This window comes from Cupressus sempervirens, chromosome 9, assembly GCF_028749045.1.
Source record: "Cupressus sempervirens isolate cs-2001-9-10 chromosome 9, ASM2874904v1, whole genome shotgun sequence".
NCBI lineage: Eukaryota > Viridiplantae > Streptophyta > Pinopsida > Cupressales > Cupressaceae > Cupressus > Cupressus sempervirens.
Genome location: NC_143126.1, coordinates 751,496,123 through 751,568,211, shown reverse-complemented (window position 1 = coordinate 751,568,211; position 72,089 = coordinate 751,496,123).

Here is a 72,089-nt window from a genome sequence, read left to right as displayed (position 1 = left end):
TGTCTGATGTTCTCAATGAAGTTGACCATGAATGGAGTGAGATGACCTGCTACAGGCAATCCCATAACTCTACTTAGGAGAATAATTGAATATCCAATGTCATCCTTCATGTATCCTCAATTTTATTTTCTTCCCCCAAGGTGGTTTCTCAATGAAGTATGAGGAATATATGATGTCGATGGCCTACTGGTAATGATCCTTATGCCACCTCTCAGCTGCTTCATATGGAAGCCTGATGAACCGATCGGCTCTAGTTAGATGAAAAACCCTCTCGATATTATCAGGTCATAGATACAAGACCACTTCCCTAGTGATTCTCTTTACCACCCTTTCATCAGGGACAAAATGTTGGGATAGGGTCATAATCAATTCAACTGACTGCATGGTCCTAGGAATGTGATGTTGCATTTACTAATCTGGAAAAGATTAGCATGGATCTCAAAGATGATCTTTCAGTTGGATTGTTACAAACTCTCAAGAACTCTCCCAAGTTTGTGTGTCCAAGTTCTGTGTCTTTGATCTCAGAGTATTCATCGTGCAACTATGATTTCAAGGTTAGGCCTTAAAACTTGTACACAACTAGTTTTGCTACTTGTTCGGATGTGGATGACATCTAATTATAATACCTGCACGTCACAAGAAAAAGAAGACATGATTAATTATTAGATATAAAAAAATGTAAAAGAGAAAAAAATTGCCCAAAGAGAACTTATTTATTTGTTTTTTATTTATTTTTAAAAAAATTTTATTTCAAAAAAAAAAAACTAATTAATCTAAAAAAAAAAAAAGAGGTGTGTGGGTGGAGGCGTGGCGGCACGCGGGGGCTAGGGTTTGCATGAGGGCAGTGTGTGTACGTGCAAATATGTAGCTAAGCACACCGCGTGTGGGCCCAAAAAGGCACTGCGTGCGCCTGTGCACATCACAAACATGTTAGGAGTGGCATGCGATGCCCAAGAACACCATCAAAAGGGGCACGATCGAGTGTAGGCACTGCCCACGCACCACTCGTGCACTCACCCAAATGGGCATGAGGCGTGGCACTGCTTGTGTGCAATTTTTGCATGCATGCCCAAAAGGGGCACAGTGTGGACACTATGTGCGAGAGCACTACGCAAGTGCCATGCACATGTCAAAAAGGGTACACTTGCGATGCCATGGGCGTGTAGTGCATGTGTACCTCAAGTGCGCAGCTTGGAAAAAAAATGGGACGGGGGGAGGGAGGAACTTACCTCTCCCTCCTTGTTCTTGTGAAAAATGAGCAAGGAGGGAAAGGAAGGGAGGGTTTTATAACCCTCTCTCCCTTTTTGAAAGTGTATCACACCTTGATGCACGTGCATGAGAAAAAAAAAAAATTTATCTTTTTTTTTTCAATCTAAGGCTCCTAACTAAATTTTCTTCCCCCGACTCCCAAACTATGAGTCTGGGAGTCAAAAAAAGTAGGGGGTCCCCATTCCTATTGAGGAATGAGGTGTGTGTTCTAGACACCACAACAGGATCTAGAGTCTATTCAATTCCTAGATCTTACTAATTGCATTTCAATCAATATTATTAGCTATTTTGACTGAAACTGATTCTGATAGACATCCTTTCTATTATCATGGTAATCCTATCAATTATATTGAATCATTTACTTAATTTTTTGAGTTAAAAGCAATAGTAATTTGACATACAATGTAATTTAGTTGCATTCAATTGAATAAGACTTGCTCATACAATTTCAAGACTACCAGATAACACAAATGGAGACATGATTCAATTAGAAAAGATGTGGGGATAGCTCATCTTTGCATTGATTTCTTTTGAAAAAATTGCATACAATTGAGAAATACTTAGAATAACCCAAGACTAAGCATTAAGGTCTTGTCATAATGATATAATTATCATAAATTTGTAGAGAAAATATATCACAAAGTGTTCATCAAGAAAATTGGACTGACAGACTTAACAAGATTTTAAAGACAATAAATCAGACCTTTTCTCTAGCCTTGGAATCTCACTTATATAGTGTGAGATGCAACAAACTTCAAGCTAAGAGAAAATGATAACTATCCCTTAAGAAAAAATATATTTACATTTTTCTATCATAAAAGACAAAACTTCATGTAACAAAAAAATTATACATAAGCTTTTACATCTCCAAATGCTACTAATTCCATGATTTTCTCTTATGCTACTCTGATTCCTTGAAATATATAGCCATCAAAATAGTTAATGCTATGTCCTATTCTAATAATTCCAAATCAACCTCAACTCTAGGATCTCCACTGGCTTCATCATGAATTGATGAAACCACCTTTATTCTTGTTTCTTCCTTGGCCATGTCATCATTGTGGGCCTCTGAACCTACAACTGAAATTGGTTGCTAGCTTTTATTCTCTTCTTTCCTATGATCCTATGGGAGTGTATCAATGATATGTACTTCATCTTCATGTGTCTCATCATCATCACTCTCAGCTTCTTCCAACTATTCATCAAAAGTAATATTTGCCATCCATTTGTCAAAAAGTATGTCATCTAGCTAGTTAAACTATAGGATATCATTTTTCTTCTCAATCACATATTCAGCCTCTTTATCAATGCTAACAAAATATTGTTTTAAAGAATCAAAGAATAATTGGGCCTTCACTATTTCTTTTGTTGTGGTTTCCCACCATGCATGTGCTTTTCTGTTTTTGACTTCATTCATTCTTAAACAAAATAAGTCATCTAATTCCTTAGCCTACTCATTTGAATTTTCAATTTATTCTTTTTATCCAAGGCCAATGAGAATAATTAAAAATTTTCACTTTTATACTTACTCAAATAACTAACAATTTTCCTCTTTAATCCAACTTTACTATCATCAAACTCTAACAAATCATGAGCAACATCATAGGTTTTTTCATTATGGTCATGTGAAGACCTTATGACAGAGTAACATAAGAATGTAATTTATTTTCTCCTCTTATCCCACTTATTGACAATGGGTTTCAAAGTCTCTTCATTTTCCTTTGTCTCTTTCGATATATTTATTATCTTGGCTAATTGATCATAGAAAAATGGTCATTCAATTTTGTCAATCAGATACATAAGAACCTTCCTCAATTTATCTTCATACTAAAAATTTAGCTCTACATGTAGTGCCCATAGTTTTCTCTTCTCTTCTTCAAAATCTTTAGCTGTATAGTATTGTGGCCTTTATGGAGTTTCTGACATTTCAATAAGTGGAGTGGATTTAAAAGTTTCCATTGGTGGATGAGGGTATGTGATCTTTGGTCTAGTAGACCAACCCAACACCTTATTTTCAAGTTCAATCCTTTTTTGAACTTCTTTATTATAGGCTTCTAGAACCTTTTCATATTTACTCTACAATTCAAACATTTCCTTTTTTTCTTTCTTTGTAGTGGCCAAAACTAAGTTAGATGTACGAACATTTAAATGTGTAGCCTCCACATGAGTTGTATTTGCTACACTTTTGACAATTATATTTCCCATCAATCTAGTATCATGAAACTGTAATGAAATAGCCCTAGATCCTTTCCTTAAAGACTGACTAAGGTAGCCTGGTCTTCACTAAAAGTGGCACCTTTTATTTCTTTCTTATTTTGATCTTGTAAATTGAGGTTATTTGAAATAGAGTTAAAAACTAGGGCATTGGCTATATCCCAATTGGGTAGTAGTAGAATATTTGATGCATTCACCATTTCTCTCCCCTCTTTAGGGATTATATTTTGGAATTCTTGCATCATTTCATCTTTCACTTGATTTTGTATGACTACCTCCTCCATTTTTGGGTGCTCAATCCTCAACTTATTGCACCTCTCCTCATATTTTCCCATATTTTCTCTCCATGCAAATTTGTAGAAGGCTCTTTTTCTAACAAAACTGTCATAAGAAAAAAATTCATAGTTGGCTTGTTCTATTATAGGGTCTAATTCCCTTCCTCTATAATCTACCATTGTCAAATCAAGGCTTGGCATAGGAGGTTCTTGAGGGTTTCCCTCATCTAGCTCTACCTAGGTTATAAAAACTCCCCCTTGGGACCCCAGTTATTCAACTTATTCCCCAGTGAGTTTCTCCTCTCCAATTTGAAAAGGGGATTAAGTAGGTGAATACTCTTCAATGTGAGGACTTTGTTCTTTAATTATTCTTTACCTCTTAAGAGAAGGCTCATCAGGTCTTTCTGCCAAGACAACACTAGTGGATACCATTATTTGTTTGCCTTTATCCACAGTGGTCTTCTTATTCTATATCACATTGTAATCTACCTTTTTTTGGACAATCAATTGTCTTGTTTCCATATTGGGAGTAAATTCCAATCTCTTCATAACCTCTCTAGCCTTGTTTAGACATGCATTAATAAAAAATTATTTTTTCTCATTGATGGCTTCCATTGTCTCAGGAAAAGTTATCATGAGTTTATTGATTTTGTCTGCCTCTATTTTTGCATTACCAAGAGACTTATAATTCTTGTCAAAACAATGAATAAATTCCAAAACCCTTCATAAAACCCTCCATTTTTCTTTTTGGTCTCTTGCTCCTACAAGGAGAACTCATTTCTAATTACATCCTCAAGGGGAATATGATTCATGATCTATGGCACCAAATTTAACTTTTATTCTAAAAATTTGGTTATAAAAGCCCTTTGTATCCCAAAAATGGGCATGAGACACTTCCATCTTATACTAATCTAAAATTTTGTATAAAAATAACCTACCATCCTTTGTAATAACAAAATCATGGGCTATAGTACAAGTTGAAAAAATTGAGCCTCTATTTCTTTTCACTAGATAGGTTTCTTCTAGTCCTCCTAGTTTCCATAACACCTCAGCTATTCCTATTTTAAGTGGCACTTGGTAAGGCAAAACATGAGGAGTCCCTTGAAAACCATAAACTCTAATAATAGTAGAAATAGGGTATGGTATAAATGAGATACTTTCAAACTAGATGGGTTATCCATGGGTCTAATAAAATTTACTAGTGCCTTAGGAACTTTGGTATTGCCACTTAATAAAAGCACCTCAACTTTGAGGCAAAATACCTATCAAACCTGAAAAAATAACATTTTTTGCATCCCAAGTCATGTTTGCACTCCACAATTGAACTGGTAGAGCCTCTCCCTCATTTTCCCTATTCAAATCTATTTCTTTACAAAATATGTTGCTCCTTTGAACAAAAACATGTGCATCAGTAGAGAATAATGACCATTTTTTTTTCAATCTTGCCTTTGGCAATTCCAACTAGGCCTATATGGATTTCTTCTAATAAGTGGGAGGTGAAATAAAAAATAATATCAACACCAAAAAAAGAAATCTAAGCTATCATATACATGAAACTTATAGGCATAAAATTATGTTCATCTTCACCAAAAACCCTACATAGAGTCATGTATATTTCCATAGCATAGGAAGTGAAATATTCCTTCTTGAAAGGCTCCCCAGAGGAGGCTATAATCACTGAAAAGTTTCCAATTGTGCCTATATGTGACCTCAACACACCCTGCCTGATCTTATCCCTTTTAGACAAATATTCTTTTTCTAGACCTTTTAGGTCAATGGGTGTATGATAATATGATAGTGGCACTAGACCAAATACTTCCTTAATTTCCTTAGGGCTTACTATGATCAAGCATTCACCATCTATTCTTCTTACCACCCTAATTGTTGGGTCATAACTTTTGGCAATAGTCATTAATAAATCAACATCCATGAAGACACTAGTGATCACTAGCTTTCCCAAGTCAAAATTCTAGATGGTTGCATGAGGGGTAAATAATTTCCTTTTTGAGAACCATTTTTAAAAAAGGGAAAGCCCTATTTCAATAGTTTTAGCATCCCTAACCCAATTTCCCTTATCAAACAATTCATCAACAATCTTGTGTCTAGCATTTAGAAAGATTAACTTTTTCACCTGGATAGTCTATTTTGTGGATTTAGGAAATAATTCGACAAGATCATCATGAACATTTCTAGCCAAATAATCCTCTTGACCTAAAAAAACTTTCTTTGGAGGCATGGTGAATGTCTTTGCAAAAAACTAGAAAACTATAATGTAAATAGTGAGAATAGGAACTTACTTGATTCTCTGCTACCTTTTTCTACAATTCTACAATGCTTTACGAACAAGTGGAAATTATTTCACGTCTTAATCATTGCAAGCACAAGTTTTTAATAAGTTTGAATTATTTTAGAAGCCTAAAGATTTGTTTGTGTATGAAAAGATAGCAAGATTTTTGCAATATATTCTATTACTGGTTTGCACAAGGAACCTTCATTCTTCACAAATAAACTATAAAGAAAACAAGGTGGCACCACATTCGGATTTAAAACTATGCCATTGATCTCCAAAAATCTGATGATCTAGGAATAAAGCCTAGGGATGACTCATCTTCCACTTCCCAAGTTAGAAATCAATCCAGTAAGCTTTCTCCTCATAAGCTTGTCTTATACTGCTAGCGGCTTGGACTAGATCCACTAGCACTTGAGGACACGCGATGCCATGTTGCTACATTGCCATACATAAAAAAGTGAGTAGTTTATTTATGTGACATAATGATAGTTGTTGATTCCACTTCAATGTGATGATATGCATTTGATTAGTGTTTTAATATGACTATGGTGGGTCCCTCCTTCTCTTCCTTTGGTCACTATGTCATTACCCTAAAAAAATGAGCAACTCCTCATAGCGATGCAACACCCACCATTGATGTGAATTTGATCTAATGGTGAGGAATTTGTATTTATTCTATTTCAACTATGGTGGGTCCATGCATTCTTTCCCTTAGTCACCATGTCATGTTAAATAAATAGTGTGCAACTTTTGATGACAACCTAGTGACAATCGTTGGTTAACTTTGATCCAACGGTCACGATTCTTCATCTGCTCTTTGCTGAGTCCATTTCCAAGTTAGATGTAACTTGGAAATATTCTGACAAGCTAGCAAATCAATTACTATTTTAATCCTTTCTATAATCACCATATAACTGAGCTCCACCATGTTTCATCTTTTCCAGTAAGGTGTTATGTTGCTACTAGCAAAAAACAAGGATTTTCCATTCATGACATAGTGACCTCCCATATTTCTTGAAAAACCTAGTGTATAAGACACACATGTGCTTAATGATGCCAATGTGTCAAGGTAATTATCTAGCTTATTTCTGATGGAGAAAATACATGGGACCCACCTTTTATAATTATTACCGCATTCCCTTTTCCCATCAAGGTGCTATGTCACTACCAATGAGATTCTTTCATTTCCTAATCGTGACATAGCAACCTCCTTAAAGCTTTTGAAATTTTGGTACTGATAAAACATCCACACTTCCACCATGATTACTACAATCAATATTTCTAACATAGAATTGAAGTCACACAACAACATTAACAACAAGGAAATTTATGACACCCATCTATTTCATAATCCCCTACCTTTCTTAATTTTTGACAAGGCACTATGTCTCTATCGATACAAAACAAGGACTTTTTGGTCATGACATAGTGACCCACTAGAAAATTCCAAAACTTGGTGACACAAATTATAACAAACTCCAACTGGTCCATTCTCTGGTACTGACAATTTTGACATCAGTCACATCACTGAAAATTTTGGAGCAATTAGAAAATCTGGCACCCACCTTCCACTTTATGATACCATCCTTCTATTTTGTGGTAGTCACTATGTCACATAGGCTAAGATCCTTGCATTTTATTTATGCAACATAATGACCACCATGGATCTTGAAAATATTTAATAGTGTAAATAACTTCAGGAATAAGAGGCAAAAAAGTGGAAATTTAATTAGATCCAAGAGAATATTCCAAATTTAGAACAACTACCTGTCCAATTTAAAAAACAAAAGACCTAACACATCTATTTGGGACATAGAACTTACTTTAGTAGGGTTTCAAATAGGGTTGAAAAATTTCAAAGCCAAAAAACCAGACCCTAATAAGAAGGACATAGAACTTATCTAATTTTTTACACCTAATTCTTAGGAAGATTTCATCTTGTGAAAAATTAGACCAACAGTGGCTCTGTCTAGGGACATTGAATACATTGAATTCAAATGAAGGCTCAAAATCCCTAGGAGAAGCAAACCATGAACTTGACCTTCCTTGAACTTGACAAATCTAAGAAAGCAATAGCAACAAGAAAAATTCTATGTACATGAAACTATACAAAGACCAAAGGATATACAAATGTACAAAAACCCTAGACTACTGTTCATGGATAAAACAAGTATTTGAATAGAATTACCTCTTCAAGAAATTTCTATGAACTGGCAGCTCAAGAATGTTACGTAATAAATCCTTTAGTAAATAACAATAATCTCCCCATGAAGCTTCAATTAGATAGGGACACAACAATATAGGGTCAAATTTGCCATGTTTTTTGTTATCCTCAATCCTAGCATTCCACATGAGGACTAGATCTTGAATTTCAAATTCCTTGCTCACTATTCTTTTATCATAAAGTGTTTTGATCTGTAGTTGTAACTTGTGATTCCTAAGAGATGCATCCTTCCTGGTCTCAGTCAATCCTACCAGCTCATCCAGTCTTTCTTGCATGTCATCAATGATATCCTCATCATATTTTTGGATGTAATTATAGAGTCCCACTAGATTATTCTAAGGCATCCTCGCCTGGATTCCATACATAATATCAAAGGGTGCTACTCTTAATGCCTTCTTTATAGTCACCTTGTCAACCCATATTGCTAACTACAATTTAATATACCAGGCTTTCTTATTATGATCTAATGCCCCTTTTATTACCTTTAATAAGCTCTTATTTGTGGACTCAACTTGTCCATTTCCTTGTAGATGATAGGGTAAAGATTCTAATCTTGTAATCCCATATTTATCACAAAATTTTATGAATTCCTTATATCTAGAACACATTGCCTTATCTATCTGAGGACAACCAAACCTTGATATAATGCTATTTAGAAAAAAATTGTTAACAACCTTACTAGTTGCATTTCTTGTAGGCATTGCCTCCACCCATTTTGTAAAGTAATCAGTAGCAACTAATATCTAGGAATAACCAATTCTAGACTTGGGAGAAATCTCACCTATAGAATCAACTCCCCATTGCTAGAATGGTGCTTGAACTTCCATGGTTTTAATGGAGTGTTTCCTAAAAAATTTAGCATACTTACAAATCTCTAACAGGCATCACATTTTCTTACCATCAATTAAGCATCTTTAGAAAGAGAAGGCCATTAGAATCTAGCTCTTATCACTTTGTGTGTAGTGGTCTTGGCCATGTAATGTCCTCCACAGACTCCAAAATGCATTTCCTTCAATATTTCTTTTGATTATTCTTGGTCAACACATTTTAGCAATATTCCTTGAAAGTTTCTCCACCATAAATCATTCTGGACAATAATATATCTAATGGCTTATAACTTGGTATTCCTTTTTTTAGTCTCATTCAAATGGAAAGGGGCTTTCATATGTTGCAAATAATGAATAACATTAGTATACCATTCATAATGTTCCATATCACATAAGACTGATCTTGGGTTGTCTGTTATGTTGATTTGATTGGCATCTAAGTTGGATTGAGCCATAAGCTTGGCTAGTCCTTGACCTCTTACCAACTTGGTGATCTAAATTTCAATATTAAATTCTTTGATCATGTTGATCCACCTGCACCTTCTACCTAAGACCTCTTGTTGAGAAAATATGTCCTTGATAGCTACACTAGGTACAAAAGTAATAATGATAGCACCTACCAAATAACATCTAAAATATTTAATAGCCTTCACCAAAGAATATGCCTATTTCTCATTTATCTCATATTTCAGTTTAGCAGGCTATAAAGATTTACTAAAGAAAGCAATAGGTTGCTCATATCCTTCCTCATTTTTCTACAACAAGATTGTAGCTACAATATGGAAAGATGTAAAAGAAAATTTGTGCATTGGTTTTTTATAATCTAGAGTCCTAAGGACCGAAGCATTCTTTATGGAATTTTTAATATCCTAAAATGCATGTGAATGTTCACCATCCTAGTTGATAGTAGCTCCTTTCTTAAGCATTTTTGAAATGGGTCTACTAATTTCAGCAAAGTTTGTAACAAACCTCCTCTGAAAATTAACTTTCCCAAAGAAAGATTGTATTTCCTTCAAATTTTTTGGCTTAGGCACCTTATCAATAACTAGCACTCTCTTAGGATCTATCTTTACACCATATTTTGACACTATATGTCCCAATAATCTACCTTCTATTACTGTAAATGTTCATTTCTTTGGATTTAAAGATACTCAATATTACAAGTCTTTGATAAAAATATTTTCTAAATGTCTATAGTGGTCTTTAGGCTTTTTGAAATAAGCTATAAGGTCATCTTGGTATACTACCATAAACTTGTTGATGTAATCATGAAAAGCTACATCCATGGCCCTCTGAAAAGTTACACCAACATTTATCAACCCAAATGGCATTCTTACATACACATAAGTTCCCCATGGAGTTGTAAATGCTATCTTAAATTGTTCATTTTCTTTCACAAGGACCTGATTGTATCCTAAGAATCCATCCATCATAGACATCAACTTAGAACCAATTACTTGTTTCAACATGGCCTCCATGTTTGACAATCCATAGTTATCCTTTAGAGAAGCAATGTTTAGGTTTATGAAATTTGCACATAGTCTAATGTCTCCATTCTTTTTTTTGACAGGCACCATATTTGAAACCCAAGTAGAATGCCTAATAGGTTTAATTATCCCTCCATCCCTTAGCTTCATCAACTCCTCCTTGCATTTTGGGGGCTAGGGTGGAATTTACTATTCTTTGTTTTATTTTGAAAGGTTTTACATTATCTTTTAGTGGTATGACATGTTAGAATAGATCCTCCCTATAAGCCTTGAGGTCATCATAGGCAAATCAATCAATTAGTGTTTTGCAAAAACATGTCTGTACTTCCTCAGCAAATCAATCATTGTTTTTCTAATTTCAATAGGTAAGTTTTGGCCAATATAAACCTTCTTGGGAGCCTTAGCAGTATCATGATTTAGTTCTTCCAATTCTTGAGGCTTAGAATCTCTAGTCCCAAGTTTTGTTCTATCTTGGTTAACAAAAATATTCTCCAAAACCATTTAATCCTTAGGTACCTTGTCAATTTTCAACTGCATAATCTCCTAGCCAAAAATAATTTCCTTACCATCAATGGTTTCACTTAAATCACTACAATCCATTTCTTGACCATGATATTTGTCCTGACTTAGCATGAAGTTTAAAACATCTTTGTCATCTTCAAAAACTTGCATATTTGCAATATTTTTAGGTATTGAAGATCTATTTTGGACCTCTATTTGTGAGATTCCTACAAATGACACTACCTTAGGCCTAATTGCTACATTTTCAAGCAGGTCTACCATTTTATTCTAACTTCTATCTCTCCATGAAATACTAAATGCATCAAAAAACTCTATTCGATCCTAAACTACATTGCTATATTGTTTCAACCTTTTTTTTTTTGAAGCATAAGTTCCCTTTATCTATGAAATGACCAATTCAAAATCACCTATGACATGCAACTTCTCGATCCCATGGTGGGTAGAAATTTTCAATCCTAACAATAGGGCTTCATATTCTACTATATTGTTTGTGCAAGAAAATTTCAGAGTAAATGAATACCTAAAGGTATTCTTCTTAGGAGATATAAAGACTACCCCTACCCTTGAACCTTGTTCAAAACTAGCCCCATCAAAATTCATAGTCCGTAGAATTGGTGAATCCATACAACATTCTACTTCATGTTCAATCACCATAGGCAATTTCTTAACTTCTTGAATAATTAATTCTACCCTAAAAGCATTTACACTAGTGTCAAAAAAACAAGTTGAATTCTTATCTTTAGAGAAAGTGCTCCAAATCATTGAAAAATGATATCATAAGTTACTAATGCAAGTGTCAGTAGATGCAAATTCAATCCAACTATCACTTCCTAGGATGGATGTATCATTCAGGAATGGAAATCAATTTTCATCCCATTTGGCATTCAAACTTCTTCAAAGTTGAAAATTCATATAGATAGGTCTACAATTAAATGGAAAACCCTTCGCCTAGCTTTGTCAAACTCAACTTTGATGGAGCATCTAGTGGTAATCTAGGACAATTAGGATTAGGAGCATGCATTAGAGATTGTACTAGTAAAGTCTTGGCAATCACAATGGCTCCCCTTCCTGTAGGAACTAAAAATATGACCGAGGCTCAGTCATTATTGTCAGGGCTAATGCTAGCTAAGAAAGGGAACTTTTATCAAGTATAGATTGAAGGTGATTCTCAAGTTATAATCTCGGCTTGCATTAAGAGACAATCATCTTCCTAGAAACTCAAATATGTGCTCCAACAAATTTGGAACAATATTGATCAATTTCAAGAGATCAAAGTTTCACACACATATAGAGAGGGCAACAAAATTGTAGATTATCTTTCCAATTTAGGATGCAATGGGATTACAATTTTTACACTAAACCCTTCTACAATCATGGAACACTATAAAGATTTATAGAAACTAATGGTTGCTAACCTTTAGAATAGGAGTTTATTGTTTGTGCTAAGCTATTTTTTTTTTTGGTGTCAAGAAACTATAGGAGTCGAGCATTCATTATGTGTCGAGTCATAGTTGATGTTGAGCATGGAAGGGACTTCAGAGGTTGAGTAGACTTTATGTGCTAATTAATTCTTATATGTGTGGTGCCAAGTGTGTTTCATGTGCCGAGTGATCAATATGCACTGTAACATAGATGATGTTGGGTTTGACAAGGACTTTAGGGGTTGAGTGGTCTATATGTCTACTGAGAAATTCTTATGTGTGCCAAGTTGCTTCAGATTCTGAGCATGCTTCATGTGCTAAGTGTGCCAAGCTACTTTAGGTGTCGAGTGTGTTTCAGATGCTGAGTGTGTTTCATGTGTCAAATTATGGATGATGTCGAGCAAACCAGAACATCATATGTGTTGAGTATGCTATAGTGAACATTCTATCATATGCCAAGTCATTGTTGACACCTACTAAGCCAATGACCTTAGGTGTCAACCACCACATGACATGTGCTAAGCAAGCTAGAATACTTCATGTGTCATGTATAATGTATGTGCCAAGCTAGCTGAGCAAGCTAACACACTTCATGTGCCATGTATAATGTATGTGCCATGCTAACATCAATTTAGGTGCTAAGTTACTATTGATGCCAAAATAGAATTCTCATTGCTACTGAGCTATTTTCGGTGTCGAGTGTGTTTCATGTGCTGAGTGTGCCAAGAGGTTTCAAGTGCTAAATGTGTTTTAGGTGCTGAGTGTGTTTCATGTGCTGAATTGTGGATGATGCTGAGCAAACCAGATCATCATATGTGTTGAGTATGCCATAATGGAGATTCTGATGTCACTCAATGGTCACTTTACATTATCCAAATTGGGAATTGAACATTTATTGAACCTTTCATAAATTAGGCTCTCACGTGTGAGTTTAAGGAAAAATCATGATAAATCTTTATCATTAAATAGAAGGCTTATGTTAATTGATTATGATTTTGTTTCAATTTGCCATGTGGCATTTTGTACTTGGAAAAATTAATTTCAACATACACAGCTATAGATCAAATTTCTCAATCTTCAATTTTGGGTGCATCAAATTTGTACTTTGCCCTTCTCAATTTGCAATTGATTTCTAATTTAATGGTACTCTATTTATTACACACAAGTGTAGGTACTCAACTTCCTATCTATGTATGCTAAGGGATTTAATTCAAGGTGTAGAATGGATTTCAATCTAACATATGTATCCAACTTTTTGTGTTCTCCATTCAAATTTCTTTCAACATGTCATCCCTACAAGAAGTATGTTTTAAATGCGATTCTTACCATCAATTCCATCGCAGCATCTTTCCAAAAAACTTCAGAATCAAGCTTCATCTGGAATTGGATGAAGATGCAATTTCTTATCCTCTTGAGGATACAGTTATGGGTAATATGTTTATTGTACACTCATATAACATCCAGCGTGCGATTCAAACCATAATTGGGGAGGATCTTTTCTCTGCATCCACAAGGAATGTTTTATTTCCTTCAACTTTGGTCTCCATCTTTCTCTCCAATGCCATGGACCTTCTCTAATCTTCATCGAGACTAGAAATTATCACCATCAATGTGGTTTGGCCAAAATTTTGGGCTGATAATAAACTGAAATGTGCGATGCAGAACTATAATTTGTGGATCGACAATGCTCTAGTTGGTGGCATATTTTCAAGAACAATGCTCATGAAGAACCATGAAGCCATGATGACCTTTGAAGTGATGCAAAAAACCTTTGAGAAGCACAACACTTAGTACCTACTCAAGGCCTTGCAATTCATAGCTCATGCTTTGGGTTTCTAGTTGACTGAGGAGCTAAAGAAAATTACTTTTTCTTTGATTGACATTTTGGGGATTCCAATTTTTGATGCATGAGCAAAAGCTACCCAAGTGAAGACACCTTTAACCACCCCAATTCATTTAGTTAGTGAACCTGACACCTAGTTGTTATTGGATTTTAAAGAACCTAGTCTCAATCACCATGTCTTAGCAGAAACTACTCGGCCTTTGCAACCAGATGTCACTATACCTAGTGGTGGGGACGTGCCTTCATCCACTAGTTTCTTTGCTAGCACCTTAGATGTTGTTGCTGAGAGCCTGAGTTTGGGTTGGGACATTGTTGTTGTTGAGGGCCTGAGTTTGAGTTGGGATGTTGTCCCTACATCACATCTAGATTTGGATGGGACTTCTCTACAATGGTTTCTCCCAGTGAGGATATGGATGAAAGATAGCATAGTGGCATCTTTCTATCTTGCTGGGCTTTTTTCTCCTCACTTCTAGCATGTTTTATAGAATGTTGAAATTCTTGTTTTGATTGAATTTGAGTCCACCATGCCTACTATGTGATGAAATTTTGTAAAACTCAAAAGTTTGAAGTTTGTAAATTTTTTGAAGTTTTATTGGTTGTTTATCGATATAGCTGGATTGTAAGTATTGATGTTAATTCAATTGTAAATATTGTGATGATGTTGGGTTTTCTTTCTGGTTCTTTCCCATTTGAGCTCTTGAACTAGTTTTTACTTAATATAAAATATATCCAATGGCTTGTTCACTTTTGCCAAAAAAACAAAAAAAAATCCATTCCCCTAGAATCTTATTAACCCTTGGCTCCCTATCTACTTTGACAGCCTTTTCACCTATATGGAAGGTAGCATAAGATAGGTCACATTATAGACTACCCCCCATAGTTACAGTCCATTTTATCAAGAGAAACATCCCATAATGTGGGGAAATGTCAACCATAAGGATTGATATGGTCAATTCTACTTTAGGTTATGCCACTAATTTGAATGGCAATGCATTAATAGTACCTATGACAGGGACTTCTCTAACATCCATACCTCTACATCTATCTTGTTTGGTATCTACCTATAGACCTAAAGATTCCATGACTTTGAAAAGCATGATGGTGTTAGATGCTCCTAAATTTATCATGCAGTTCTTTAGAGTTTTTCCTTTTATAATCAAACTAAGAAAAAATGGGTCAATATTTTCTATGTAGGCTACTAATGAATCATCCAAAAAAATTTATGGGATTTGGGATATAATACCATTATCTTCTACCACTACTAGGGTTTTCTAAATACTACTTGGTTCAACCATATTACTATGATTTCCTATCCCACCTAGCCATGGTAAGGCCTTACTCTTATGCTTCTCAATTCTAAATAATTTAGACAAAGGTACTTTGATAGTAATTTGTGACAACATAGATATCATATCAATAGGTTTTGACATAGTAGGCTTCACATGCATACCTAGAGTGGAAGTCCTTTGAATAACAAGCAATACAATTTGCTTGGCTGAATTAGATGCTGAATTTTTTTCTTACACTACTATTTTAGGGGTATTACTTGTTTGAAATTGCACTTTCTTTTTAGGCTCCCACTTCTTGATTTTACTGTCTTTGGCCTTTGTTGTCTTAGTATGGGCTTTGCTACTCTCATCCTTCATCTTATGTGTAATATCCTTGATGAATATACTAGAAGATTTTCTAGCATCACTTCCAATTATCCCGTTCCTTAAGTTATAGTTACTATGCACTTGAGAAATCATTTCTATAGTGATTTTGTGAATCTCCTCCTTTGAAGGCATTCTCAAGTTTATATTATCAATATTTGAAGATACATTACATACCTTATCTTTATCATAATTTTCATCATCTAAGAATATTTTTCGGTGATGTAGTTGTTATGCAATTCTCTGGCTAGTAACATCATCCTCATGTTCCTCTAAATTAGAATCTACACAATCATCAAACATACCTACCATATTATAGCTCACATCATCATGGCTCTTTTCTTCTTCCTCTTCATGTTGTGTACATTGATTTGAAGAAAATCACTAAGAAATTGCACAATACTCTACAGAGTGGGGTGACTGACATATGATGCACCAAGGTACATTAGCATTCATATTAATAGAACTTCTCTATAGAGGATCTAGTGTACTCTTATCTTTTACATTTTGGGTTTGGTTGGGAATTGGTTTACCATCCTTCCATTGAGTGGTGTAGGGGTAATTCTTCATTTTAGGCTATCTATTGAAATGGTTATTATTTAGAAGGGCATTCTCAGCAAAAATGGATTTTTTTGAACTAAAATTCTATGGATTCATCTTCTTTAATAAGTCTAGTACTTGACCTATTAAGGGTTCTTCAGGTTTTTTACCTGTAGAAATTTTATCAACTTCCCTTTTATTGTTATTCTTGGTATTAAATAGATTTGGATCATCTCTCCACCCAAGCTTACCAGATGCTTTTCTATTATTTTCAATATTTACTAAATTTCTAAAAGCATCCCTCAAAGTCTTAGGTTCCTTATTTCTCAATTGATAAGCCATCTTGCTATCAAAAGAATAAAAATATGTTGTAAAACAAACATCCTCATTCAATCTCATGACCTAAAACAAATTGTACATTCCTTTCTAGAATCTTACATTGAAATCAAATGTAGATTCATTAGGGTTCTTCTTAATATTATTGAAGTCATTCAACATAAAAAAACATTGGTATTGTCACCATATTGTTCTTTGAATAAATTTTCCATATCACTCCAAGAACTAATGTAATCATCTTGTAATCTCCTAAACCAATCCCTGGTATCTTCTATTAGTAGATGCACAAATAGTTTCATCACCACATCTTCATGCTCAACTTCAAAGTCATTCAACATGTCTATAAAGACTCTCAAGTGCTCCTCTCTAGTGAAAGCATTGTTCCCAGAGAACTTGACCACTTTATCTCTTATATCAAAAGCTATGGGATGAGACAAACCAGGAACTAATTTTTTCCATATACATGGGCCTTTTCTAAAAACTAGTAGCATTGGATGTGCTTGCTATATTGGCCTAACTTTGAGCAATATTGGTTTGAGATTGCTATATTTGAATAGTAAGGATTAGGATACTAGTAGTGGATGAAGAGACAAGGGCAAACTGAGACATAACCTGACTAGATATTACTGGTCCACAAGTAGGCACAGAAGTTACTGTTGGAGTAGAAAATTTGGGCCAGGTAGCTAAAGAGGAGTTAGACTTAATGAATTGAATCTTTCTCTTGGTTTCTGCTACTTGAGCTTCATTCTCAACCTTTTTAAGTTCCTTTGCCAAATCCTCTTCCTCTTTACTAGCTCTTTCAAGATCAAGGTCTAGTTTAGACATGGGAGGATTTAGAAATTTTCTTAATACAACTTGGGGTTCACTTATTTGAATTCCTATAGATTTTCCCTTTCTTTTATCTGTGGGTTTCACAATAGGTTCTACAAGAACTACTTGGACATGCTTGTAAGCTTGGACTTGAGAAATCATAGGTTCTTGCCTCTGGCTCATGAGCTTTTCTTTTAGTAAAACATTAGATCTTAAAGTATATACATCCCCAAACACATCAGCATGAAGGACTAAAGTCCTTTCTTTTGGGACTCAAAATCAAAGCCCTGATTTTGAGTACCATTGAAAATTAAGTCTGATAAATGCTTTTTGATGCACTTGTACCTAGCTGTCCATTTGAGGCCCATGAGGTGTTTAATGTTTAAAACAAAATTCATTTAGTACATTTATGTGTTTCATGAAGATAAATTGACATTCTGAGCCATTTCGTCAAGTCCTATTTTAAGCAATTTCTAAATATATATTTTTTCCTAAGTGTCAAGTAGTGACAGGAAGCCCAATTTGCCTTTGAATATCTTTAACCCAGAAGTGTTTTATGACCTACCACTTTGGGGATATTTAATATGCATATCAAAAAACCAATGTTACAAGTTTCAAGTCATTTCAAATCCTTCTGATTATATTTTGAACCCCTCAAAGTTGATAGTTTGTTTTTTTCATGCATTTGTAAATTGTTCTGAATTCTAAAAGGCCCTGTTTGACCTATTATAACTTTTGACTAGTTGAGCCAAATAAGAAATTTCATTTTGCATCATACTCTAGGGGTTATAAAATTGTTATGTTTCAATTTTAACCTTATGAAAAATCTATTTGATCAGTTGTCAAATGCAATTTCATTTGCAATTTCTAACTTTTTACCGGTGTCATGAAATGTAGATTGATCAGTACCCTTGTTCGTGATGTCATAACTTGAGATCCATGATAGGTGAGATTGAATGGATTGTACCACTATTTTCTACTCCAAAAATAATTTAAGTGTTCCAATTTTTAAGTCTTGATGAATCCATCTGCACATTTTCCTAAGTTCATTCCATTTGTAAAAAATGTTTTTCTATCAGTATTTCCTATCTACAAATTTGAGCAGCCTAATTTGACCGCTTGCCAAATGCATCATATTATTCATCATGAACCCAAATCACATATTTATACTCTCCTCATGACATTGAACAAATGCCCCAGTTTGTGTGCCCCCAAGTGTTAGCTTACCCAATTTTCAAAGCAAAAATCAATCACGATTTGTTGTTTTCTGAAATGTTTTCTTGCAGGCACTTCTGAGAAGGTAACTTTGACATCTAATGTCTTTTGAATGAGGATTCACCATGAGACAATATTTGATAGGGTAAAATTATGTAGAATAGAGAATCAACATGTTAGATCTTAGAGCTTGGTCAAGTGTTTTAACAATTTTTAAAGCTGGTCAAAGGACTTCTTGGCATGAAACTGATAGTTTGCAAGAAAGAGGTGGATTAAGTTTTAAGTGTTGATTCAGAGGTTGAATTTGATCAGTATCAAATAAGGAATGGATTATTCTAAATAATCAAGTGTTTGAAAATGAATTTTTTTTAGCCGGACCCACCTTTGGCCTGGCTAAATTCATTAGGTTTGTGACAACTGGTAAGGATTTGGTATGCTTCAAGAAGAGTGCTGATAATGATTCTGGTTATTATAAAATTTTAGTGTGTGGATATTATTTGGAAGGACTTCTAAAGGATTTGAAGGATGACTTTGGGCATCTGCAATATGTTTATGTATGGCATGCACTATGTGGGTACTTGGGGGAGTTAATAATGTTACAACTAAGTTCTCTTCCAAGGATATAAAAGTTGTTCTCTTGGAAGGCTTGAAGAAAATAATGCATAATATGGTAGTGAATAGGCTAATGACCAATGGAATAGTTTTTGTGCCAAGACATGAATTCCATGAATTCTATGACATGTTTTACTCTTATCTCTCAAGGTAGGGAGTGGATGGAGTAAAGAAAAAAGTAATCCATGGGTTTGAAATTGTGTGTGAGGAGGAGGATGACACAGTTGAGATGAACAAGGTATACTTCAATGCCTTGTCTGAAGCTACTAGAAAGTCTTTAGGTGGGAATAACTTTCTAGCAAGTATGGAGTAGTACAATGATTTTATTCTTGTGGGTACTCAGACAATCTCATTGGGAAGAGTGGGAGATGAGTTCTAGACTAAAGATCCAAATGGGCCACACCCAAGTAAGACAAGAGGTGGATTTTTCCTTCAATGTATTCATATGATGCATTGTGCTTACAATAGTTTGTGGAGTGGAAATAAATCTCAAAAACTAAAGCAAATTACATAAGAGAAAATGTTGAAGAATTCATTGTGCATAATAAGAGGGAGCAACAGTAGCACAATTTCTGTGTTACTAAACTCTCTAGAATTTGACCTAATTACTATGATTCCTAAGATTAAATATTTTGAAAGAGTAAAATGGGTAGCCATTGCATTACTAAACATGCTCAACTCAGGGGAAATAGTGGAGAAGATAGTTGCTTCGAGTTCTCCTTCAAAATTTCATGGGCATGTTGAAACTAGAGGACATGGGCAAGTGAGCATTGGCAGATGTGAAAGGCAAAGGATCTCCATGTGTGAAGAGCTAGGCAAAAGATCTAGAAGCCCATGTGATGAGAGGTGTCCATAGATAGTAAAAGGAAAGCTCTACAATGAGCAAGAAACTGTCCATGCTATGAAAAGGCAAGCCCATGACATTGGAAGCAAGAGACACCGTCAAGAAAGTAGAAGAGTTGGAGATTTTGAAAAATACTGAAAAGAAGCCACCAATGTCAAGGGAGCACCCCATGCTAAAGAAAGGATGCCTTGTAGCTATAGTCTGTGATGAAGAAGATCATCCAACATCCATGTGCATGGCAGGAAGAGAAAAGGCACCAATAGAAGGTCTCCACATAAGGAGAAGCCACTGCATAATAAAGGCAAATGTCCATGTGAGGAGAAAAATAGAAGGCCCATGGCTGGGAGCAAAATGTGCAGGGCAAAGGGGAGACCATAGCTAGTAGCTCACAAAAACAGAGGAGACACCATCTATAGGAGAGCTCACACGACTAATAAGTAGGTTTCATTTGGTTTGTCCCACATTGGGGAGGTGACATTATTACCATGCTTTTAAATAATAAAACACATAATAAACATAATGTCTAATAAGATAGTGGGCTTTTGGAAGTTGTGAGTTGCATGGTGGGGCCCATGGTTAGCCAAAAAGACCTTGAAATTTGAGCCTTGATTCAAATTTTGAATAAAGATGACACGACGGTGTGGAAGTTGTAAGAGCATAAAGATGAAATCAAAAGGGTTACAATACTCTAAAAATTCAAAGATGTTGTGAGATCACAAGGTGAGATTTGGAAATCCTCCGATATTATGAAATTGATCTTTTCATTTGATCAGGAAGTGGGGTTTTAAGATTTACAATGCTACAAAATCTCCCATGCCGTGAGGTCATAAGTCTAAAAATAATAATGGCGAGATGTTATGGGATGAAAATTTGAATTTTTTTCAAATGATTTAAATGAGGGGCCCTCCTAGATAATTGATGAACCATAGGCGGACAAGTGACAACAGGAATAATATGGGGAAATGGAAGATGAATAAAAAAATGAAAATATCAAAATCTTCTTAACACATGAATTTTAAAGCTCAAAGATTTGATAAATTAAAATTTTTTATATAGTATATACTATGTAAACTTTTAAATTTTTGAATTTTAAGCTGTGTTCATGGTCCGAGAGCTAGAATTTCAAATGGACCATATGGCCACAATTTTTGTCCAAAATAGGCACTCCAACATATCAATAGAACTAGCAAGAGATGAATTTTTCATTTCTATGGTTAGATTTTGCACAAATGTTCATAGGTTCACTCTATAAGAAGATTTATGTTTTCTGGGGCATTCTCAATAAAGTAGAAAAAATTCATCATTCAACACTAAAATCAGTTGGGGAGCAAACATTGAAGTTTTTTGAAGCCTAAAATGATTCTAATAAAGTTTTTCTTGCCTTTAGAGGTCATTTCAACTAATTTTTAACTTTTCCTCAATTCCAGATCTAGCATTAAAAGCAATTTTTGTTCCATCAAATATCTGAGATATTTTGTGCTTTTGAGAGCCAAAATGGTTAAGGATTTGATATGTAGTTATAGAGAGAGATTAGAGATATTCTTTTAACTTCTAGGAGATGTTTTTCTGAGTGGACACATGTCAGATGCATAACATATATGGGAATTCAATCTCCTCTATATCATTCTCTTTTTATTTCTTTGTATGGGTTGGCAGTTTTCCCTATGATACTAGCAAGGTTCCAATTTTTGCTATGAAAAAAAGGTTGTTGTTGGTTTTACTTCCTGTCTAATTGAGTAGAGCTCTAGCAGTGCAGACCACACATCCACTTTTGTGCAAATTTACTAGTTTCATTTTCATGTGTTATTATTTTGAAATAATGGAAATTGATGATAGATCATGTGACTTATCTTGGATTTCATTCAGTATTACTAGTTGAATGCATTTGATCTTCTCAAGGATAAATACAAAAGGGGATTTACAATGAATTATCTAGGTTTTCTTATTCTGTGTCCTGGTTTTCTTATTCTATCTCCTAATTCTTCATGTGCTATTGACTTTGTAATTGAATGAATAAAGTTTATTCAATTTAAGACATATTGGATGAGTTGTGTATTAGATATGTTGTTTCTTTTGATTCAAGGAGTTAAGTAAATGCTTCAATGATTTGATAAGGTTTGTGGTTGAATAGAAGGGATACTAGTAAGAATGGAATTTGGGGATTTTAGTTGACAAACTTAATTGTAAGGCAATCAAGTTAGGTCATCCTACTAGTAGTGACTCTATGTTGCAATGGATAAGGCACTAATCACTAAATCAAATGCAAGCTGATATGAAGGTCATTTGCACAAATCTTATAATCAAAATCAATTCAATTTTCATTTTTTGTATTGGGCTAAAAGGAATTAATGCTCACTTATCTTATGGGTTCATAGGTTATGATTTGTAGCTATTTCATTTCTATGTGATTGCATAAGTATTAGGATATTATAAGGGTTGCATCTACTATCAATAGGTTCAGATCTTATGTTTAATTGCACTAGTACCATATATCAGAACATCAAGGTTTACCCACCTAGGTCTTGTAGAGCTTGAAGTGAAGAAGGAATTGTGCCTTATAGTTGGCCCAAGATTGCAGTCAAATGCATCCATCATAGGAAATTTCTAGCCTTAGATGTATTGGTCTAGTTTCTTGGTTAATTTCAAAACTATTAACTTAGGAGCCAACACTTTCTTCCAGATTCTTTTTTTGTTCTTTCAAGGCAACCATCCTTCTAAGCAAGTTATCTCTTTCAATAATGGCATTCAAGGTGGCTTGCTCTCTTTCCTTCTCCAAATGGATACATTTGACCTCCTCTTCTATGAGCCATTTCTTCAAAACTTCTATTTTTGAACATACTTCCTTAGGATTTGTAGAAGTTTCCTTTGAATCAGTAGGGCCATCAAGGTCTATAAGATTTGGTTCCATAAAAGGAACTATTCTAGGGTCTTTCATGACATTCTCATATCCTAGCCTATGGTTCATCTGTGATCTATGAAATGTATCTCCTACTAAGGACAGATACTGTTGTGATAGATTTATTCTTCTTGTAGTAATGTACTAAATATAACCCCTAGGAGTCTTGTAGTTTCCAACTCAGAACTTGATGAGGATGACTCCCTTCCTACCACTAGTTAATATTGAGGATATACCAATGTATTACTTCTAGGCTTCTAGGTGGGATTCGGATCTACCTTCTTTTTTCCTTGGTTCTTCCTACCACCTTGGGGCAAATATGTATATAAGGGTACATCAAGATTGGCCCTTGTGTAAGCTCTTGAATTCTTCCTTTTTTTCAGCCATTAAATGGAAATTCTTGTTAAATTAGCACTAGCTTCAAAACCTTGACTAAGTCACCACCCTATTTTAGGGAAGATATTATAGTAAGATAACTTTTGACTTCAAGGGAAAAAGTAAAAGAAAATACCAAAATACTTTACAATAATAAGGGACCAATCACATAAAAACATGATTGGAACTTTTGCTTGATAGATAAGACACTTTGTATAGGCTATGTGGGTAACTGTACACTTGTGGCATTAGGGTCATTTCTCTATTTCTTTTGAATTCTCAAGGTTTGTTTTTGAAGTAGGCCTACAATAACCACAAGTAGTATAGTAAAATGATCTGACACACAAATACACAACAAGATCAAAGAAATTGCCATACATTTTACATAGGCATGTGTGTTAAACAAATCCCTAGCAAAGTCACCATTTTATTGGAGTATTTCAACTACTGAATAATGAAAGTTCAATACCAAGATAATAATACTCACAAATATAGGGATAAACTACTTCCCCTTAACAATTATGTATACAAATTATTTGGATCCAACTTCAAAAAAACCAATATTGGGTTTCTACTTTTTAGGCTTTGCAGTACCAAGGTGGGCATAATTGAGGGATGGTTCAAATGAATGCTACTGTATGAGAATCCTTTTAGTTTCATTCTGACTCTCATCTCCTATCTCTGACATATACATAGTTTGTCCATTCCTTGACATTTTAAGATGATATACATCCCTTATAAGCAAATTCAGTCACAAATCTCCTTAGGTTTACAAATATTTCTGGCAATAGTGGCTATCTGAGACTCAGAGATCAAATGTTAAAAAGTGCTAACCCTCTTTGATGATCCTCAAAATAGTAAATTAAAATTGATTTCAAATTTAAGCTTGATGGTTCTTCATGATATTTCCTTTTGCAGACAAAAAAAATTAGATTAGTGCTTAATCTATTATGATCTAGAGTCTATTCAATTCCTAGATCTTACTAATTGAATTACAATCAATATTATTAGAAATTCTGACTAAAACTCATTCTTACAGACATCCTTTCTATTATAAAAGTAATCCTATCAATTCTACTGAAGAATTTACTTAATTCTTTGAATTAAAAGCAATAGTAATTTGACATATACAATCTGATTTAGTTGCATTGAATTAAATAAGACTTGCTCATACAATTTTAAGACAACCAGATAACACAAATAGAGACATGATTCAATCAAAAAAGATGTGGAGATAGCTCATCTTTGCATTGATTTCTTTTGAAAAATTTGCATACAATTGAACAATACTTAGAATAACTCAAGACTAAGCATTAAGGTCTTGTCATATTGACACAATTCTCATAAATTTGCAAAGAAAATATATCACTAAGTGTTCATCAAGAAAACTGGACTGATAGACTTAAATAGATTTTGAAAGACAATAAATCAGACCTTTTCTCTAGCCTTGGATTCTCGCTTATATACTATGAGATGCAATAAGCTTTAGGCTAAGAGAAAATGATAGCTATCACTTAATACAAAAGATATTTATATTTTGCTGTCATAAAAAACAAAAGTGCATGTAACAGAAAACTTATACATAAGACATTTCTTTGTTAGTCCCCAATTCTATTACATCTCCAAATGCTACTAATTCCATGGTTTTCTCTTATGCTACTCTGATTCCTCAAAATATGTAGCCATCAAACTAATTATGTTGTGTCCTATTCTGATAATTGTAAATCAACCTCCACTCTAGGATCTCTGTTGGTTTCATCATGAACTAATAAAACCACCTTTATTCTTGTTTCTTCCTCAACCATGTCAACATTGTGGGCCTCTAAAACTACAACTAAAATTGGTTGCTTGCTTTTATTCTCTTCTTTCCTCTGATCCTATGGGAATGTATCAATGATCTATACTTCATCTTCACCTGTCTCATCATCATCACTCTTAGCTTCTTTCAACTACTCATTAGAAGCAATATCTTCCATCCACTTGTCAAAAATTATGTCATCTAGCTAGTTAAATTGTAGGATATCATTTTGCTTCTTAATCACATATTTAGCCTCTTTATCAATGCTAACAAAATCTTGTTTTAAAGAATCAAAGAATAATTGGGCCTCCACTATTTCTTCTATTGTGGTTGCCCACCATGCATGTCATTTTTTTGTTTATGAATTTATTCATTCTTAAACAAAATAAGTCATCTAATTCCTTGGCCCACTTGTCTTTACTTTTCAATTTATTCTTTTTATCCAAGCCCAATGGGAATAAATAAAATTTTTCAGTTTTATACTTATTCAAACAACTAACAATTTTCCTCTGTAATCCAACTCTGTTGTCATCAAACTCTGATAGATCATGAGCAACATCATAAGTTTTTTCAATATGGTCATGTGAGGACCTTATGATAGAGTAACATAAGAATGTAATTTCTTTTCTCCTCTTAGCCCACTTATTGACAATGGGTTTCAAAGTCTCTTCATTTTCCTTTATCTCTTCCCATATATTTATTACCCTAGCTAACTAATCATAGAACAATGGTCATTCAATTTTGTCAACCACATACATAAGAGCCTTCCTCAATTTATCTTTATAATGCATATTTAGCTCTAGATGTAGTGCCCATAGTTTTCTCTTCTCTTCTTCAAAATTTGAAGTAGTATAGTATTGTGACCTATGTGGAGTTTCTGGCATTTCAATAAGAGGAGTGGATTTAAAAGGTTCCACTGGTGGGCAAGGGTATGTTATCCTTGGGCTAGTAGACTATCCCAACACCTTATTTTCAAGTTCAATCCTTTTTTGAACTTCTTTATTGTAGGCTTCTAGAACATTTTCATATTTACTCTATGATTCAAACATTGCCTTTTCTTCTTTCTCTATAGTGGCCAAAACTAAGTTAGATGTACTGACATTTAAATGTGCGGACCCCACATGAGTTGTATCTGCAACTCTTTTGACAATTATATTGCCCATCAATCTAGTATCATCTAATTTTGACAAAATAACCTTGGATTATTTCCTTAATGACCAAAAAACTAAGGTAGCTTATGTTGGGACTAAAAATTCCATGGTCAATTTTCAGTCACGTAATTAAAATTTTGAAGAATCAAAGCCCTATGGATACTTTTTATGCATATGTAGTCCATTGTTAGTTTAAGGCCTAGATGATGTTTGAGTCACTTAACACCTTTCATTTGACATATGCATGTGATCCACAATATTATTTTTCCATCCAGAATCATTCAGTGAAATCCCATTTTGAGCTAGTTTCAAAATTCGCAATTCTGCCCAATTGTCAAAATGCGTACAATAACCCAGTTTGTCTTTGAATATCTTTTATCTAGGAATGTTTCATGACCCAAAAATTTGGGGATATTTGGAATGCATATCAAATAATATGTATTCTAATTTTTAGCCCATTTTGAATCCATTTGACTAGGTTTCAAACACCTCAAAGTTGCTCATTTACTGTTTCATGCATCTGTAGTTCAATATTCTGGGAAGCCCTGTTCAACCAATTATTTATTTGACCTAGTTGACCCAAATGAAGAAATTATTTTTGCATTGTGTTCTTGGGGTCAGGTACTTCATATATTCCAATTTTGAGATCATGATGAATCCATTTGATCAGTTTGCTAACATGATTAAAAACCCAATTTATATTGTTCTGTTATGACTAAGGTATCCAAATTGATCTGTACCCCTATTCAACATGTTATAACTTTGATCTCGTGATTGGTAAGTCTAAATGGATTATACAATCATGTTGTGTCCTAGAATTCCTTGAAGTATGCCAATTCTCAAGTTATGATGAATCCATCTACATACTTTCTTATGTCTGTCCATTTACCAAAAATTACTTTTTGACACATTTCCCAATTAAAAATTTCCAAGTGCCCGTTTTCAGAATTTTGCCAAATTCATCCTGTTATTTTTCATAAGCCCTAATTATGTATTCTTATCCTTCAAATGACAAAGAACCTATACCCTAGTTTTCAGAATCCCAAGTGATCAATAACCTAGTTTATAATGTCAAACCCGAGCCTAGTTTATGTTTTTTTAACATTGTTTTCTTACAAGATAATTAATGTATGGATGTTCAAAAATTAAGATCTTTTGACTGGCAATTTTTCATGGACTGAGAATTTTTAGTATGGTAGATTCTGTAAGATTGAACACTCATGCCAATTTTTGTGGCCTGGTTACTTAACTGAATCAATTTTTAAGGCCAGCTAGCAGGCCTCTAGAAACAAATTCACAAATTGCAAAATTGATTAAAAGTGAGTTTTAAATAATGAATCGATGATTGAATTTGAATCCTATTAGTCTAAGATGTCCAATGGGATCAAGGGACAAATATGAGGATGCCAGTTGTTTATAAGGCAAAAAATTTTAGCCAGACCTGCTTTGGGGTCTAACTAATTTCTTCACGCATGGATGATTGTGAATATTAAATAAACATTATCATAATTCAAATTATTATAATGCATGATCAAATTTCTCAAATACAATTAAAGAGTTTATACTTAATGAAAACATCAAGGCTAATAAAAAATGAATTTTATATTATGGGAGCATTCAAGATAAGCCCCGATCATAAGTTGATTGCATATGCAAAGCACATCAAAAGGGGATGAAATATACAGATAGTTCTCACCTATTTTCCAATTGTGAGATGTGAATATCAGTTTCAATCAAAGTTTTCAATGATTTTTGAGTCCCAAAAATGCAAGTTTTCAATATTAGGCCAAAGCACTTTAGTATGGATATAGAGAAGAACATATCCAACAAAATTGTGCAAATTTAAAATAATGATTAAATCCATTATGGTTCTTTAGTCCTGATAAAATGCAGAATTATTAATCCTTATAGGACCAATATCAAAAAATAAAGACAAAGCATTTTCAAGTAATTAGGAAGCATAGATTTAAAATTATTGATAGAATATCCACATCAAACATGAGGATATAGAACTAAAACTATTGTCCAACATTGAGAATTGGTGATGGCCTAAGGAATATTTGGTGAAGTACTCACATTTCAAATATACTATTATGGGGAAAGCAGTAGTAGTGAAGAATTTTATAGCAAAAATATTTTGCACAGTGTGAATCTTTCCATTGCTTCATCTCTTAGTAAGTGTCAGATTAAAAAAGGTAGAAAATGCTCTTGAAAATGTTGGCACTAATGGTATTAAATATTTTCTCTCTGTTAAGTCTGGTAAACCAACAATCCTAAAATCTAAAGGATCAAACAATAGCTTTGATAAAAGTGGTGCAATGGTTGAAAATTTTAACCTTGAAATTGAAGCAAAGAAGACTTCCAATTAGTTGTCTGCATCTTTGGCAGATGCATCAATGGATCTTACTAAAGTTGGTCACAATATCACTACAAGTTTAGCATTAGGCAGTTTAGAGCATGAAACTATCAAGAAGAAAAAAGGCTTCAAGAGCCTTGTCAAATTTTCAAAATTTTTAGCTTCTAAAGGAGTTCTAAAAAGAAGGTTAAATGAAAAAAAAAATTCAAACAATGATATGCACTTGTTTGGTGACTTTGAACTAGCTGAGAATTAGTGTGAAGTCTTTGAGACCATTGAACACAAGTCAAAAGCATCCATGAGGAGGAGGTGGAGAAATGAATTTAAAAGAGGAATCCATGCATAGGAAGGAGGCACCGAATAGCAAAAGACCATTTTGTTCCATGCAAAAGATAGTAGCAAGAGGGCATGTTGAGGCATAGAAGTTGCCACGCTAAGGAAAGAAGTGGATGTCAGCTTGAAAAAGAGAAATACAATCTAATGAGTATCAACAAAAGTATAAGGCACTGAAAGCTATGGTGATTCAAGTCAAAGCTGAGTAAGCTAATTCCATTGCCATATCTTCATCTAGCGATAAGTAAAAAAAATTGCTATATGAGCTCAGTGATGGTCAATGGATTTGAATGGAGAGAATTTTGATTGATAGACTATCCATTCCTAATCTTGAACCACCTATTATGTATCTAGTCTAGTGCTATGGCTAATCATAGGAAGAGCTATAAAAAATACCTTCCATGAGAGATAAAAGCATGACCATTAAAATGGAAGAGTTTGAAAGAAGATACAAGGAAAAAAAAGTTGGAAGCTCGCAGAGGAGAAAGTTGAAGGATTAATCCCACATTTCCCAGGTAGGGTAAATTTAAATGTTTAAATACACCATTACGCTTTATATGAGGTGTCCAAAAGAGAGCTATCTTTTGAAAGACATGCAATGCACTCACGTGTGGGGCCCATGCTTGAGAGCTAAAGGAAAACTATGAATGTTTTAAATGAATATGCTGATGTGGAATTGATGCACAGGATTGTGCCATGTGGTGCATCCTGTGGTGGGTGCTTCCTCACTTAGGGAAGTTTCCCAGTGAAAAGCTAAAGTAGGGAAGTGGGGATGCGCCACATGGCAGCGGGCTTGCCCAGTGATGACATGGCAGTGACATGTAGGTGCTAACTAAGGGTGATGTGGTAGATTGGGGGGAAGTTGGTAGGTCAATGAGAGAGCACCACGTGGCAAAAAATTCAAGCCACATTAGACCCAAAGTTGTATGGTGAGGCCAAAAAAATGAAATATTTTAAAATGTTATTTTAAAATATTTTTCACAAAGGGATACATGCAAAAATTTTAAATCAAAAAAGGGTTATGTTCTAAAGTTTGTACTTTAGAATATTTTAAATTTTTGAAATTTCAAGGATGTAAGTCAAAGTTTTATAGTGAGGGCATATGTTTCAAATCAAGATTCTAGAGGTTCCCAGTAGGCGAATCTAGTCATATTATATATCGCTAGAATCAGGAGAAGACAAACTTTCTAGTTTTGGTGTTTGTTTTTGCACAGGAAGCCATATGTTCAAGCTATATGAGGTTTTGTCTTAGATTCCTAACTTGCAAGTACATTCAGGTATTGAAGTTCAATTGTGATTTCTAGTAAGGTAATGACCTGAATATGTGTAAAAATGGTAAAAATATAGTTAGAATTGAATTTGATCACTTTCAAATCAGTTAAACCTCAATTCCTTCAACATTATTTATGCATATTAGATATTTTTGGTTGCATAAAGGTTTTCATCATTCAACAGAGATATTTACAAGTTTGTTACAAAGCAATGATGAAAACTAAATCAATTTCCAGGGGTAGAAAGAGGAAAGAGGTTTTGCAACTACAAAGGATGGAATTCCAAGTGGACACATGTTGTCTTCAAATTAAATTTGGGAATTCATCCTTGTCTATATCTTTTTTTCTTTCATCTGTTGTAAGGGTTCCAATTTTTTTACTGTGAGACCACTTTGTTGGATCCTAAACTATGATTCCACCTTCATTCTTCAACATTTCTTCTTGTATGAACAATAGTTTAAGTTTAGTGTAGATAGTTCTCATATGTTAGGTGATTTGTGAGTCATTCCTATACATCTTTCATGTATTTTTTTTCAAGGAAACTGAATAAAGCACAACAAAGGGGTTTTAATTTCAATCTAAACCTTGTCTCCTATTCATGGATTTGCAATCTTTTCTAGTTTGTGAACAAATAGCATAAACTAGGTTGCATTTTGTTTTGGGATGTATGTGATTGAAGTATTTTTCTAATGGAACAAAGAGCCATGTAATTTCTTGATGTTTATCATAGGGTTTGCAGATTTCATGATAGGATAACCTGAGTATGAGATTCATTTTGATGCAGATGCCTATTCACAAGGTGAAAGATAGGTTAGGGATCTTGATGTAGGAGTTATGTCAAATATTTCTAGGAGATGTATGATTATAATTCATGTAATTTCCCAATAGATAAGGTACTGATCAGAGATAGGATCATTAGGTTTTGTTGCTCATACCTAGGTCTTGCTAATATCAACATATTAAATCATCTTTTTCTTTTTTATGTTGAAAGTTATTCAAAGTTTAACCCTCACTTAGCTTACCAGTTTCATAAGTCATTCTATTAGCTATTTCATGCTTGTGATTTCTTGGTTAATGATATACGATCTAGGAGTTTCATCTATTATTCTTGATCTTGATTATGCTCATTGCACTGGTCACATAATTAAATCTTAAGAGGTTCACCCACCTAGGTTTTGTAGAGTCTGAAGTGAAGAAGGAGTGTAGCCTTATAGTTGGCCCAAGTTCTTGCTGAATTGTGTCCAATATTGGAGATAGCTACCCATAGATGCATTCTTGCCTTGCATACTCGGTTATTCAAATTTTGTTAAATTAGGAGACAACAAAATGATGACTTTACTAGGGAATTGTGTTGAGATTCATGATAGAAAAACCTTGAGAATTTAAAGGGATTCAACACAATAGAAGGAACAACATGAATAAAGTTTTTATATAGTAGTAAGTTGATGTGTTCAGTCCATTTCCTTGCTATATTTTTGTGTTCCCCAATAAGCTTTATTCTCTTACAGCAGTAGTTCTTAAGTTGGATGTAAACTATGGTGAGAAATGAGTATGCCTTTAATCAATTCAATTTAGTGTGAGCTACCATTGTAATTTTAGAGTTAAGAAAGATATGTTTCAGCTTTTTATAGAGGTTTCAAATTCAAGTTAAATCTGAAGAGGTGTCTTCTATATGCTATTGTTTCAAATCAATTTGTGGTATCTTTAAGACTAATGCAATTCATGTCTCACTTAATGTGAGTGGCAACTTGAATTTAATCTCTATGCTAGTGTAGTTATATACATGAATTGTGATTAGTTACTATAGGAAAAGAGTAGACTTGAAGAGGTTGAAACATTCAAATGGTTGGTAAGATTTGTGATATGCTAGTTCAAAAAGTTCAAAAAATAATTGATAAGATTTTGGGTATACTGTTGTAAGTAGTGGACAAAGAACTTTTAGTCATCTTGATCTTGAGGTATTTTTATTTTCATGTATTATCTTTTCATGAAAATTGATTGTTAAAAGGAAATGTTCTCCATCTAGTGAGTTTCAACACTAAGAGGAGGAGAATAGTTTAACAAGTTTTATACACTTCATTGGATTGAGTTTCAACTTGTTGTATTTAAGTTTGTGAAGTGTATTTGAAGAGATTTATTTGGTAGAAGGTTGTATAGATCTGCTGCAAGTTGTGAATTTGAGATTTATTATGGGTAAATGAGTTTCAAGTCTTTTAAGAATGTGAAGTTTCCTTTCATCTAGTATGCAGCTTGTCAGTGAAATTTCTAGATCTATTTCTACCAAGTGATATATGCCATTAAATTTCAATGGCATTCATGGTTTCCCAAATGTCATTCCTAATGATGTTAGAAATAAATTGCCTAAGTTTAGTGGGAACTATCTTGTTTTACCTAGTCATCTTGTTGAGTTATTCAGTGATTTGATGGGTAACTATGAGATTGCTCATGAGGATTCACACATGAATTTATATGTTCAAACTTTGGAAGGTGATGCTAGAGACTAGTTTTTTTTTCTACCAGCATGTTCTATTTCATCTTGAGGTGAGTTGCATTCTACATTCATAGAGAAATTTGGAGAAAGAGTGAGCAAATCTGATTCTTATGAAAAGATCTTGAAGATTCATGTTAAGTGTGATAAACTTGTGCCTCAATTCAATATCAGATTTGCAAAAGTTTTGAATGATATCCCTAAGAGTTATAGACCTGATGATCAAATGTGTTTAGCTATTTACTTTGATGCATTTGACAAGAAAATGAACTATCTAATTAGAGATAAAGAACATAAGACTTTTCATCAGGCATTCATGGTAGCAATGGAGATTGAAAATAACATAAAGTATGGATTGACCCGGACTCATTTCTCTCAAATTTTTTTTTGGCAAGATGAGGTTCAAAGGACAAATCAATGTCATGAAGAGTGTGCAATTTTAGATCAGCAAGTAGATACCCCTATTGTGGTAGATCATATTGTTGAAAATTTAGAATTCAACACATGTGAAGATGAAGTTTCTTTGTTGCAAAGAATAAATGATTCCATTTTTGCTGAATTGAATGCACATGTTTCCAATATTACAACAACAGATGACAGAGTTAGTTCACTTGATCAAATAGATATACAAAATATAAATTTAGTTGTTTCTTCTCCTATTGATAATATGCCTTTTGTTGAGAATGTTGTAAACTTTGAAGAGGAAAGGCATTCATCACAATATGAAGATGAAGAGGCTGGAAGTGATGTGTCAAGTGATAAAGGTGAAGTTGCTGATCCAATTTATTATGAAGAAGCATCATGTGAAGACAATGATGAGAGTTGTTGCTTGAGTCAAGAAGAGGACACTGATAGTACATATTCATCTTCATGTGAATCAGATGCAAATTGGGAAGAAGAGAACAATGACAGAAGTGAGTGCTCTTATGCAAGTAACAATATGATTTCTTGTTCTAAGTTTGAAAATGATAATGCATCTTAGTTTTTTTGTTATACAAATCAGTTTGGATATGAAGAGTTTAAGAATGATTTGTCCTCAAAGCTTGAAGATAAAGAAATGGTTGATCGAATTGATGCTAATGGGTTTGAACATGGAGTTTTGAGTGAAAGATTATTGAAAAAATTTATGTTAGACAATGAGGTTGCGGCATACGGTAATGGTTTTAGTGATGAGTCATGCTCTATCCATAGAGGTCATCCTAAACATGGTAATGAAGGTGATGTAATCATTGATACTATATGTGTGGTAGATGAAGAAGAAAGCAAGTCTTCATATGATTCTATTTTTTCATCATATGTTGCAAGTTTTCGTGACAATACATTGGGTAATGGCTTCAAGGTGTTTGATAACATTTTATATGATGAAGATTTTGATGATGATCTACCCATTTTTTATCAAAATATTCAAAGAGGATCACTACATGGAGTTATCAACCCATTGTTTGAAGAACATATGGAATGTTTAGGTCTAGTTGATGATGATTTTAATGATGATACTTTATCCTATTACTATGAGAGATAAGATTGTTCTTCTTCTAAGTATGATAGTGAGAATAATAATGATGTTGTATCTCATGAGATGGGTGACAAGGTATTTGACGAAGTTGCTATTGAAAATCAACATGCACCTTGTACTAAGTTTTATGATGAATACTCTAACATGATGAATAATCCATTTTCTGATTGTGAAGAATCATTGAAGGACTTTGGATTAGTTTTAGATTTTGACATTGATGATATATGTGAGTACAAATCTGATTTCTCATTTGAGTACTCTCTTGTTGGAAATATTCAGGATAAGATACGTTACTGAGAGGGGAGGGGTGAATCAATAACTTATAAATTTTTTAAGCAATTCAACATTATAACCATTCATCATTCATTCATCTAATCTACTACATAAATGAATGATTAAACATTCAATGCACACATACACAGAGATTTGGTGACCTAGAAACCTTCCAAATAGAAAGTAAAATTGGGGTGGGAATGATGCCCACAAAACTTAAATACTACAGTATAAAGTTGTCCTGTTAAGACTTACAATGATCACTTCTGGTGATCTATCCTGTTAGGAACAAGTAGGACAGCTAGATCCACCTTGTTAGAGGATTTACAAACATACAGTGAAGTATGCACTTTGTTAGGAGATTTACAAAAAGACTGTTAAGTATACCCTGTTAAAGGATTTATAAAATGATTCACCTATTAGGATGAAGCAGTGGATCTACTTACAACTATTTTTTGATAAGATCCTTTTTGTATTGATCACCTAATGTGATAGATATAACTTTTCTGTTCCTATGTTGACCTTGTTGTATTCCTTTTACTTTGTTGTTGATTTGCCTATGAATATCACTCTCTTCATTTCATACACACACCATACTACAAATGATATCATACATTACATATATACCATTCCAATATTTACAATTGCAAGGTTGGCCAAAACACAAGTGAACAAAACATTACTGAGTTAATCCACTAGGAAATAACTCGGATTCACTGAATTGACTCGGTGACCTTCTGATACTTGGCATCCACTACATTACTCAGCATCATCATGCACTTCGTAGGAGTAGAGGTCTGGTTCATACTAGCCACACAACATTTCTTGGAACTCGGTAACTATTGGTGACTTGGTAGATATAGTGTCACTCGGTAGAAACTAACTTCTTTGTTTACCTTGTTGTGCTCAGTGAACACTAAGTCCTTCATTTACCTTTTTCACTCGATAAACACTGAGTCCTTTGTTTACCTTTTTCACTTAGTAAACACTAAGTCCTTTTTTTACCTTTTTCACTCAGTAAACACTATTGAACTTCTCATTTACTCGGTATCCTCTGGAATGCTCGATGAGAACTGTTTACCTACTGAACTTATAAGGTAACCACTGAATGCTCGGTATACACTATAGACTAAGTGATGAGCTAGATAAGCATTCAGAATTGAATAAGTGTTTGCACTAAAGACAAATATATCATAATTCCAACAATATCCCCCTTTGGCATTAGTGACAAAAACACTTATGAGCCAAAACTTATGTTCAAACTTTGACGTATTGATTTACATATATCTTCCCCATACAATATGCACATAGTATTTACAAGTATCTCTATCTTTACACATGGCTTCCTTATTTACATATATCTCCCCCTTTTTTACAATAATGCCAAATTATACAATATGTATTTACACAGAGACACCAAAATTAGAGATAAATTCAGAGTGTACCTTAAGAATAAGAGCCAAAGTCTTATCCCAATTTTCTTGCAAAATTGTGCAAGTGGAGAGTGCTATTTGAACTTTAGCAGAAAGTTCAATCACATGATCTGCAACTAAAAAATTGTTATCATGGATCAATGTTTTGGAGTAGACAATGTGTTTCTACATTGTGTCCATGATAGGAAGGATCATATTCTGAATGTCAATCTAGGTAGACCTGATCCTTGCTTCCTCTCTCAATAATTCTGCCTACTTTTCTAACAAAAATTTGATTCTAAAATGATGGGGTGAACCTAAATTGGGGTCAAGTTGTAGCATTTGGGCACTGACCTTCATATCCTCATCAATTTTATCCAATTTTTCTTTGAGCTCCTTGGTGTACTTGGTAACATCACAAATTTTGGAAAAAAGTGAAGTTACATTATTAAAAGAATTTTCAAGATTGGCCAAAATGATGGACAATTCTGCCTGTTTTATTGCAATGTGCTCAAGCACCTTATTATCAAATTTCCTTTTAGCCTTTTCAATCAATTTTTCTTGACCAGAAGTGTCCTCATTGAATTTATTTACAACCTCTTCTAACTAAATCAAAATATGTTGAGTAGAATCTACTTCAACACCTATGGCATCTGTAATTATATTCTTGGCATTCTCAATTATTCTATATTCCTTATCCCTTTCAGATCTTAATTGCTTCTACATAGCTTTCATCTCTATTAGTTGACTAGCATACCTCATCTCTTCAATGGAAGCATTTTCATAGTCAATCTTTGGAATCACTATCTCTATGTCTAAGTCAATATCTTCTAGAATTTCCTTTCCAGTGATCAAAAGTCTTAATGGATGCTTTTGTTTGACTTCTATGATGACTGGTTTGACCTTAGGAATAGACACAATAGTGGAGATGAAAGGACTAGTACTAAAAACTAGGATAGGACTTGAGGATTGAATGCCAATAGAAGTATTTACCGGATAAAAAATTGGAATACTTCCCAAAAATGATGATACACTCAATAATGTAGTATCTAAACTAATTAGATTTGAAGTAGATGTAGATAATGCTGACAAAATTGTAGAACAAGCTGGAACTGACAAAATTGTAGAACTTACTTTTATACTGACTGATGATGATGGAGCTGAGGAGGTTGGCTCGGTAGCTGAAGAAGTAATATTTAGCTCAGTAGATGAAGTGCTTGGCACATCTATTTTAGAAACTTGGAGCTGGGAGAAGGCTGGTGAAGATTGAGCAATTGATGTGGCAATTGTGCTCACAATTTTACTTGTAGAAGCTATCTCCTTAGTGGATGAAATAGTTTTTGGTGGAGAGTGAGGAAGGGATGCAATAACTGCTACAATAATTTTTACTAGATCATCTTCCTCCTTATCTTCATCTTTAGCTTCTTCCTCTATTCCTTCTTCGTCCTTGTCTTCTTCCATTAGTGCATGTAGCTCTCCTGGTGAGACTGTGATGGATGGAGTGCCATTAACATCATCACTATCACTGCTGCCATCATCCTTGATCTCAACTAGATCTTCACTGGGCTTTTTTAGATGATAGATATTCTTCCACATGTTTGTAGCATCATTTACAACATGCTCAATGTCTTTGATTAAAATCAAATAGGTGTGAAATCTGATCATCATTTTACCTTCATGTTTTTTTCATTTCAGTCTTTATTTTTGCTCCAGTGAGACTTGGTTTGAGATTCTTCAGAGATTGCTCATATATGTCTTTTACCATTTGGGTGGCTGACTCCCATCTTGGTTGCAATCTCTCCAATAGTTCTTTTGAGATTTGGGAAGCAAGCTGGTCTGGGGAGTATTTCCATTTACCCATCTTGCTTAGTACCAGTTCCTCAATCTGCATTTTCTCAGCATCTGTTCTTGTTTCAAATTTCAATGCCTTCAAATTTGTGATGCCAGCTCCTTCTTCTAATTGTTTAAGCCTTTCCTTGAATGTGGGTGTAGGCCTGACTAGTATAAGTTCTTGCTTGCCTTTTTTGGTCCTTCTGTTGAATACTGCAGTAGGCTTCTTCTTAGGTTTGGTAATGATTACCTTACCTTTCTTCTTTGATGGTTCTTCTTTAGATTCTTTTTCTTCTTTTTCTTCTTCTCCTCCTTCTTCTTCATCATCTCCTTCGTCCTCACCTTTTCCTTCTGTTAGCATAAGAGGGGTGGTAGCAATTTTTAATTTGGCTATCTTCCTCTTGCCTTTGGTTATGGCCTATGGTAGCTTGATTTCAAGCTCAATTTTGGCCTTTGCTTCATCATAAGTTCCAAAAATTGGTTGTCTTGGGTCTACTGGCTCATTTACTAGTGCTTCTATGATGTCTCTAGCTTCATCAATATTTACCTCATAGGGAAGAGGTTTCACCCATGCAACTCAGAGTTTGACTGCCTGAATGTATACCTTGTCATAGTCAACCATAAAGCATACATCATCTTTGTAATCTTCAACTAGTTTTGGAGGAATTTGGAACCTATTATTCATTCTTTCCTTGAAGTCTTCTAAATAGTTATCCATGACTTTTTCAAAATTTTCACCCATCTCTGCTGCAAACTCATTTATCTGATACAAAATTGGAATGTCTTTTCTCCATACGATAGTTCCTTTAGATGGAAAGAATTTTTGAACATAGAAAAATAAACAGATCAACAGAGAACCAAATTTACAAGGGTTATTCTTGGAAGTCCTTATACTATCCATATTTTTATTCAATTGTCTCAACAATACTTTCGACAGATCAAATTCAAGGTTTTTCTTTACAAATTTTAATGCCAAATCTACAGCTTTGCAAGGTACACTGTTCAGTTGACTAGAGCTATAGATTTTGTGGGCAATTACATGAATGCCAAATCTTATTTTGACATCTAATACAGTGTTGAACTTTAAACCTTTACCATCCCACTCGGCTAGGGTTTTCTTCTGTAACTCCTCTTGACCTAGGGTTTTGGTGGCTTTAGCTTTACTGAGCATAGGGAGACCCGTGATTTTGTGAATCATCTTCTTTGTGATTAACACTGGCTGCTCTAATTATAATTTCCCATTATGCACCCGACTCAAAATATAACTAATCCATTTGATTTGAAAGTTTCTAGGCATATGCGAGATATGAGTCAAGCCTTTAGTTTCAAGATGCTTGAATTCAGGTTTCAGAGAGCCATTTACACTCATTTCACCTAGGGTATTGTCCATTTCTAGGTTTCCAATTTCTTGAATAGAAAATTTGAAATGAGTACAAATATCATTGATAAGAAGTACCTTAGGTGGAATTTGTGATTGAGCTCCATTTGGCTTGAGTGATTCTGCAATGGTCGGAACAATTTTGAATTGGGGTGCATTCCATTCTATACCCTTTGCTAGCATTTCTGAACTTCTCTTTGCCTTGGTGTTGCTAGTGTTTGTGGATGCCATAGTTGCTCGGTAAGTATAAGAAAATCTTGACCAAATTATCCGCTTTAAAATCACTTGAAATCACTTGGAATTTTCTCTAGATTCACTGGAAATTTCTTTGCTCTAAAATCATGATGAAGAATGAAATCGAATTCTGCCTTTTTGATAAAAATATTGTCATTAATGCTCAGTACGAAGGTAGCTACGGTGAAATAGTGCTTGATAGTATATCATTGATTTACTCAGTAGAACCTTGCAACTCGCTGGTCGAACAAAACTTTTAGTTACTCCTAACCTAGCTTGGTAAGGTCTTCAACTCGATAGATGCAACTCGGTGAAAGATACCTTTTTGATCTTTGTGTATCTGGAATACTAATTCAATCTATTTGCTTACTTGCATTTGGAACTATTCTGGATATAGCTTGATGATATAGTTTCATATTCTTTATGAATCTAATTGGAAATGATGGAGTCACCCACTTCATGAGTGACATTGCCATCACTTGAACTGTCTTGCCCAGTAGATTTTGGAATCCATTGTTGCCTCATTTGTTTTTGAATGTTTTCAGCTTTAGCTTTCTTTTCATCTTCAATTCTTCCAATATTCATGCAATTTTTAGCTATATGACCGATTTTTGTACATGTATAACATCTTACTATTGTGTCCCTTTTCCTCAAGTGATGCCTTGAATAGTCTTTGCCAACATGTCCATATTCTCCATAATAATGACACCTACACCAAGTATTGTAGTCCTGACCAAATATTGCTTTGATAATTTTTTTTGCTAGATTGAATGTTTTTGATTTGCATTCAGATGCCTTGTGACCTTGTTTCTTGCATTTGTGACATTTGCCTTCAAATTTTGGTTTTTCTTTGCATTCATTAGCTTTGTGACCATGCTGATTGTAGTTGAAGCATTTACCATTGAATTTTACCTTTCCATTACTCCAACATTTGTTTGATGTATGACCTATCTTGCCACAATGATTGCAAGTAGATCTTTGATTTCTTTGGGCACCTTGTTTAGAGGATTCACCTTCTTCCTTGTATCCAAGACCAACTTTACCCTTTTTTTTATGAAGACTTTTCTCATTTTGTTGATTTAATTGATTCATGTCTGCTTGAGATTTTATCATCCTTTCATTGACTTGCTTTTCAACATTTAAGTCATTTTCCAAACTTTAATTGATTTATCTTTTAGATCTCAGATCACTTTGTAAGATTGCATTGATTTGTCTTTTAATGATTAAATCATTTCTCAAACTTTCACTCTCAGATCTTAGATTCATAATTTCTTCATTTGTATTGGATAGTTGACCTACAAGATCTTCATGTTGAAAGGATTGATTATTTCTTGCCTCTTAGTCTTCATTTCCCTTGTTTCTCTATTCCAAAACTTCACATAGCCAGATTGATTGGATTTCTTGTTCTCTTTTAAGCTTTCTTACTTCTTCCTTCAAAGAACTATTCTTTGCTAGGAGTTCCTTGATTGCTTCATTAGCTTCATTTGAACTACATGATGGTAAAAGGTCTTCAATGTTTTCTTCAACATAATGATGATCATTCATTTATCTTGCAAGTTCCTTCCTTCTTTTTAGAGATTGAGAAAGATGCTCCTTTGCTTCTTTGAGTTGAGCCATGGCGATTTCCAGATTTAGCTTTTCATTTTTAATGGATTCGTCAAGTCTGAATATCTCCATAGTCCTTGATCTTTGCTCAAGCTATCAAAATTTATCCTGAGAACCACAAAGCTCTGATACCAATTGTTGGAAATATTCAGGATAAGATAGGTTACTGAGAGGGGAGGGGTGAATTAGTAACTTATAAAAATTTTAAGCAATTCAGTATTTTAACCATTCATCATTCATTCATCTAATTTATTGCATAAATGAAAGATTAAACATTCAATGCACATATACACAGAGATTTGGTGACCCAAAAACCTTCCAAACAGAAAGTAAAACTGGGGTGGGGATGATACCCACAAAAATTCAATACTATAGTATAAAGTTGGCCTGTTAAGACTTATAATGATCACTTATGGTGATCTGCCCTGTTAGGAGCAAGTAGGACTGCTAGATCCACCTTGTTAGAGGATTTACAAACATACAATGAAGTATGAACTCTGTCAGGAGATTTATAAAAAGACTGCTAAGTCTACCCTATTAAAGGATTTATAAACTGAGTCACCTATTAGGATGAAGTAGTGGATCTACTTACAACTATTTTCTGATAAGATCCTTTTTGCATTGATCACGTAATGTGATAGATATAAATTTTATGTTCTTATGTTGACCTTGCTATATTCCTTTTACTCTACTACTGATTTTCTTGCGAATATCACTCTCTTCATTTCATACACACACCATACTACAAATGGTATCATACATTATATATATACGATTCCAATATTTACAATTGCAAGGTCGGCCAAAACACAAGTGAACAAAATATTACTGAGTCAGCCCAATAGTAAATAACTCAGGTTCACTAAACTGACTCAGTGACCTTCTAGTACTCAGCATCTACTACATTACTCAGCATCGTCATGCACTTGGTAGGAGTAGAGGCTTAGTTCATACTAGCCACACAACATTTCTTGGAACTCGGTAACCATTGGTGACTTGGTAGATATAGTGTCACTCGGTAGAAACTAACTTCATTATTTACCTGGTTGTGCTTGATGAACACTGAGTCTTTCATTTACTTTTTTCAATCTATAAACACTAAGTCCTTTGTTTACCTTTTTCACTCGGTAAACACTAAGTCCTTTGTTTACCTTTTTCACTCGGTAAACACTGTTGAACTTCTCATTTACTTGATATCCTCTGGAATACTCAGTGAGAACTATTTACCTATTGAACTTATAAGGTAACCACTGAATGCTCAGTATACACTTTGGACTAAGTGATGAGCTAGATAAGCACTCAGAATTGAATAAGTGTTTGCACTAAAGACAAATATATCATAATTCCAACACTCTCTGGCTATACATAAGGATGCATATTTTCAAGGTATGTGTGACCTTTTTCCCCAAGTTGAGTATGAAGCCTTCATATTCAAAGTTGATAGCATGCATGATTCATTCATTGAAGAGGATTTTCAGTTTGAGATTTATAGTTGTGAGCATGTTGATTAGAACTTTCATAATGATCAAATTGAAGAAAGTGAAGCTAGTTTTTGTATGTATTATGAAGGTGAGGGTGTAGATTTCATTTTTCCAAGTGATTCGTTAAATGATGCTAATATAATTGGTGAAACTGATAGAAGAAATATTTGCAATTTAACTCATGATAGTTTAGATGAAAATCAGATTTATGACAAAGGTAAAAAATTTGTTGAAGTTTGGTGGCTTGAGGCCATCTTGTGTACATAGTAGGAGTAGCTGTTTTTGCCTTCAATAAAGTTGTTCAAGAGGAAGCTTTTGTGTGTGGTCTGCTTCTTCGAGAGATTTGAATCCTTGCCATGCTCACAAGGGACATGCATCCCCAGAAAAATCCATTGTTGGGACTAAAAATTGCATGGTCAATTTTCAGTCACATATTGAAAATTATGAAGAATCAATGTCCTATGGATGCTTTTTATGCATATTTAGTCGGTTGTTAGTTTGAGGCTTAGATGGTGTTTGAGTGGCCTAACACCTTTCATTTGACATATGCATGTGATCCACAATGCTATTTTTCCATCCTGAATCATTCGGTGAAGTCCCATTTTGAGCTAGTATCAAAATTCACAATTTTTCCGAAGTCTCAAAATGCGTACAATAGCCCAGTTTGTCTTTGAATATCTTTTACCTAGGAATGTGTCATGACCCGCCACTTTGGAGATGTTTAGTATGCATATCAAGAACATGTATTCTGATTTTTAACCCATTTTCAATCCATTTGACAAGGTTTCAAACACCTCAAAGTTGGTTTTTTATTGTTTTGTGCATTTGTGTAGTTGTTAACAATTCTAGGAAGCCCTGTTTGACCAATTACATCTTTGACCCAGCTGACCAAAATGAAGAAATTATTTTTTTATTTTGTTCTAGGGGTCAAAAACTTAATATGTTCCAATTTTGAGATCATGATGAATCCATTTGTTCAATTTGCTAACATGATTAAAAACCCAGTTTACATTGTTTTGTTATGACTAAGGTATCCAGATTGATCTGTACCCCTGTTTGGCACACTATAACTTTGATCCCATGATTGGTATGTCTAAATGGATTGTACCATCAAGTTTTTTCCTAGAATTCCTTGAAGTATGCCAATTCTCAAGTCATGACGAATCCATCTGCATACTTTCTTATGTCCATTTGTTTACCAAAAAATACTTTTTGATAGATTTCCCAGTTAAAAATTTCCAAGTGCCTATTTTTAGAAATTTTCCAAATTCATCTTGTTATTTTTCATAAGCCCTAATAATGGATTCTTATCCTTTGAATGGAAAAGAACTTGTACCCTAGTTTTTAGAACCCCAAGTGATCAATAACCCAGTTTATAATGTCGAACCTAAGCCCAGTTTATGTTTTTTTATCATTGTTTGCCTATAGGATAATTGAAGTATGGATGTTCGACAATTAAAATCTTTTGACCAGGAATTTGTCATGGGCTGAGAATTTTTAGTATGATAAATTGTGTAGGATTCAACATTCATGCCAATTTTTTTGGCTTGGTTACTTGGCTAAATAAGTTTTTAAGGCCAGCTGGCGGGCCTCCAGACACAAATTCACAATTTGCAGAATTGATTAAAAGTGAGTTTTCAATAATGAATTGATGATTGAATTTTAATCCTATCAATTTGAGATGTCCAATGGGGTCTAGGGATGAATATGAGGATGTCAGTTACTTGTAAGGAAAAATGTTTTAGCTGGACTCACTTTGGGGTCCAACTAATTTCTCCAAGCATGGCTGATTGTGAATATTAAAAAAAATTATCATAATTCAAATTATGATAATGCATGATCAAAGTTCTCAAATACAATGAAAGAGTTTCTACTTGATGAAACCAAGAAGGCTAATAAAAAATGGATTTTATATTATGGGAGCATTCAAGATAAGCCTCGATCATAAGTTGATTGCATATGCAAAGCACATCAAAAAGGGATGAAATATACAGATAGTTCTCACCTATTTGCCAATTGCAATATGTCAATACCAATTTTAATGAAAGTTTTCAATGATTTTTGAATCCCAAAAATGCAATTTTTCAATATCAAGCCAAAGCACTTTAGTATGGATGTGGACAAGAACATATCCAACAAAATTGTGCAGATTTGAAATAATGATTAAATACATTATGGTTCTATGGTCCCAATAAAATGCAAAATTATTAATCCTCATAGGACCAAAATCAACAAATAAAGACAAAGCATTTTCAAGTTATCAGGAAGCATAAATTAAATTATTGATAAAACATCCACATCAAACATAAGGATATAGAACTAAAGCTATTGTCCAACATTGAGAATTGGTGATGGCCTAAGGAATATGTGGTGGAGTACTTACATTTTAAATATGTTATTGTTGGGAAAGGAGTAGTAGTGAAGAATTTTATAGTAGAAACATTTTGCACTGTGTGAATCTTTCCAATACTTCGTCTCTTAGTAAGTGTTAGATAAAAAAAGGTAGAAAATGGACTTGAAAATGTTGGCACTAATGGTATTGAAGGTTTGCTCTCTATTATGTTCAGTAAACCAACAATCCTAAAATCTGAAGGATTAGAGAATAGCTTTGATAAAAGTGGTGCAATAATTGAAAATTTCAACCTTAAAATTGAAGTAGAGGAGAGTTCCAATTAGTTGTCTACATCTTTGGCAGATGCATCAATGGATCTTACTAAAGTTGGTCACAATATCACTACAACTTTAGCATTGGGTAGTTTAGACCATGTAGCTATGAAGAAGACAAAAGGCTTCAAGAGACTTGTCAAATTTGCAAAATCTTCAGCTTCTAAAGGAAGTTATAATAAGAAGGTTAAACAAAAAAAAAAATTCAAACAATGATACACACTTGTCTGGTGAGTCTGAACCAACTGAGAAGTAGTGTGAAGTCTCTGAGACCATTGAACACAAGTCAGAAGCATCCACAAGGAGGAGGTGGAGAAGTGAATTTAAAAGAGGAATACACACATAGGAAGGAAGCACTAAATAGAAGAAGACTATTTTTTTTCCATGCGAAAGAGAATAGCAAGGGGGCATGTTTAGGCATGGAAGTCGCCACACTAAGGAAAGAAGTGGATGTCAGCTTGAAGAAGAGAAATATAGGCTAATGAGTATCAAAAAAAGTATAAGGTGCTAGAAGCTATGGTGATTCAAGTCAAAGCTGTTGACGGACTATCCATTCTTAATCTTGAACCACCTTTTAAGTATCTATTCTAGTGCTATGGGAGAGTTTAGGAAGAGCTATGAAAAATACCTTCCATGAGGGATAAAATCAGTAGTGTTAAAATGGAAGAGTTTGAAAGAAGACGTGAGGCAAAAAAAATTGGAAGCCCATGAAGGAGATACTTGAGGGACTAATCCCACATTGCCCAGATGGGGTGAATTTATATGTTTAAATACAAAATTACACTTTATATGAGGTGTCAAAAAGAGATCTACCTTATGAAAGACATGCAATGCTCTCGCATGTGGGGCCCATGGTTGAGAGCTGGAGGCAACCTGTGAATGTTTTAAATGAAGATGATGATGTGTTGATGTAGAGATGATGCATAGTATTGCACTACATGGTGCATCCTATGGTGGGCACTTCCTTGCTTGGGAAAGTTGCCCAACGAATAAGTGAAGTGGGGAAGTAGGGAAGAACCACGTGGTAATGGGCCTGCCCAGTGATGATGTGGCAGTGACATGCAAATGCTGACTAAGGGTTATGTGGCAGATTGGGGGCAGGTTGGCAAGCTAATGAGAGAGCAGCACATGGAAAAAAAGTCAAGCCATAGTTGACCCAAAGTTTAGGGTGAGACAAAAAAATTAAATATTTTAAAATGATATTTTAAAATATTTTTCAAAAAGGGATATGTGCAAAATTTTTAAATCAAAAAAGGGTTATGTTCTAAAGTTTGTACTTTAGAATATTTTAAATTTTTGAAATTTCAAGGATGTAAGTCAGAGTTTTATAGCAAGGGCATATTTTTCAAATTGAGATTTTGGAGGTTCTTGGTAGGCAAATATAGTCATATTATATATCTCCAGAATCAGGAGAAGACCAAATTTCTAGTTTTGGAGTTTATTTTTGTGCAGGAAGCCATCTATTCAAGCTACAGGAGGTTTTGTCTCAAATTCCTAACTTGCAACTGCATTCAAGTATTAAAGTTTAGTTGTGAATTCTAGTAAGGTAATGAATTGAATATGTGTAAAAATGGTAAAAATTTAGTTGGAATCAAATTTGATCACTTTCATATTAGTTAAACCTCAATTCCTTTAGTATTCTTGATGCATATTAGATATTTTTGGCTGCATAAATGTTTTCATCATTCAATAGAGATATTTACAAGTTTGTTACAAAGCAATGATGAAAACTAAATCAGTTTTCAGGGGTAGAAAGAGGAAAGAGGTTTTGCAACTACAAAGGATGGAATTCAAAGTGGACACATGTTGTCTTCAAATTAGATCTGGGAATTCATCCTTGTTTATATCTTTCTTTCTTTCATCCATTGTAAGGGTTCCAATTTTTTCACTATGAGACCATTGTTGTTTGAAAATTTTCAGTCTTTCTGTGAGACCACTTTGTTTGATCTAGAACATTGATTCCACCTTCGTTCTTTAGCATTTCTTCTTGTATGAATAGCAGTTTAAGTTTAATGCAGATAGCTCTCATCTATTAGGTGATTTGTGAGTCATTCCTGTACATCTTTCATGTATTTTTTTCAAGGAAAAAGAATAAAGCATAGAAAAGGGATTTTAATTTCAATCTGAATCTTGTCTCCTACTCATGGATTTGCGATCTTTTCTAGTTTGTGAACAAAGAGCATAAAATAGGTTGCATTTTGTTTAGGAATGTATGTGATTGAAGTACTTTGTTGATGGAACAAAGAGCCATGTAACTGCTTGATGTTTATCACAAGGTTTTCATATTTCATGATAGGATAACCTAAGTATGAGATTCATTTTGATGCAGATGTCTATTCACAAGGTGAAAGATAGATTAGGGATCTTGATGTAGGAGTTACGTCAGATATTTCCAGGAGATGTATGGTTATAATTCATGTAATTTCCCAATAGATAAGGCACTGATCAAAGATAGGATAATTGGGTTTTGTTGCTCATACCCAAGTCTTGCTAATATCAACATATTAAATCATCTTTTCCCTTTTATGTTGAAAGTTATTCAAAGTTTAATGCTCACTTAGCTTACCAGTTTCATAAGTCATGCTATTAGTTATTTCATGCTTGTGATTTCTTGGTTAAGTATAGAAGATTTAGGGGTTTCATCTATTATTCTAGATCCTAATTATGCTCATTACACTGGTCACATAATCAGATCTTAAGAGGTTTACTCACCTAGGTTTTCCAGAGCCTGAAGTGAAGGAGTGTAGCCTTATAGTTGGCCCAGGTTCTTGGTGAATTGTGTCCATTATTGGAGATAGCTACCCATATATGCATTCTTGCCTTGCATACTTGGTTATTCAAATTCTATTAAATTAGGAGCTAATAGCTTGATCTTCACTAAAAATGGTGTCTTTTATTTATTTCTTATTTTGATCATGTAAATTGGGTTTATTTGAAACAGAGTTAAAAACTAGGGCATCTGCTCTATCCCAATTGGGTAATAGTAGAATATTTGATGCTTTCACCATTTGTCTCCCCTCTTTAGGTGTTATATTTTGGGATTATAGCATCATTTCATCTTTCACTTGATTTTACATTGCTGCCTCCTCCATTTTTGGGTGGTCAATCCTTGACTTATTGTACCTCTCCTCATATTTTCCCATATTTTCTCTCCATGCAAATTGGTAGAAGGCTCTTGTTCTAAAAAAATTGTCATCAGACATAAATTGATGGCTGGCTTGTTATATTATAGGGTCTAATTCCCTTCCTCTATAATCTACCATTATCAAATGAAGGCTTGGCATAGGAGGTTCTTGAGGGTTTCCCTCATCTAGCTCAGCATAGGTTATAAGAAATCCCCCTTGGGACCCCAACTGTTTAACTTGTTCGCTATTGAGCTATTACTCTCCAATCTACAAAGGGGATTGAGTAGGTGAAAGTTCCTCAATGTGAGAACCTTTTTCTTTAATTATTCTTTGCCTCCTAGGAGAAGTCTCATCAAGTCTTTCTTCCAAGACAACACTAGTGGACACCACTATTTGTTTTCCTTTATCCACAGTGGTCTTCTTATTCTATATCACATTCTAACCTAAACTTTTTTGGACAATCAATTGTCATGTTCCCATATTGGGAGTAAATGCCAATCTGTTCATAACATCTCTAACCTTGTTGAGATATGCATTAATAAAAATTTATTTTTTCTCATTCATGGCTTCCATCATCTTAGGAGAAGTAATCATGAGTATATTGATTCTATCTGCCTTTATTTTTACATTACCAAGAGGCTTATAATTCTTCTCAAAACAATGAATAAATTCTAAAACCCTTGAGAAAACCATCCATTTTTCCTTTTTGGTCTTGTAGAAGCTCAAAAATGGTTTGCCTCTATGGATTCATCACTTCTTCATACTAATTTGTCCCATTTTCTCATTCTACTAACTTCGATCTTTTAGCTAGATTGACCATATTTTGTCATTTGTATCCCCTTTCACATCAATTTCATATCAACTAAGAATCATATCAAATCAACTCAAAATCGGTCCTAATCAACCCAAAATGTATCAAACATCCCAAATCAATCATCATTTATCCACTCCTAGGCATTGTTGTGGCTTTCAGTGCCTTGGAAACCTATCAACTTATCAATCTTATCAATCTGACCTTAGCACTATCATGGCTCTCAGTACTAGGTCAAAATATCATTCCTGCCAGATCATGGCATCATCAACCATTTTAATAATATTGACGGTGTCTGTCAGTGTTATTATGATCAAAACTTATCAATCAATTTCAATCTTGTAGCATTTACAATGTCAGTTAAATGTTACATATCAATTAATTCATGTCATGTGTCCTTGGCATGTTATCAATTTTGATCTATCAATTTGACCATGGCTTTGGTCTACCTTTTCATCATCTTATTCGATATCCATCGTTGCCACATTTTCATCAAAGGATACAGTCGCATTCATTTAATCAATTTGGCCAATCATCTACTAATTTTCTCTATAGGATTAAATAACCCATAATTTAATTCTATTATTCTCACTAATTATTCTTCCTGATTATCATCCTCAATTAATTAATTTTATTAATTAATTGATTCATTATCTGCAAACCATGGAAATTTGCAATTTTCTAAGTTCCATTTTCCATCATTAATTCCATTTTCTACTAATTCTTATTTTGTGGAATAAAAGTATTTTTAATTCAAATATTCCGTAAAATACTTCATCATCATGACACTTGGATGTGACACCTCATGGATTCTCCTTTGACACTTGGCTGAGATTTGTCATAATCAAATATTCTTATCTCTTATGCATGTCCCTATTTGGCTTATTCGTCATAGATTCTTGGCTTTAAGTGGGTTGAGGAATCTTATGACGCGTCATAGATTCTCTTCCAAATTTGACTCTCGTGTGTCATAGAATCTTACTTTTGGCATATTCTATCATATGCGTCATAGGAATTATTATTACCTCTTACGCATGTCCCTATTTGGCTTATTTGTCATAGATTCTTGGCTTTAAGTGGGTTGAGGAATCTTATGACGCGTCATAGATTCTCTTCCACATTTAGCCAAATTTGACTCTCATGTGTCATAGAATCTTACATTTGGCATATTCTATCATGTGTGTCATAGGAATTATTATTACCTCTTACGCATGTCCCTATTTGGCTTATTTGTCATAGATTCTTGGCTTTAAGTGAGTTGAGGAATATTATGACGTGTCATAGATTCTCTTCCAAATTTGACTTGCATGTGTCATAGAATCTCAAAATTGGAATATTCTATCATATGCATCATAGGAATCTCTTGCCACATCGCACATCTCTAGGTGAAAAATCCAATGCCCTCACTTTGAGTGTTGATTATAAAATGAACACTCTTCTCTCATGTTGGAGTCTCTTGAATCTAGAATGCTGAAGTCTTGAGTCTCTAATTTGCATTTTGCATTCTCTCTCACACATAAAATCACACTTCAAGTATTCTCATGGCATTATCACTATCATAGGCTTTTGCTTCAATTTTGTGTGCACTATAAGAAACTTTGGAGCTACAATCATTTGGAGAAGAAAGAAGGACATGGGAGCTACAAACGAAAAAGGGAGTTTTTGATTATGTTTGCTTTCTTTTGTTTATTTTGGCTTTCATGGTAGACTAGTGGGTGCTAACGCATGATTATTGAGTTTTGTGATTTTCTCATAGTGTGTTATGCATTTAACCCATTTTTCTGGTCCTACAGGTCTCTTGCTCTTGCAAGGAGAACTCATTTCTAATTACATTCTTAGGGGAATATGATTCATGATCTATGGCACCAAAATTAACCCTTATTCTAAAAAGTTGGTTATAAAAGCCCTTTGTATCACAAAAATGGGCATGAGACACTACCATCTTATACTAATCTATAATTTTGTATAAAAATAACCAACCATCCTTTGTAATAATAAAATGATGTGCTATAGTACAAGCTGGGAAAATTGAGCCTTTTATTAATTTTCACTAGATAGGTTTCTTTTAGTCCTCCTAGTTGCCATAAAACCTTACCTATTCCTATTTTAAGTGTCATTTGGTAAGGTAAAACATGAGGAGTCCCTTGAAAACCATAAACTCTAATAATAGTAGAAATAGGGTATGGTATAATATCTCCCCAATTATGAGATACTTTCAAACCAGGTGGGTTATCCATGGGCCTAATAAAATTTACTAGTGCCTTAGGAACTATGGGATTGTCACTTAATAAAAGGCACCTCAACTTTGAGGAAAAATACCTATCAAACTTGACAAAAACTAGCATTTTCTACATCCCAAGTCATGTTAGCACTCCACAACTTAACTGGTAGAGCCTCTCCCTCATTTTCCCTATTCAAATCCATTTCTTTACCAAAATATGTTGGTCCTTTGAACAAAATCATGTGCATCAGTAGAGAATAATGACCAAAAGTTTTTTCAATCCTTCCTTTGGAAATTCCAACCAGGTCTATATGGATTTCTTCTACTAAGTAGGAGGCAAAATAAAAAATAGTATCAACACCAAAAGAAGAAATCTGAGCTATCATGTACATGAAACTTATAGGCATAAAATTATGTTCATCTTCATCAAAAACCCTACATAGAATCATGTATAAGCCCAGGAAGTGAAAAATTCCTTCTTGAAAGGCTCCCTAGAGGTTTTAATCACTAGCAAGTTTCTAATTGTTCCTATATGTGCCCTCAGCATACCCTACCTGATCTTATCCCTTTTAGACAAATATTCTTTTTCTAGACCTTGTACATCAATTAGTGTATGATAATCTGATAGTGGGCCCAGACCAAATACTTCCTTATTTTACTCAAGGCTTATTGTGATTAGGCATTCACCATGTATTCTCCTTACTACCCTAATTGCTAGGTCATAGCTTTTGGCAATAGTCATTAATAAATCAATGTCCATGAAGACACTAGGGACCACTAGGTTTCCCAAGTCAAAATTCTAGATGTTTGTATCAAGGGAAAATAATTTCCTTTCTAAGAACCATTTTTTAAAAAGGAAAAGCCATGTTTGAGTAGTTTTAGCATCCCTTACCCAATTTCCCTTATCAAACAATTTGTTAGAAATCTTGAGTCTAGGGTTTAGGAAGATCAACTTTTTCACCTTGACAGTCTCATTTGTGGATTTAGGTAATAATTTGAGAAGATTATCATGAATATTTCTAGCCAAATAATCTTCTTGACTCCAAAATACTTTCTTTGGAGGCGTGATGAATGTCTTTGCAAAAAACTAGAAAATTATAATGTAAATAGTGAGAACATGGACTTACTTGATTCTCTACTATCCCTTTCTACAATTTTGCAATGCTTTGCAAACAAATGAAAATTCTTTCATGTCTTGATCACCCCAAGCACAAGTTTTTAATAGCTTTGAATTCTTTTGGAAGCCTGAAGATTTGTTTGCATATGAATAGATAGCAAGATTTTTGCAATATATTCTATTACTGGTTCGCATGAGGAGCCTTCATTCTTCAAAAATAAATTGTAAGGAAAATAGAGTTGCACCACATTCGGATTTAAAACTACACCATTGATCTTCAAAAATTTGATGATCTAGGAATAAAGCCCAGGGATGAATCATCTTCCACTTGCCAAGCTAGAAATGAATCCAGTAAGCTTTCTCCACATAAGCTTGTCTTATACTGTTGGCTACTTGGATTGGACGCACTAGCACTTGACGACATATGTCACCATTTTGCTACATTTCCATACATAAAAAGTGAGTAGTTTGTCTATGCGACATAATGATAGTCATCAATTCCAATTCATTTTGATGATATGCATTTGATCAATGATTTAATGACTATGGTGGTTCCCTCCATCTCTTCCTTTGGGCACTATGTCATTACCCTTAAAAAATGAGCAACTCCTCATAGCAACACAACACCCACCATTGATGTGAATTTGATCTAATGGTGAGGAATTTTTATTTATTCTATTTCAACTATGGTGACTCCATGCATTCTTTCCCTTAGCCACCATGTCATTCTAAATAAATAGTGTGCAACTTTTGATGGTGACTTGTTGAAAATTATTGATTAAGTTTAATCCAATGGTCATGATTCTTCATCTACTCTTTATTGAGTGCTTTTTTAGGTTAGATGTAAGTTGGAAACATTCTAACAGGCTAGAAAATCAATTAATATTTTAATCCTTTCTGTAATCACCATATAACTGAGCTCCTCAACTTTTCATCTTTTCTGGTAAGGCACTATGTTGCTACCTACAAAAAGAAAGGATTTTTCAGTCATGACATAGTGACCTCCCATATTTCTTACAAACCCTAGCGCATAAGACACACACATGCTTAAATGACGCCAATGTATCAAGGTAATTACTTGTCTTATTGTTGATGAAGAATATACATGAGACCCACCTTTTGGAATTGTTACCACATTCCCTTTTTTTGTCAAGGTGCTATAGCACTATTGGTGGGACTCCTTCATTTCCCAATCATGACATAGTGACCTCCTTAAAGCTTTTGAAATTCTAGTACTAAGAAAACATCCACACTTCCACTATGATTACTGCAATCAATATTTTAGACAAAGAATTGAAGTCACACAACCACATTAACAACAAGGAACTTTATGACACCTGTCCATTTCAAAATCTCCTACCTTTCTTAATTTCTGGCAAGGCACTATGTTGCTACAAGCAGAAAACAAGGAATTTTTTGTCACGACATAGTGACCCACTAAAAAATTCCAAAACTTGGTGACACAAATTATAACAAACTCTAGCTAGTCCCTTCTCCAGTACTAATAGTTTTGACATTAGTCACATCACTGAAAAGTTGGAAGCAATTAGAAAATTATGGTGCTCACTTTCCAGTTTATGACACCATCCTTCTGTTTTGCGGTAATTGTTATGTGGCATAGGCTAATATCCTCAAATTTTATTTATGCAACATAACAATCACCATGGATCTTGAAAAGATCTAACAATGTAAATAACTTTGGGAATAAGAGGTAGAAAAGTGGAAATTTAAATAGATCCAAGAGAATATTCCAAATTCAAAATAACTCCCTGCCTAATTTAGAAAACACAAGACCTAACACATTTATTTGGGGTACAAATTAACATATGACTTGCAGCCCTTGAATTGCATTTGATAGAAATATTTGTATTAGAGGAAATTAGGCACATTATAGAATTCCTAATCAACCATTAAAATAAAGACATCATAATGTTTGGAATAGAAAATATCAGTCAAAAAATGATAACACAATTAGCACAGGTTTGAAAGAAAAATAAATATTTTCTATATTGATAACCATGAAAAGAAATACAAACATCTATATGGAAATATTACCACCATCACTAAACATGAGGGGAACTTGAAAATGAAACCTAAACATGGAAAAATTTTGATTGCTAGGAGCCATCATAAAAGGGTAAAAGTAAACATTGAAGAAAGGTATTAGTAATGAGATCGAGTCCCTGCTTTGTACACATTAAAGGCTAGCAATGATTGATAGTAGAAGAAGAATAGTCACCTCAATTATGATATCTTATCTAAATTCATTTATTATTTACTCACTTATCGTAAGATCAAACATCATACTTGGACAAGCATAAGAAGCATCGAAGAAAGCACATATTAAAGAAGATATATACTTGTGATGTGTTCATGAGCCTCATCTAATATAATATAGCTCACATATCATTTCCTATCATGCCTCCACCACATATCTAAAGACAACAATGATCAATATACAAATAAATAATCCTTCAACATTTATGATTTTGACAAGTATTGAATGAGAATTGATAATGGAGAAATAAGAGAGAATATATATATATATATATATATATATATATATATATATATAATAACAAGATCAATTATGATGATTTCAATGACATTAAAGAAGGTGTAGTATGATTTTAAATAATAATAAGAGGACACACAAATATATATATATATAATTAATAACAAGATCAATTATGATGATTTCAATGACATTAAAGAAGGTGTAGTATGATTTTAAATAATAATAAAAGGACACACAAATTTAATACATAGCTAGATAATACAAATCGGATTATGAAGTGATATATGAGAATAATGATGAGGAAAGAGGTAACATGGCATCACATAATTCAAACTTAGCCAAGTAAGAGGAATAATAAGAGACATTAGAAGATATTCTCATTGACTACACATTACTAGAATGATCTGGAAAATTGGAGCTTATAAGCTTGAAAGGAAAGCCCGTAAAAGACCCTCAAAAAGGAATGAAAAACATTTATCATTGAAAGGTTTGAATTGAAAATGCAGACATTGAATAGTGACTGACACTTGGTTACACATGGGTTTGACCCTCTTCATGTATATTGGATGGAAAATTTCCATCCACTATTCATTGTAAGAAAGTAACCATGGACCATTTTCCACATGGGTACCATCTCCATTCTTTGGCATAGTAAACAAGGCATTTACAAGTATATGTGGTAGTGTAATTACATGGCCAGAACATAAGAAAACATGATATTGAGGGGTTCAACACATATTATAAGATCAAACTCCCCTAAGGATTAGCGAAAATGAATACATTCAATGACATAATCCACTGAATAAATAATGAAACAATGCTAGACCTAGATAGTCCCATGTACTGAAGGTTATAATTTACAACCTTGAGGAACAAACAAATTTGGAATTATAAATAAATATATTAGAAATGGATATTATTCAAAATATTTGTGTTTAAATTCATGATGGATAGGGAGTGTGCACAAGGGGAGGAGTAAATTGGTTGCGTTAGGGCAAGGGAATCCCAATATGAATAAATATCTAAGGGAGCCCTAAGCTGATTGCATCCAAACTCAAGAAGCAGTAAATCTACCATCCACATCAAAATTAAACATATTACTAGTGGGTAGGGAGTGTTCATGGGGAGGAGTAAATCAGTCATGTTTGGGCAAGATAATTTCAATATGGATAAAAATTTGAAGGAGCCCCAAGCTGAGCATGTCCAAACTCGAGCATCAGTAAATCTACAATCCACTATGGAATTATACACACTATTATAGTACTATCTAAAGAAAAAGTTGTTAAAATATGCATCTTCAAGAACTTTTGATTTTGAGACAAAAGAAAGGAGCATACATTCATGATCAAAGTGGTAAAACATTTCCTTACCTTTTCTTATTTCAAATTGTAAGCAAGATTCTAACATGTATACTATCTCTCTACATAGTGTCTTCATGCATTAATATGTTTACTTTGTGTCTTCTTTGTCATGTGTCTCCTTCATGTTTTCATGTGAACCTTATGTTTTCATGCATTAATATGTGTATTTCATAAATCATGTAGGTGTTATTATATCCAAGTATAAGATTTGTATGTTTCAAATCTCTAAGAAATGTTTTATATGAATAATCTTTGCTTGAGGACAAGCAAATTCAAGAGGGGAAGACTATGATATCCCCACCTTGAGATAATGCTTTAATAATAAATAGCTATTGTATATAAAGTTTATAAAAAATAATATTTACAAAAATAAATAATATAATAATATTAAGTTTAAATATAAATTATAATAAATTTTATATATGTCATAATTTTCTTAGATGACTATAGTCATATAAATATTGAAATAATATTACTATAATATATATAGAAATGTATTATTATGTTGTACTATACAATAATAAATAGTAATGAATGTATATATAGGAATTTAATTTAGGAGTTATTATATTCTATTTAATATGAAATAGTTGAAGTGATATTGATAATATAAAAATTAATTAACATTAAGAAAATTATATTAATAAATAATAACCTATATTAATATTAATAATATAATTAATTGAAAAGATGTGTCTCTTCTCATCATATTATCTATAAGAGAAATATTAAACTTGAGAAGAGGAACATGAAATGAAGTCTATAATATAAATTAAAGGAAAATGTGTAATGTCTCAAAAGGGGACATTATAGGAATGGACAAGGGATTGAAGAAATGGATCACACATTTTGAAGAAAGTTGAAGATGACCATTCCAGAAAAATGCAGTTTAGTATAGGAGCAATATCTTTCCAACTAACCATTGAATCTTTGTCAGATTTAAGTATGTGTGTAAGAACCTAATTATGCCCATTCTCATTGGAGTGATCAAGAAGTTTGTATGATCTTCAAAATTTATACCTATTTGTGTGAGGGTTTGTCCAGAGACAACAAGGAAGCTTATTTTTGGTGATTGGACTAGTCAGTTCTTAGTAAGAGATAGTTGCTTGGTTGAAGACACTAATGTATTTGAGAGACATTGGTGATAGTTATAAAATATGTAGAGCCTATGGTAGCATAAAGATAAGGTGTGCACTCTAATAGGTTGTTGAGTTGGCTTGGATCAAGGAGAATGATCCTTATGAAGATGCTTGGTTGGTGTTGTAGAAACACTATTGAAGTCCCTCTTTTATTTGTTGATTGCAAGTCCACCAAGGTCCTCTACATCAAGTGGTATTAGAGTGATTAAGGTCTATGATTTTGAGGATTGAAAGCCCTTTTTTGAACTCTTGGAGTTGAACTATCCTCTAGATGTGTTCCAAAGTGGTGGCTAGATATTAAAAAAATCCTAGATTGGTGGGAAAGGATAACATTGACTAGAAGTGAGAGAGAGTTGTACAAGTTGTGGAATGAATTCTTGAATGAAGACAAAAAATTAAAAATAAAGAAGAAGGAAGAAGAAATGATGAGGAAGGAAGAGTTGAGAAACTTGAGGAAAGCTTTGGAAGAGTAGGACAAAGAATGAAAGGAGAGGGAAGAAAAGATAAAGATTCTGGAGAAAGCCTTGGATGAAGGTGAAGCAATATTAGAAAGACTTAAGGAGGTACCAAAGGATACTATAATTTGGAACTTAAGGTTGAAGAGGAAGAAGATAAAATGGCCTATTCAGAGACTAGTTGCAACAGCAAGGATGAATAGGTAGGAAGAGGGTACTAGGATGCATACCCTTGAAGTGGAGGATACACCCATGGTGAGAGGTGTAAAGGCTTGTGAAGAAATTTTGGTAGATGCTAGAGGAGATAGTATAGAGGAAGGCCTATAAAGTCTTGAAGATAAACTTGATTTGTAGAATAAGCTTTTTGCACTAGTAGAAGAGTGGCAAGGTTATGGAGGAGTGTTGGAGGCACATGAGGGAGAAACCTTCAAGGAAGACATTATGTTTATAGGGATGGGCCATGAGGAGGCTCAAAACATGAAATCATTTTCTCCTAGAATGGAGAGAGCACAAATAGAATTAGAGGTACAAGTGGGTTTAGTGGCGAGTAAGAAGATGTGCCATGAGGAAGCATTGATGAAGGAGAGGAAGCCTAGATGCAAGATGAAGTTGCATGGAGGAAGAGTTGCATGGTTCATGGAGGACCTATATTTTCCAAAGGTCCAGATGAAGGCATAAATTATTTTTACTAACATTTTTTTACTTGCAGGTTTCCAAGAGGACTTGGAAATGTTTTAAAGTTGTGGAGAATGGTGTAGGAGCACCAAGACCAAAGACAAAGGCCTAAGAAGACTCTAGGGTCACTGAATAGATCCTAGGTGGGAGAAAAGAATAAACATGAACATGTTGGGTCCTTTAATGTAATATGGTTAATAAAGCCATTAAAAAGGATGTAATGCACTACAAAGTTCCCAAATGATGTAATTTTCCTAAAATGGAAACTAATTGTAATAGTCATAAAATTGATTGATTGGTAGTTAGGAGGAAGTTACATTGGGTAACCACTTGGGAAAGGTTATTTGGTTGTATGAGAATGATTTTTTTTAAAAGAGGTGGGGAATCTTATAGAGTTATTAGTGATTTTTTATCAAAGGAAAAAGTAATGTAATGAAGTTTCATTGAATACAAAATTAATTCTTTGCATTTTTCTTTGATCTTTGTCATGAGGGAACAATCCTTTATTGTGGATTGTTAAACTCTCTTTTTTGGAGGAAATATTGATTAATAATGGTGTAGGATAGTGACTATTTGATTCATTGTTCATTCTTATGCTTTGGCTTATTGTTTTGAGAAATTTAAAGAAAGAAAAACTCAGACTATCTTGATTGTTCCTAAAGAAAAGTTTATGTACAATCAGAGATTTATTTTGAAGTTGCTATGAATAACTAGACCTTCCCACTTACTCTAGCTATTATGTCTTGTAAGAGGAGCCAATCCATGTGTCATATGTTTCTATAAGTGTTCATGTCTAGGAATGGACAAGGGATTGAAGAAACGAATCACACATTTTGAAGAAAGTTGAAGATGATTGTTCTAGAAAAATGCAATTAAGTACTGGGGAAATATCTTTCCAAGAAGCCATTGGATCTTTCTCATATTTAAGTTTTTTTATGAGAACTAATTATGCCATTCTCACTAGAGTGATTAAGAATTTTGTATGATCATCAAAAGTTATACCTATTTGTGTGAGGGTCTATCTAGAGACAAAAAGGAAGCATATTTTTTGTGATTGGGCTAGTGAGCACTTAGTAAGAGATAGTTTCTTGGCTGAAGACACTGATGTATTTGAGAGAAACTAGTGAAGGTTATAAAATATGTAGAGCCTATGGTGGCATAAAGACAAGGTGTGCACTCTGATTGGTTGTGGAGTTGTCTTGAATCAAGGAGAATTATCCCCATGAAGATGCTTGGTTGGTGTTGTAGAAACACTATTGGAGTCCCTCTTTTATTTGTTGATTGCAAGTCCACCAAAGTTCTCTACATCAAGTGGTATTAGAGAAAGTAATTTCTGGGATTTGGAAGATTAAAATCCCTTTGTTGAACCCTTGGAGTTGAACTATCCTCTGAGAGTGTTCCAAAGTGGTGGCTAGATATCTAACAATTCCTAGATTAGTGTGAGAAGATGACATTGACCAGAAGTGATAGAGAGTTGTACAAATTGTAAAAATAATTCTTGAATGAAGACAATGAAGTAGAAATAAGGGGCTGCAAAGTTTCCAAGTTGTGGAAAATTTTCTTGCTCTTCCACTTCCTTGTCATAAGAAAGGGCTGCAAAGTTTCCTTGGTAGAGTCAAATTTGTAATAAGGTTCATTCCTAACCTTGCTACCATGGTCAAACCCCTTACAACCATGCTAAAGAAGAATATGGTTTTTATTGGGACAAAGGAAGAGAGAGACAAGTTTGAAGAAATCAAAGCACTAATAGCATCAATTCCTACCCTTATCAATCCCAATTTTAATAAAGATTTCATTCTCTATACCCTTGGGGGTGTTTCAAACATATCAACCATCTTAGCACAGTTGAATGATGAAGATGAAGAGCAACCTATAGAATTTTTCAATGATGGGATAAATCATTATGAGGAAAAATATAGTTATTTGGAAAAACAAGTTCTTGATGTCATATGAGCTTTAAAGAAATTCAGACATCTTCTATCACATAATAAGGTCTAGATCCTAGTTTCACATGCAAGTTTGGTGGAGTTACTCTTGAACAAACATATTAGTGAGAAAAGATCTAGATGGATCACCAAGGTCATGGAATATGACATTGACATCAAAATCACAAAGCTTGTGAGAGGTAAAGGATTGTGTGAGTAGATGATTACATCCCAATGAATGATTGAAGAGGTTGCATTGGTATTAAAGGATGAACAACCAATAGAAGATGAAAATATGAATATTTGGATACATGATATGGGTGAGTGCACCAAGATGGCGTACAAAAAGGGGGTATAAGTGGACACCTTTTTTTTGAAATTAGGTAAACCTAAACTTGGATGAGATGTTTGAGGGTCATCCACTAAAAATGACAAGATGTGTAAAACATATAAATTGTAGTACTCTTAATCTACTTTCTAAACTACTATAGTTTTCATTATAGTTTTTATAAAATGGATAATATTAAGTGAGTAAAACCCTACACACAAAAAAAATAGTTCCTAGTTGTTAAGAAAACATTACATAGTTGTTTTTGTTTGCAACACAAAAGACCAAGTTATATTTAGTATATTGCATATAACTTTAGTAGGATGATAGTTAAGAATCATGTCTATAAGGTGTGTATTTTTTGGTAATTTTATGATAAATATTTTTTTAATTATGAATTATTGAATCGACTACATCCTCAAATTTTGGTACCTATTCATGTGTTGAGCATAACTTGGATCAAAATAATAAAAAATGAAAACTTTGTTTTTTAAAAGTGTATATAATCAATTGTTAAATAGTAATATATAATTTATTTTGAATTTGGTTAAGTATATAAAAAGTTATTAAAAAATGGTAGACATATTTCTATGAGGAATATCAAGGCATTGGTAAAAGTAATTGAATTTTACAATGTTAATGTTGTACAAAAAAAGAAAAAATTATATGGTTAGAAAGATAAGAAAATGTGTAAGATTATGGTGTTGATTTTAGAGATACCCACTTCACCATTAGAAAACTCGATGAAGGAAAAGACAAGAATTCATCTTAGAAGATGAAAAAATGTCTAAAGGAAAAAAATAAAGGGAAAATAGTCTCCCAAGCCTTTGGGTCATTTTCCTAGGCTATCACCAACCCATAACCAAGTTGGTTTTTTTAAATTCAAATAAACCAATTGGGTTATGAAAATAAAAAATGCATTCATAACTTGATCAAGTTCTACAAAACTTTATCTAGTTTTGTATTACTACTTCACAAGGTTAGATTGAGATATATATATATATATATATATATATATATATATTAGGTTATGTACTCTAATATAAAAAAATGTCTATCATATTCCCCAATCCTTGTCACCATCCCATCCTTTTTTTACATCACTCCCTCTCTCATTTTCTCTCTTTATCCTATCCCCGTATCTCTTTCTCTCTCTCTCTCTCTTCTATATTGTTCTCTCTCTCTCTCTCACTCTTTCTATCATATCCTCTAATTCTCTCTCTCACATATCCCATCTCTCTCTTTCCCCTATCCCCTTCTTTCTCACTCATTCTCTCCACCTCTCTCTCTCTCTCTCTCTCTCTCTCTCTCTCTCTCTCTCTCTCTATATATATATATATATATATATATATATATATATATATATTTCTATCATATCCCCTAATCTCTCTCATATCCTCTCTTTTTCTCCTATCCCCTTCTCTCTCACTCATTCTCTCCACCCCTCTCTCACTATTTCTATTATATCCCCTAATATATTTTCCTCTCTCTCTTACTATTTCTTTCATATACCCTAATCTCTCTCTCTCTCCTATCCACTTCTATCTCTCTATCATATCCTCTAATTCTCTCTCCACCCCCTCTCTCTCCCCCCCTCCCTATCTCACTCTCTCCCCTCTGTCTCATTCTCTCAATCTCTCTCTCACTCTTTATATCATATCCTCTCTCTCTCTCTCTCCCTATCCCATAATCTCTCTCTTTCTATCCCATAATCTCTCTATCTCCCACATATCCCCTCTCTCTCTTTCTTCTATTTTCTTCTCTCTCACCCCCATTCCCTCTCCATCTCTCTTATTCACTCTCCCTCTTTGTATCCCTCTCTATCTCTTTATCCTACCGTCTCCCTCTCTCACTCATTATCTCCATCACTCCCTCCCTCCTTCAACCTACCTTTGTGTAGTAGTAAACTAGAACTTGATCAGATTTTATATAACCCAATTGGATTATACAAAACCCAATTAGGTTATTTTTCCATATAAATAATGCAATTAGACCTCAATAACCCAATCGGGTTATTGAAAACTATAAATAAAACAACATGTAAATGGTTATTATGCTATTTTAGTACAATCTAGACCAAAGTCTACTATTTTTCATATGTATTTGTATACAAGGTATGCAAGTGTAAGGTTATTTTTTGTGCTTGAAAATGATAAATTCTATATTTTTCATGTGCCAAAATCTTATTTTATGTTAGTATATAATGATTTACACAAAATAATCATGTTAGTATCTTATTGTTTATTTTATTTATGTTATTATTTTTAGGGTAATTTGCATCTATAATCATGGGAAAGAACAAGAGAGGAACAATTGAAAAATGAGAGGTGGAAAAGACAAAAACAAGGAAGTGCATGAGGAGATTGGGTGAAGGGGTACATTATCAAATGACTTCAATGTAAGTGATGAAAATCTACTTATTGATATTTAAGTAAAAAAAGAACCTAATTTGACAACCAAAAATGTTCAACATACCCTAGTTGAAATGATTATGACAAATACACTTACGCCACCTAATGCCCCTTATGTGACATCTCAAGTTGAAATGATGAATGAACATGATGTAAGTAATGAAATATAAAGCATGTGCATACATAAACATCTCCTAGAATAATTAATAGAAAACCAAAGTTTCTAATTGACATCGATGAAAATATTTTGAAGCCAATGCATGATAAAATATCAGAAAGAAATTTTAAGAGAATTGTTCAAAAGATTTGGAATAAATATTTTGAAAGTTTAAATTCAACTGGAAGATGCCAAATTTTTTTTGAAATGGTTAGAAATATGAAATTTAGAAAGACAATTAGAATTTTGGGGTAAAGAACTATTGGGACTCAAAATCACCTTCTTGATTTGAGTACCATTCCAAGCTTTTGAGCCCTATAAGGGCATTTTAATGCATGTGTACGCAGTTGTCCATTTGAGGCTTGAGAGGTGTTTAATGTTTCTAACACCTTGAATTTAGTATGTCTTTGTGTCCCATGAAGATAAACTATTATTTGGAGTCATTCTTTGAAGTTCCATTTTGAGCAATGTCCAAATCTACATTTTTGCCTAAGTGTCAAACAATAGTAGGAAGCCTAGTTTGTAATTGAATATCTCACACACACTAAAGTTTCATGACTTGCCACTCTTGGAATGTTTAATATTCCTATCATAGAACCTATGTTTCAGATTTCAAGTCATTTTGATATGTATTGGTTAGGTTTTGAATCCCTCAAAGTTGGTTGTTTAATGTTGTTGTGCTCAAGCATGAGTTAAAAATGAGATCTTAAAACATGAGTTAAAAAAAGTTGAACTCAAGCTAAGTCTTAAGAAAAATGGAGGAAAAAATGACTGAAATAAAAGCTGAAAATGCAAATCGAAGATCCTAGTTAAGAAAAGTAACATCTAAATTAAAATCTATCAAGTTGGAGCATGCAAAATTAGAGAAATAAAACACTATTGTGAAAGGTGAATTGGTGTAAACCAAACAATAACTTGAGAAATTATATACCAGCAGTGAAAAGATTGAAGAACAAATTTATGTACAAAGACCTAGGTATGATAAGACTAGACTTAGATTCTTCCTTGGACAATTTGCCAATAAATCTATTGAGGGAAAAGAACCTGATACTCCTGAAGACAAAAGGGATCTAAACATAAGCAAAAAAAATGACAGAGAATTTTACTCACTCCAAGAAATCTAAAGAACCTAATCAAGATGAATATAATAGAAGAAAGGAATGTCATGCCAGGCATAATGAACTTGAACATACTGGGGATGATTGCAAAGGTAAGTCTTTTAAACCTATTTCAAATTTTTATTGTCATAATTATCATGGACATGGACATCATGTAGTAGATTTCAAGAAACCTAAATTTGATAATGATAATTCAAATAGTAGAATGTTTAGGAACACTAACTATGCAAGCAACAAAAGAAGATCTAATAGCAATGAAAGTGGAGAAAGAAGACAATTTGTTTGTTATAGATGCAACAATCTTGGACACATCACAAGGAATTGAAGAGAACATAACAACTAGAATAATGAATAAAGAAGGAATATACTTGTATGTCAATTATGTAATAACTTTGGACACACAAAAAAGTTTTGTAGAATGGATATAAGAAACCTTAACAGGAATCAGAACTACAGAAGGAACAATAGAAGAAATGATGATAGTCTAAAGGAAGAAATGAAGGAGCTGGCATAAGAATTTAAGGAAATATTTGTAAAGGCAAAAGGAACTAGAAGTTCTCATATAGTTTAGGAAGAAACACATCCTAATGTACTTGATAAGATAGCAAAGTCACTTATTGTCTATGACCCATCTTACCTGCATTAAGCATTCTCAATAAAATAGTGTGTCAGTTAATAATAACTGATGTTAGAAAGAATATCACAAGCTATGCAATTAACAATATATACTAGACATTGAGAGGAGTCTACAGTGAAGTGTGCATTACTTAATATGATTAGTATAAGGTTATGTAAGAAAAATAACCTCTCCATTATAGCGAGACAATATTTTAGACTAGTAGCAGATACACATTTAATATGAAGTATAGATTTCAAAAGATTTAAAGGATGCAAATTGATCTACAAACATCATTTGCTTGTTTGAAATCTTAAGTGCAAGATTAAAGAGAGATTTGAAGTCTTGAAGAAGTTTGCAGATACACATGATCACTCAACACCCTAAAGCACAAAATTAAAGTATTTTTGGAATTCATTGAGCGTATTTTTAGTAATGGCAACACAAGGAGTGTTTAATATTAGTGATAGACCTATATATAACTTCAAGAAACACCCATTTTTTTCCTTACTTGATGACCCCATTGGAGCATTTTTCCAAGTACCAAAAATTGTTCTTCATGTTGAAGACATAAGAAGTTACATTCATTGTAAAATAGAAAGCTTAGAAGATACTAAGATTCATAAGGAAGTGGAGAGAATGTACAAAAATTATTTGTTATTGAAACCAAAATATGCATACCTAGAACAATTGAACCGAGTTAAGTATATGTTATATACAGACTTTGATAACCATGAATGGACAAGAATCATTCTGAGTAGAGTTCATGATAACCTTCTCTAGTTGAGAGATTAGATATTATATGCATCAATAATGCCCTAATTCACAAGGTCATGAGTTTGAATAATGAAGGATGTAATCTCATGAACATATAAAATGTGCACAAGTTAGTTGAAAAGAATCTCAACAGAAGTTTTGATGGTAGAAACATGAAGATCAACACCATTCAAGATAACTTATTAGTAAAACTTTTGGATATAAGTTCAACCATGGATCTAGGATAGATTTAGTCCCTGTTGGATTTCTTCATGCAACTTATGTGATGGCAGTAAAAAGGTTAATTTATGTGATATTATTTGAACTCACTTATTGGATAACATATTAAAAATCAAGGAGTCTTGGAGCATAGTCTTTATGTTTGAATCCTTAGGGACTCATATATCCTTCTACATAGAAAAGAGGTTTCCTAGTATTTCAAATTGGGATAGAAGCAAGTGCACAATACAAACTATCACTTGTGCTTATAGATCTAAATCAAAAATATTCGAGGATCATGATATTGAAAGAATGATGAAATCTTTCCAAGCTAAAATGAAACCAAGGTATAGGATACCTCCTGCACTAATAGAAAAATATAAGGATGAATTGTGTTTCATGGTAGAAATAGATTTCACATGCATGGAGGCAGTAGTTCCTAAGGTGAAGTTCATTGAAGCTATGGGTTATGAAATGAGTGTTGAACTAATTGAAGGCTATGTGTAGATAGATCTACACTTTGATGTTGATTCTAGATGCCCTAGATGGGGTACATATGATGAAAAGATGAAAGTAGTCAAAACAAATCTAATGGACAAGGATATCAAGAAGAAAGTAGACAATTTGATTGATTCCATCTTAAAAGATTCAAGGATGTATAGAAAGGAATTTGAAGAGGTAAAAGGGATAGCCTCAGAAATGAAGGCTAGTGGTCAAACTAAACTATTGACCCTTACACCTATTGCAATGGTCAAACCTATTGAAGAGGTAATAGTTGCATAGATAATTGCACAAACACCCATAGTGCCATATGTAGTAGTTGCACAATAGCAACCCTTGAGGAAACCAAAGAAAAAAGAGTAAGCATCAACACCAAGAAAGTCCACAAGGTTTGAGAAAACTAAACCCCCTCCTAAGAAGGGAGTCAAGGAAACTACAAGTGAACATAGTAAGAGAAGAAGAACCTTGCAAATTAGTTCCTCGGAATCTAAAGAAGAAACTAGTGATAGACCAGTAGAGCTAGTAGATCAGGAAGCAAAGACTTCAATAGGAAGAAAAGCATGGAAGCTGAAGGTAGAAAATCTCAATATGAAAATTAATAATGACAACAACTTTGTGCAACTAAATAAGTATAATGATTTGTACAATAATATGGATAGGAGACAAATAGAAAATGATGTAGTTAGAAATATGATTTTGAAAGATAAAAGGTTTGACAACATAAAAGGTCAAATACCAACAAATTTGTACAATAGACTAAGAAAAAAAAAAAGTAGAGTAATTGAGGAGGATAAATAAATAAGGATGAATATGGTGAAAAAATTATGTAGAGTAAATAATGAGGAAGAGATAAAAGAAATTGTGAAAGGAATAGAACCATTGTTGAGAAATAAGAAGAGATCTATTCTTCTTATGGGAGGAAATTATGAAGAAGTGAATGTGAAAGCTCAAAAGGAAATAGTCATGTACATGTCTACTATGCATAAGGAGTCTAGGGAGGGTGTGCAACTAGAGAAGTGTAGGTGCACTTTTAGTACACCATTTTTGAACTTAAAAAATTTCCTCTCATGAAAAGAAATTCCCTTAAGGTGTTCCCTAATTTTACTAATGTGTTCTTAGGAAGTTGAATTGATTTGAAAGATCCAAAATGTAAAATTACAAATTCTTTATGTTTGAGGAGTTCAAAAGTTCAGTGGTCATTTTAAAACTATCTGAGCTAGTTAAATCATCAATAAAAGTACAACAATGTGCAAGGAGCGAGGTCTAGATAGAGTTGCAAGTTTAGATTGATCAGAGAGATGTTTTACCAGGAGATGTCATAATTTTACTGCTCGCAAAAACATACACAAGTATTATACTCTCTACTCTAGGAAAATGAAGTCCACCACATACATTTGAGAAAGGCAGTAATTGGGATCTCAACAAGATGCATCAAGGAAATGTTGGATGAATGGAGATTTATTGATGACAAAGCATGTGAAATAGAGCTAATAGGTTGGATGAAGAATCTTATAGAAAATATTATGATCGAGAGTCAATATGGATTGGATTCCAAGAGAGGAAAAGATATATTTCAAAATATGAACTCTCTGGAAGGTTTGATCATTGAATCATTTCGATACTTATGGATTCTTGGTGGCAAATCCCTTCCAATAGCTAAAAATTGATAAATTTGGAAATGTAACAGGAGGATGAAATAGAACATTAAATTCATGATTCAGGAATGACTAAAGATAGCTGATGGATTAAAGTAAACCATTCTTTTTAGCTAGGAAGGAGAACACAAGTACTCTAATATGTTGGACACTAGTATTGTTAGCACTCAATCCCTATTGCCAAGACAAAGCTCGACAAGAAGCCAAAGACATTTGTGGAACCCAAGATCCCACTGCAGAGTCTGTAAAAGACCTCAAAATTATTGGAATGATATTGAAGGAGATGCTTCATCTATAGTGTCTAGCACCAGGAATAATTAAGTAGACATTCATAGACTTAAAGGTAGGAGAAGATGGTTTGGTGATTCCTAAGGGTGTCAATGTGATTGTTGACATATTGGTAGTCCATAGGGATCCAAAATTATGGGGTGCCAAGTATGATTTCTTTTCGAGTTTGCGTCCTCTATCATGCAAATATGTTATTTGCTGAGTTAATGGATATAATGATTGACTTTGTCCTTTGAAAATGAAGTCAAGATTCGGTACTATTTTTACATTTAATCAGCAATGTTCACCATTGTTAAAAAGTGAAATCAAGTGGCATGATTTGTAAACTCTAATTTGGCATAAAAGGATAGAATAAAAATGAGTTAGAACAAAGAATTTGATTAGGGGATTGTTGTCATGATCATGGAGATAGAGAAATTATTTAATACAGTGAAAAGATTAGAAATATTTCAAGTTTATTAGTGTTTTAAATTTGAATGACAAATATTTTGAGATGGATTGCAGATGAATATATTGATCAAATAACAAGAGTATGATGTCTAAATTAGATTGTAAAGCTTCATCAAGCTACTGTGAGAAGCTAGTCAAGTGTTAAGTAGAAAAGGTGAATAGATTATTCTAATTGGGTGTTGATTGGCATGTGTTATATCAGATTCTTTCATCGGCTTATTATATAAAAAAAGAAGAAATGTTGGCAATGTTCAATGGATGGAGATTTGTGGTTGTTCATATAATATCTTTAATATTATATCCAGCAGTCTCGATAGTATGGACTCAATTATATCATTCTGATAAAGTATGTTCAGTTTATCTTCTCAAGCCAAAGTAGATGAAGGGACAACATCAGAATTAATTCCTCCTTTTTTTCAATTGATGCAATTTTTGGGAATGGGTATGAACAACTTCCACAAAATTTGAAGCAAAAAATGCTAAAGCAAATGCTCTTCTATGCTAAATTGCAAAAGAATCAACAAGCTTTGAGTGCTAAATGGACCATTGCTAAGAAAATCCATAGACACAGGAACAAATAAGGTCAAACATTAAATAATTTATCCTACCTTTCTGAAACTCTCACTTTATTTAGGGACCCAAAATCTATTTTCGCAAGTACTAAGTTGAACTGCAAGTCTAGGCAAAAGCTTGTAGTAAAGGAAACCAAGCAATTGGTAGCTATGCTAGCACATCCAGTGTTTCATTTTGATCCCTTCTCTACCATTCAACAACACCTTGAGAATACTCTTGGCCCATAGATAAACATTGAGGTGAAGTCTAAACATGTTAACAAGGGAAAAATCTCTAAAAAGAAGAAGAAGAGGCCTCAATCAACTATTATTGTAGAGGAAATGGATCTATAGTAGCAATTGTAGCTTCCCTCTAAATGGAAGGTGCATTTCAAATGTTGGGGTTTTGATTTTAACTCTGCTGATCAAATTGGTATACAATGGAGAAAAATAAAATGCTATTTAATTTTCAAGTAACAAGAGGGGTATTATTTTTTTTTTGAAAAATGAAACATAGCTGATATGATTCTCGAAGGTCATTACAAAATTTTGATAGGGGAATCTATTTCACAAATATAGATATTGTATTAGGCATAGAGTTCAATCAAAATGATGAATTATTTCCCATTGTTGGTGTTTCTATGTGTATCAAAGTGTTGGGATTGCGATAGCTATAAATGAGTTGGCAAATATATGTTGCCCTGTTGTTGAGACAACTACTTGGCCAAATTTAAGTTGCTTAAGTTGGAACAAGTATATCAAGAGTCATATTGCAAGAAGTGAAAGGAATGCATACAAAGGAAATGTGTTGAGCTAAGGATCTTCTCTCAGATAAAACAATAAGGGCCTAAGCCATATTTGGAAGGTGAAGAGATCGAATGTTAAAGGGGAAATTAACATTTGAGAAGATAAAAAGTTTGAGCAAAGTATTAGATGAGAGAAACATAAAGCATTGAATTGGATCCTAATCATATGATTCAGCTATCATTATCAACTTAAAAGATTAGAGTTATTATGACATATTAAATATTACTTATCACAAGTGTCCAATTAATATTTGATTGCATGTCAAATTTAGAGCTTCCTTCTCACATAAAGAACATCATCCACATCCATTGGAGAGAGGAATATGAATCAACAAGAATAGAAAGGAAGTAAATATTTGATAATAGGATTGATTCCCAAGAGTTAGTTATGAAACTGAAAACTTATGTAAAGTTATTTATTGGTAATCATTTTTTGAAAGAGGGGTTTTTTCTGCATACAGTCGGAGAGCTGGAGTAGAGGGGAGAGCATTTAGTTTTCTACATTTTCATTCATGCATCTGAGATTGATATCTTGTTCTTTGTAATAGATTTGGCTGTAGATTGTAAGCAAATATAATCATAGTATTGTTATGGCCAATTTTAAGTACTTTCTTGCATTCTTAGTAAAGTGGTGAATGGGTGGTAGATCAGAGTATTTTCATTTGTTCCTATTGCAAGGATTCAGATGTTTAATCTTCAATTTAATTTCATGTCACTACATTTTCATAATTAACAACATTCTCGCATTACCAATCTCGGGGAATCATAGGATGTGTGAGTTCTCAAATTTGGCTAGGTTTAACATCTAAAATCTACCTAAGTTAGTCCTACTTAGGATTAACTTGGTTTCTACTCTTCCATTCTCAGGTTAAGAACACACCTAGTTAGTTTAGGAAATAAAAAAATTCATTGCATATCATTCTATAAGGGAGCTATACCTTTCAATTCAGAGGAAATCTAACAATCCCATGATAGATTACCCAACTATTGGCATCTAATTGTTCTTTTAGATTTGGGCATTTTGGGAGTTTATTCAAAAGACCAATTTGTTTACCATCAAGAAGGAAAGCCTAATGCCTAAGGAGTCTAAGGAGAGTGCATAGTTACAGAAGGAAAGCCCTACAGAGATAGCAATTAGTCCACCTCATAGTTCTAAGAAACTAGTCCAAACTTCAATTCCAAGTGATTCACCACACATTACCATTAACAATGAATCTATGCAAGTAGATAACACCAATGTAATAGTGGATAGAATTAAAGACCCATTTAAAGATTTTAGCTCTAGCATTGTTGGAAATATTGTTGATTACAAATCTTCTGATGAGGAAGAAGAACAAAAGTAAAAGAAAGAAGATGTATTTTATGAAAATAAATTTGAAACTATGACTAAGGTAGCTACTACAAGCATGTCCTTAGCAACAACTATAGTGAAACCCTCTTCACC